At 48.9% G+C, this 71,269-nt stretch overlaps 1 protein-coding gene across 1 annotated transcript; it reads left to right on the top strand.

Annotated features, from left to right (window-relative positions):
* Positions 1 to 46,595: 46,595 nt before the first annotated feature.
* Positions 46,596 to 56,525, top strand: GMNC (geminin coiled-coil domain containing). The gene is made up of 5 exons (XM_060274261.1): positions 46,596 to 46,653; positions 47,383 to 47,569; positions 51,955 to 52,040; positions 52,612 to 52,728; positions 54,374 to 56,525. The coding sequence occupies exons 1-5, from the start codon at positions 46,651 to 46,653 to the stop codon at positions 55,010 to 55,012; spliced, it is 1,032 nt and encodes a 343-aa protein (XP_060130244.1). The 5' UTR covers positions 46,596 to 46,650; the 3' UTR covers positions 55,013 to 56,525.
* Positions 56,526 to 71,269: the final 14,744 nt, after the last annotated feature.

Below are 71,269 nucleotides of genomic sequence, written 5' to 3'. Positions count from 1 at the left end.
GGAGGGACTTCCCTGTATCCCTCGTCCCTCACAGTAAGTAAACTTAACCAGGCGTAATCCAACCTGTGCAGGCCAGACTGGATCGCTTGACTAAAGACATTCAAACGAATCTGCAAACTAGCTTCCTGCGGTATATAGGGGAATGTGCTCTGCTCCTTGACTCACTAGCGTGAGTGAGGAAGGGTAATATTTAACCAATATATCCTCCAGGTGTAGTGATGTATGAAAGTGAGAGCTGGACCATAAAGAAGGCTGATCGCCGAAGAATTGATGCTTTTTTATTATGGTGCTGGAGGAGACTTTTGAGAGTCCCATGGACTGCAAGAAGATCAAACCTATCCATTCTTAAGGAAATCAGCCCTGAGTGCTCACTGGAAGGACAGATCCTGAAGCTGAGGCTCCAAGACTTTGGCCACCTCATGAGAAGAGAAGAATCCTTAGAAAAGACCCTGCTGTTGGGAAAGATGGAGGGCACTAGGAGAAGGGGACGACAGAGGACAAGATGGCTGGACAGTGTTCTCGAAGCTACAAACATGAGTTTGACCAAACTGCGGGAGGCAGTGGAAGACAGGAGTGCCTGGCGTGCTATGGTCCATGGGGTCACGAAGAGTCGGACACGACTAAACGACTAAACAACAACAACAACAATCCTCCAGGTGGCTCTGTGGGTTAAACCACTGAGCCTAGGGCTTACCGATCAGAAGGTTGGCGGTTCGAATCCCCACGACGGGATGAGCTCCCGTTGCTCGGTCCCAGCTCCTGCCAACCTAGCAGTTCGAAAGCACGTCAAAATGCAAGTAGATAAATAGGAACCGCTACAGCGGGAAGGTAAACGGCATTTCCATGTGCTGCTCTGGTTCACCAGAAGTGGCTTTGTCATGCTGGCCACATGACCTGGAAACTATACGCCGGCTCCCTCGGCCAATAATGCGAGATGAGCGCGCAACCCCAGAGTCGGTCACGACTGGACCTAATGGTCAAGGGTCCCTTTACCTTTACCTTATCCTCTCCTACTATCCACAACATTCCCACATAAACAGCCATGTATCCTAAAGACACCACAATCTCCACTGAGCCTCATTTCCAGAAGAAAAGGCGAATGCTGGGTAAACGGCCGAAACCCCTGGAATCTCGCACTGCTATGGGAATTGGGGTGCAGCAAGGCATGCTTCTGTCCTATGCACTGAGAGATTTGCTGCTTCATTGAAAGAGGTACATGGCTGCATCACGGGGGCACATTCTGCCCTCGTCTCCTCTGCTCCACTTGCCTGGGCAAGTGCCCCTCCTCCACCCCCTCCGCCCGGTTGGCTCCATCCAGAAGACCATGTGCTGCTGAATCGGTGCCCGGGACCATCCTGCACTTCCCCACTTGTCCCTGGGGCAGAGTTCTCCTCCGTGTGCATTTTGGTTTTGGCACCCGGGAGGCTCCATTACATAACCAGGGCTGCGCCGCAGAGGCCAAGATTGCTACTTAGCCGCTGTTTATCTTTCGCGGTGTTCCTTTTGTTTGAGACCTCTGTGTATTTTACCTCGGTCAGAAGAACCCAAGGCTGGGGCCTGCCGCTTGGAGATCGGGAAGAAGCGCAGGGAACAATTCTCCATCGAGACGGAGCCTGCTTCTGGGGGCAGGAGGAGTTCGAGGGTGACCAGTTGTTTGCAACAGCTGGAGGAGAGGGCCGTTGCCTTCAAATTCTGCCTGTGGGCTTCCTAGGTTTATTACCCAACCTTCACCCTAAGGTCCCAGTTTGGGTTACAAGATTAAAACACAATATTAAAAACAGTTTAGCTTGTCATATGCACTTATAAAAACAAGGTGTTACAAGTCCAGCAAGCTCTTCTCATAAAATTTGTTAAAGAGTAATTAAATGCCAGTAAGATTCAAACAGAAATGTTGTACTTTGCCACACTGTGCATTGTTAGGGTTTTCAAAATTCAGTTTTCATGTTTTTTTTCCATATTATTCTGTTACAGATATCCAAACTAAGCAAACATTATCAACAGATCCAAAAACAACTGAGCTGCAGGATGGGATGCACGCATGCAATTGGCGAGCACGTGGGTTCGTTTATAATATTACATTTCCCCTGTAAATATCTGGTATCCTTTTTGCAGCGCATTCAGGGAGTCTTGTTTGGGTCTTCACAGTGCACAGTCAATCTAGGGAACTCACTGCCACGAGGCAGTGATGGTCGCCAACTTGGACGGCTTCAAAAGAGGACTAGACATATTCAAGGAGGAGGAGAGGACTATTGATGGCGTACCAGCCAGGATGGCTCTGCTCCGCCTCTGCTGTCAGAGGCGCAAATGCTTCTGGATATCACTTGCCGGGGATTGCAGGTGGTGAGGGTGTCTTGTGTTCGAATCCTGATGGTGGGTTTCCCTTGGGGGCATCTGGTTGGCCATGGTGAGAGAAAGATGTTGGGCAACCCTGGACTTTTGGCCTCAATCAGCTGCAGGACTCTTATTGCGAGGCAGTGTGGTCAAGGGGTTAGAGCAGGGGTAGGCAACCTAAGGCCCATGGGCCACAAGCGGCCCGTTTAACCGGCCCATGAGCCACCCCCGAACCAAGCTGCTTGCTCGGTGAGTCCCCACGTGCTGTATAAACTGGCGCGGTGTATAAATCCCTCCGGCCTATGGAGGGATTTCTGCTGGAGTGAACCGGCCCAGGCAAGGTAAACCTTGCTGACCCCTGGGTTAGAGGGTCAGTCTAGGATCTGGGAGACCAGGGTTTGACCATGAAGCTCCCTGAGTGAACTTGGGGGCCAGTCCCTGCCTCTCAGCCTAGCCTACCTCACAGGGTTGTTGTTGTGGGGATTAATTCGAGGGGGAGGAGGGGGGAAGAACCATGGAGGCTATTTTGTTATGTTTTTTATCGTAATCTTTATTATTATCACACATTAATAACATAAAACTCAACAAATATGACACAATACACAGTACATACATTTCATACACTACCTGCCCTCGTACCTTACATTGGACATCACATTACACACATTCGACTCCCTACTTTCCTCTCAATGCTGTGTTATCAATCTGAACTCAATACGCATGTTGCAGTAATTCTTCCACATTCCTTTTGTTTTCCCATACATATTTTACCGTATCTTCCCTCTATTCACAAGATTTAGTCTGAATCTGCTCGGAGATTTGCATTGTCCATACAGTTTTAAATATATTCTTTAAGATTAACCATTCTTTATTCTCTTTTTTGAACAGTGCTTCCTCTTACTCTCCCTGTTAGTTTTGCAAGATGTAAATATTCCACCCTTTTAGCCACGGAGGCCACTTTGAGTTCCTTGAAGGAAACAGCAGGCGAATACGGTGAATTAAATAATGCTAAATAACCACAAGTGTGTTACCAAGAAGGCTGTGAGCCATTTGGCAGTCCCTGCATCCACACCGGCTGTGAGCCTTAACTTGCTTTTGGTTTCAGCGTAATGAGAACTTCAGGTGTGTGCCTGCAGGATGGGTAGGAAGGAAGCGAGACTTCCAGTCTTGGCATCTCGGCTTTCAAGGGGAAATCTGTGCTGAGGAAAGGGAAAGGACGAGAAAGGAAATTAAATTAACCTCATGGAGAAGCGGTGATATTCGTATCACCAAGAAAAGCTTGCCTCACGTGCTGGCAGAGGGTGCAGCGAGTTCCTGAAGAGTGGCGAAAAGAGCTGGCATTCCAGGAAGCCAGACAGATGGTTGTGAGCGCCGTCTGAATCGCCCCCTGCTCTTTCTGCATGAAATAAGGCAGGGTGCCTTTTGGAGCCCGACTTGTGCGGTGGGAGCCAGCAACAAAGAGGGAAGCAAACAGGCATAAGAGGAATATTGCAGTTGCCTTTTTAGTCCAGCATCCTATTCACGCAGTGGCAGAATAGTTGCCAATTATGTGTGGGAATGTTCAGGGTGGCAGGAGAGGATATATTCTTTATTAATATCCTTCCTAACTTGCGCTAGCAAGATCCTTTACTTACCAGAGTTACATCCCCCCTTTTTACATGCACAGCAGATAGCTGGTTGCAGGCTCGTGTGAGCCTCTCACTATTATACAATTCAGCCTGTCTCAGATGGAATTGTGCGTTCCTAGTAAGTTCCCTTGAATCCCTCTTAAAAAAATAAAGACGTGACAATCTTATTCAAAGTCAATAAAATAATTTTACTCACATCAGTTCACAGCTGGATTCCTGAAGGCAGTCTTAGTTACAAATATGTAATGTGGATCTACCCCATATGGGGGAATAATCCCAGTGCTTCTGCTAGCTGAGAGCTAGCAGAGCAGTCCTAGCTAAAAGTTGGTCAAATGAAGAAGGAAGTCAAAAAAGAGGGAGGTGTGCTGCGTGACTTGTCCTTTTGTTACCTGGACAGGTAAGGTCATGCCCACCTTCTGCCACATGCTAGGGAAGGATGCTCCAGGCCAGGAGGAACAGGAAGTTTCGACTGGCTGGACCAAACATTCCCTCGCATGTCTTCTCTAGCATTTCAAGGAATGTTGTACTCGGCTGCTTCTCATGGATCACATCCCACATTATGGGAAACCCCCAAGCAAGTTTCGAGCACAAGAGGCCTCTCCCCTTCTGGGGTCTCCAGCAACTGACATTCAGAGCCATTGTTGCCTCTGACCGTGCAGGCCGAGAACAGCCATCCTGGCTAGTAGACAGCAATGGCTCTCCCCTCCATGGATTTGGCCGATTCCCTTTCAAAGCCATCCGGGGGGGAGGGGGAGGGGCGTCACTGCCTCATGTGGGACTGAGTCCCACCGTTTAACTGTGTGAAAAACTGTTTTCTCTTATCCGCCCTGAATCGTCCAACACTCAGAATCTTCAGATGTCCACAAGCTCTAGTGTTAGGAGAGAGAAAAACTTTGCCTACTTCCTCCGTGCAATGCACAATTCTATGAGCTTCTATCGTGTTTCATCTGAACTAAAAGAATCCCAAATGTTTCAGCCTTTCCTCATTGGTGATTTGCTCCATCCCCTTGATCATTTCCTCACCTGGAATACGGTGTCCACTTCTGGGCACCACAGTTCAAGAAGGATACTGACAAGCTGGAACGTGTCCAGAAGAGGGCAACCAAAATGGTCAAAGGCCTGGAAACGATGCCTTATGAGGAACGGCTTAGGGAGCTGGGTATGTTTAGCCTGGAGAAGAGAACGTTAAGGGGTGATATGATAGCCATGTTCAAATATATAAAAGGATGTCATATAGAGGAGGGAGAAAGGTTGTTTTCTGCTGCTCCAGAGAAGCGGACACGGAGCAATGGATTCAAGCTACAAGAAAGAAGATTCCACCTAAACATTAGGAAGAACTTCCTGACAGTAAGAGCTGTTCGGCAGTGGAATTTGCTACCAAGGAGTGTGGTGGAGTCTCCATCTTTGGAGGTCTTTAAGTAGAGGCTTGACAGGCATATGTCAAGAATGCTTTGATGGTGTTTCCTGCTTGGCAGGGGGTTGGACTGGATGGCCCTTGTGGTCTCTTCCAACTCTATGATTCTATGATTTCGGTGGCCCTTTTCCGAACCTTTTCCAATTCTGCAATACTGTATCCTTGTTGACAGGGCAGTCTCGAGCAGGTTGCGCGCCCTGGCGCTGAGGGGTGGAGAACGCTCCGGCGCCCCCGCCCCCCCGCGCCACCGGGACTCTAACTAGAGCCGGCCCTGCTTGTTGAGGTGAGGCGGTCAGGATTCCAGATGCAGCCGCACCATAGATTTGCACAGCGGCATTATGATAACAACATCATTGATGAGCTTCCTGACTTGGCTCCAACAGGTTTTGCAGGATTGGCTCAGGAATCCCCAGCTTGCCCCTCCCAGGTGTCAGTTATAACTTCCACCAGCCCCGGCCAACTGATGGGAGTTGCAGTCCAAAATATTGGGGGAGGCTAGACTGGTCAGACTTTCCTTGCCCCTGGAGCACATCTGGCTCTCTGGCAATCATGTCTACATGGGGAAAAAGATTTATGGGGCCATTTCTGGAGAGCCCCTCTGTTTCAGCTTCAGTCGTATCTGTCTGCTCATCCTCAAGAATGTTAACACAGTTCAGCTCTGTTGTCTGTGTTGTTTTCAAGTTGCCAGGGGAACAGGGAGATGTCTGAGTTCTTGCCTGTATGTTTTATCTCTTACCTTGAAGGCCGGTCCAAAACTGGAAGGTAATTTTGCAGGATCTCAAGCACCCCCAATGTCTGTGGGGAGCAAGGGATGCAGAGAACAGATTGCCCCTGACTGTGGATGGTGTCCAATCTATTCATTAGGAAGTAGTCTTTAAACTGATTATTAGGAAAAATATATATGCAAAGGTGTTATCAATTAAGCAATGTCTAACAACATTATGGAATAAGGTGAATTATTTAGTTTGTTGTTTAGTCGTTTAGTCATGTCCGACTCTTCGTGACCCCATGGACCAGAGCACGCCAGGCACATTATTTAGTTTAAGGTGTCATATTTTAGAAGATTAAGAGTAGCAGGATGGAATAGAAGATGACAGATTGAAAAACAAACTTCCTTTATTTTATTTTGCAACTGAAGGTATAAACTGGTGGAATCTACACACTTATAAAAAAACACTTTGAAAATGCTCTTTTTAAAAACTTTTTGAAAAACACATTGAATTTTGCATAGCTCACTTTCGCCATCTAGTGTTGCATTTCCATACTGCACTTTACAACACATTTAAAGCGTTTTATTTGCAGCCGTGCAGCTGAGTCCATTGTTACAAGCCACCCCGATCTCAGAGTGCTGAGAGATTCCTGGGGTTACCTAGTTTTCTTTCGTTGGATTGGAGGTCAGCAGACCCTGTGGTAACATTAGGATACAGTGGTACCTCAGGTTAAGTACAGTATTTGTGATCCTCAGTGGAGACTTTTGCCTGCCCCTGGTCCATTAAGTGTCAGAGTTCAGACAGTATGAGAGACACTCTGATTCCTGCACCTCAGGGGGTTGGACTAGAGGACCTTTGGGTGTCCCTTCCAACTCTTCTATAATTTTATGATTCCATGCCTACGATGCCCTGAATGGCAGTTGTTGAGAGTAGCAAGTGGGAAAATTTGCTGTTGGACTTTGGCCCTTCTTGCAGGCATCTGATTGAGGCATCTGATTGGCCTCTGAGAACAAGACACTGGGCTAGACAAGCCCCTTTTGCCTCATCCAGCTCCAAGGCCCTTGTGCCCTTCTGCCCTTATGACACCACAGACCAATTCTCAATGCTGATGTCGCCCTGCTACACTTCGCCTCCTACTGGCAGGTGGCGGGAACTGCTGGATTAACTTCTTGAAAAAGTGTTGTGGCTTTCCATAGAAAGTGTATGGAGCCAGGCATCTGAATCCCAAAAAATGGAAAGGGGAGAAAAACAAAGGCAGGACGGAACGGGCCATTTTTAATTAGCTTTTAACGGCTTTTAGTGGTTTTAAAATGGCTTCTTCCGGCCGTATTGTGGTTGAAAAATGCAGATTTTTTAATTTGAAAATTGCTTTATTATTTGTTTCAAGGTCTGTTGGATTTCATAAGCATGATACTGTTGATAACTCTAGTTACAGGTAGGTAGCCGTGTTGGTCTGAGTCGAAGCAAAATAAAAAAATTCCTTCAGTAGCACCTTAAAGACCAACTAAGTTTATATTTTGGTATGAGCTTTCGTGTGCATGCACACTTCTTCAGATACTTCTTCTGTTTCTAGTGTATCTGAAGAAGTGTGCATGCACACGAAAGCTCATACCAAAATATAAACTTAGTTGGTCTTTAAGGTGCTACTGAAGGAATTTTTTTATTTTACTGTTGATAACTATATTTCTGTATATTTATCTGCCATATCTATTTACCATTTCTATCAACCCTATCTATCTATTAGTATATTTTGTTATTTTTCTAGCGGCCTTGAATTCCCATGTGCCAAAAAGTGAAGTATGGAAGGAAATAACACCAACCCTGCAAGCAGGAGCGGACCTTGGCACCCCAAATTTCAGTGCCCCTCTACTCTTGCCTTCTGTTGAGAGCCATAGTTCTAGCACCCCCTGCTGCACCCCAGAAGTGCTGCACAGTCCCCTAGATCCAGCTTTGCTGCAAGTTAGATCAGAACATTTACTTGTTCCAGTGCTAATTTGACACCAGGATGGGAAACACAAGAGAAGTCAATTACAGTGGTACCTCACAAGACGAAATTAATTCGTTCCACGAGTCGTTTCGTGTTGCGATAATTTTGTCTTGCGAAGCGCGGTTTCCCATAGGAATGCATTGAAATTTAATTCAGGCGTTCCTATGGGGGAAAAAGAAGCGCAAAAAAAAAAAGGTGCCGACTCACCCGCCATTTACAGAGATGGGAGAAAGCAAGGCTGGAGCTGAGGGTTCTCCTCCCGCCACAGGCTCCGCTCCTTCAGGCGCTGCCGCTGTTCCCGCCAAGGGCCGCCTGGCGAGCCCAGAGGCCGCCATGAGCAAACGCGCCGCCACAGGAGGCAGAAGCGGCGGCCGTGGACGTCACCGGCAGAGTTCTAAAGGTAAGTGGTGGCGGCGGCGGCTTCCCTTCCCCTCGCGAGGCTGCTTCGTCTTGTGAAGCATGGCCATAGACAGCTTTGTTTTGCGAATCGTCCAAAAAATCGCAAAACGCTTTCGTTTTGCGGTTTTTCATTGTGCAAGGCATTCATCTTGCGGGGTACCACTGTACAACATCCCTAGAGTGGACATAAAAGGGGATGTCCAGTTGGAACTTCCTGTTTCTCCTAGGCTGGTATAGACTTCCTCTGCATGTGTCTAGAGGTGGGCGTGGCCTCACCTGCCCAGGTAACAAAAGAGCAGGGCTGGCCAGTCATCTCTCTCTCTCTCTCTCTCTGACCACATTCGTCGGAGAAACAACATCTGCTTAGCCTAAGATGCTCTCTTGGCTTCCAGCCAAGAGAGGACAAAGGGACTGTTTCCTTATGGGGCACTTTCCAGGTTTTTCTAACTTTTCTAATTTAAGTCTGCCTTCTGGGATCCATTTGTGAACAGAATGTGTGAGTAAACTCTTTTTATACTTTTCTAGAAGACTGTGCCGTGTCTATTTCTTTTATGAAGGACTAAATGGGAAATTACCAAAAGGAAAACGTATTTGAGAGGCTTTAGCAAGCCTGAGCAAACGCATCCGCTGTGCAAGTTTAAAAAGGGGGATGTTACTCTGCTAAATTATAGAACTTGTTAACACAAGTTGAAAAGGATATAATCAAACAATATATCCTCTCCTGCATCCCTGAACATTCCCACAACAATTGCTTTCCATAGAGGGAAAGGTTTCTCTCATTTGATGGAATCCAAAAGCAACGGATTGGGGTTTTCAAGAACACCAGAAGAGCAGACATCCCAAGAACATTCAAAGCCACGATGGAGCATGTGTTCGTCTCCTGAGCGCCTCAGCTGCTGAGTCAACCCAAAACGTATTTGTTTTTCAAATAAGAAGGCTTTTCTTCTTCTTTTCCACAAGATGGTGCTCCTGCAGCACCAATTCAGGAGGGTTCAGGTTAAAAATGGATCTTAAACAAGGGAGGAAGACCTTTCATCCCTTACCGACAGCCACCCGATCTTAAACAACTCCTCACCCACAATAATACAGCAAGCAGGCTGAACATGGACACTGGTACCAGAACCTGCAATAAAACCAGATGCCGATTTTGCTGCCACATACGTGACCACCTTATCTGTCTCCTGAGAAATCTCTATGTGGAGATTTCGGGCCGCTGCCCCCCCCCCGGAGGGCTACCAAGCCTGCTGTTGCGAGTGGGCCTTTGCTCCATAAGACACACAGACATTTCTCCTTCCTTTTAAGGAGGGGGAAAGTGTGTCTTATGGAGCGAAAAATACAGTACCAAAAAGAAAGCTTACTCATGATCAGGCAGAGGACAGTGTGATCCCTGAAGGCAGGCTTAAGGCTGTCAGGAGTATGGGCAGGAGTCCGGCACTGGGGCCTGTAGTGCTTTGCAGGACTGGGGCCTGCCTCAGCTTGTGCTGGAGAAGCAAGGAGTGGCCACACAGGTGAAGACCTCAGCTTGTGCTGGAGAGCAAGGAGTGGTCACTCAGGTGAGGCCACTTGATACCTCACTGCACCTGGTGGCAGGAGCTGGGAAGGATAAAAGCTCAGCATTTCCCTCCAGCTCTTTGCCACAGCAACGCTATCCCTGCCTGGTTGCCTCTGGCCTCTTGCTCCTTGGACCCTCGCCTTGCCGACGCCTTGATCCTCGACCTTTGGACCTTTGCCTTGCCGACGCCTTACTCCTTGACTCCCAGACCTTCACCTCTGCCTTGCTCCTTGACCCTGCGACTGCCTGCTGCTGGACCCTCAGCCCTGCACCTGTTCCTGCTTCTACATCACCATCTTGCCTCTGGTCCTGACGTCCTCAGTCAGGGCTTCACTCGCCCGCCGACCGGACCGTGACAAAGGCTTAAAGTTACAAAAGTGTAAATACAGGTTTACCCCATATGGGGGTTGACCTAATGACTGCCGTTAGCAGTCCGGGAAGTTCTCAGGACTAAAGGAAGATGGAAAAGAGAGAGAGAGAGTGGCAGCGTGCCTTGGCCTTTGACCAGGTCTGGAAAAGTCACACCCACCTCTTTTGTTGTTGTTTAGTCGTTTAGTCGTGTCTGACTCTTCGCGACCCCATGGACCACAGCACGCCAGGCACTCCTGTCTGGAGTTTTCACCCACCTCTAGTCACATGCAAAAGGAAGGATGCTTCAGCCACGAGGAACAGGAAGTTTCGACTAGCTGGACCAAATATCCCCTTGCATGTCCACTCTAGGAAAACAAGGAATGCTGTACTTGACTGCTCTCAGTGGATTACATCCCACACTAACCTCCAGAGCAGGAGAAAGCAAGCTGGCTCCATTGTCCATGGAAGAGCACAGGTCTTTTATGCTGGCAAGGCCTCACTCCTGCCAGCAATCGTGCTGCAGCATTCTGAGTCCAGGTGCCTATGCTGTCAAAAGCAAGCCTGATGAGGAACGGCTGAGGGAGTTGAGGAAGCTTAGCTAGGAAAAGAGAAGGGAAATGAGAGCCATCTTTAAGTAACTGAAGGGCTGTCAAAAGTGTAGGTTCGGCCACATTAAACTAGTGAGTTCTTACAAATGCAGAGCGGGTCTTATATGGCACCTGTAGCAGTGCCACTTCTGCTGATCAAAGCAGTTGGGTCGTCACATGGGGGGGGGTGTAAGGCGATCTCACGGGCAAACTAATCCCAAGTTGTTAAGGGGGTTGTTGCAGGGGGTTGAGCTAGATGGCCCCTGGGGGACCCCCTTCCAACTCTATAGTTCCCACCAGGTGGGAGGATAAATGCCCAGGCAAGCATGCCTCCATTCTGCATCCCCACCAGCAGCCGGAGAGGAGCAGTAGCTCAGTCAACTGCACAGCAGGTAATTTTTTTTGCTGTTATCTTCTTGCTTTGCTTTGCAGCTGCTTCCCCCTGGAGATAGAGGGAATATGGTGGAGCAATCCCTAGAGGACACTGGAACCGACCGACCCCCCCCCCCTGGATTTACAAAGGCTGGTCTTGACACCAGACTTCTGGGTGGAGCAGGGAGGTTAAATGGGAAGAAAGTGTTGGTTCCAACGTGAAAGATTTTTGGACTAGGGAGAGGTTGAGATTTCGTTTACAGTGGTACCTTGGTTTCCAAACGCCGAAAACTCGGAAGTAAGTGTTCTGGTTTTCGAACGTTTTTTGGAAGCCGAATGTCCAATGCGGCTGTCGGCTATTGTTTCCGGGGCGCCTGCACCAGTCAGAAGCTGCACCTTGGTTTTTGAACATTTTGTAAGTCAAACGGACTTCCAGAATGGATTAAGTTTGGCTCTTTTGGTTTTGCTATTTATTTTGCGTTTTTGTTTTTGAGGCTTTTTCGGTTAATTTCTTTTTGTGACTGTGTGGATGATAATTTTAATCATCTACAATACTGTCTTAATTATTTTATAGTACAGTACGGTACATTGATTATGTACTGTGGAATTATGTATAGTACAGTACATTGATTATGTACTGTGGGAGGCAGTGGAAGACAGGAGTGCCTGGCGTGCTCTGGTCCATGGGGTCATGAAGAGTCGGACACGACTAAACGACTAAACAACAACAACAACAACACATTGATTATTGCTTTCATTTTATGGATCAATGATCTCGTTAGATAGTAAAATTCATGTTAAATTGCTGTTTTAGGGCTTGTTTTTAAGAGTCTGGAATGGATTAATCCATTTTGCATTACTTTCTATGGGAAAGCATGCCTTGGTTTTGGAACGGACTTCCGGAATGGATTAAGTTTGAGAACCTACTGTATTTGTTCATTAGTGGGTTAGAGTATTGCTTTGTTTATTACTTGGGTATTGTTAATGTTGTTCACTACTATTTATATGGCTAGTGTGTCTCCCCCCCCCCAAGATGTTATTTTACTATACAGTATATGAAATATCAATGTATTATATATAGTTTTTTTTTGCTGCAAGTCGCTTGGAGACCTTTGGGTGACAAGCAGCTAAGAAGTCTAATAAGTGAGATGAAACGAAACGAAATGAAAACTCATCTTGGCCAGAAGGTGGCTGTGGCTTGACTGATGCTCCTTTGTGGTGCCCCGTGACCCCGTGACCATTACCGGAGAAGGGCATTGCGCCCCTTCGCCCTCAGTTGTTGGAGACCGAGGAGAAGCTGTAGAAACTGCTGCCCAAGGGTTGGAGAGAGAGGCATGTTCAACTGCTCAAGTCCTCGCAAGGAGGGTGTTTGGGGAGGCGGAGGAGAACCGGAGAGAGGGTGAGGGATGGCACAGTTAACAGAAGCGCATCTGTGAACCAGGCGCCATGAATGGCACGAGGGACCCCGGTAGCGGCTGGGGAGAAAAAGGGTCACCCGAGAAGAGGCCCCCAGAGGGGGGGACGCGCCTTTCAAGGAGACGGTTTTGCCCCCTGCACCGAGGCAAGGCTCCAGGGGTGACGGGAGGCTTGTCCTGACTGCCCCTTCGTCTTGGCAGCCTGTCCGAGGCCTGTCCAGGGATGAATGCCGGCTCCACAATGGAGCCGGCCATGTCCTTTTCTCCCTTGCCATATCCATCCATATCCTGGTGGTTCCCCCCCCCTCCTTCCGAGGCCCTTTCACTGGCGATTCCTCATCATCATTCCTCTCTCTCGCCTTCCCTTCTCAGGCGAGAGCTGCCCCCGGGGCTTGGACCACCTCCAGCCCGATGAACTCAGGGAAGGAAATTTCCCGGCCGAGATTCACTTTCAGCCCCCTCTCGCTCTTCATTCCCCGTTTTCTTCTGCTCTTGACTATTCAGAGCGAACTTGTGGACAAAATAAACCTTGGCACAGCCTTGCCTCCTCCCGCCCCCTCCGCCCATCGGAGCCTCCAAGGGGGGATTAAACTAATCGAGTACAAGGGCTCACTTCGGGCCCCGTCTGGGGCACTGCCAGGGAGTCACCAAAATGTGTGGGTGTGCATGTGTGCGTGGATGCGGGTGAGAGAAGAGAGATGCTACAATGCTGAACTCCTGCCCGTGAGGGTTGAAAATATACCTCTGGCACGGGTGTGTGTGTGTCTGTGTGTGTGAACCCACATTCCTTTGCCCCAATGGTGTTCCCTTTTCACGTAGTGCAGAGTTAAACTGTGGAACTCACTTCCACAAGAGGTACTGGTAGTTATGACCACCAACTTGGGTGGCTTTAACAAACCCTCCAAGTGTCCCCATTTCCCCCACCCATCCCAGTTTCTGATTTGATCCGGGAATGTTCGCTTATAAGGTTTCCATATGCCGAGATCTGGCCACCAGTAACAGTGCCCTGGCAGAAATCGCTTAAATGTCCAGGATTTTCCTTGTCAGAAGTGTAGATTTTGGTAAATTAAAAAAAAGAAAAGCTCAACAACTTTGGGCAAAACTAGAAAGAGCTCAACAACTCCTGACAGTAAGAGCTGTTCGGCAGTGGACTTTGCTCCCAAGGAGTGTGGTGGATTCTCCTTCTTTGGAGGTCTTTAAGCAGAGGCTTTCCCTTCTGAAGGAAATCAGCCCTGAGTGCTCACTGGAAGGACAGATCATGAAGCTGAGGCTCCAATACTTTGGCCACCTCATGAGAAGAGAAGACTCCCTGGGAAAGACCCTGATGTTGGGAAAGATTGAGGGCACAAGGAGAAGGGGACGACAGAGGACGAGATGGTTGGACAGTGTTCTCGAAGCTACGAACATGAGTTTGACCAAACTGCGGGAGGCAGTGCAAGACAGGAGTGCCTGGTGTGCTCTGGTCCATGGGGTCACGAAGAGTCGGACACGACTAAACGACTAAACAACAACAAGCAGAGGCTTGACAGGCATATGTCAAGAATGCTTTGATGATGTTTCCTGCTTGGCAGGGGGTTGGACTGGATGGCCCTTGTGGTCTCTTCCAACTCTATGATTCTATGATTCTAACTTTGCCCCCAGCCCCATCAGATAGCTCAAATTGGCATGTCCCAATTTTCATCAGAGAAATGTTGAAGGGTGTGTAGTTATGTGACTCTCGAGCCAAGGAGATAAGTAACTATACAACCTTTAGAAGACACCTGAAGGCAGCCCTGTGTAGGGAAGTTTGTTTTTTTTTAAAAAAAAAGTTTAATGTTTTATTGCGTTTTTCCCTCGGCCAATAACGCGCGATGAGCACCGCAACCCCAGAGTCGGTCATGACTGGACCTAATGGTCAGGGGTCCCTTTACCTTTATGTTTTTATATATGATGGAAGCCGCCCAGAGTGGCTGGGGAAACCAAGCCAGATGGGCGGGGTATAAATAATAAAATTATTCTTAGCAGTAGTATAGAATAGGACGTCCCTATTTTCAACAGGAAAATGTCAGAGGGTATGCGTTAGAGGAAGATGAGGCAAACTCAGAGAGAGGGAGGGAGAGGGCTGTCAGTGGCTACTAGTCCACAGGGGCGTACCCAGGATCAAAACTGGGGGGGGGGGAGCCATGGTCGTTCAGGGGCGGAGCCAAGGCACGGGAGGGAAGGAGCCACGAAGTGGGAATGTGGGCGGGGCTACAGGGCCCCTCTAAATGAACCCCCTAAACTCTCTCACACGAAATCCCCCTGCTCTGAAGCAGGGCCGTCTCTAGGCCCGGGTCCGGTGGCGCGGGGCTCCAGGCCACCAGGGGCACTACTGCGCCCGCTGAGAGGCGCGGCGGAGGCTGCCCCAGACCCGCCTCTCAGCTGTTCAGCGGCTTCAGGCTGCTTTCCGGAGGCGTGCGGGCCTGGGGCTGCCTCCGCCGCCGCAGGGGCGTCACAACAGGGGGCGGGCAGCACCCCCTGGCCCTGGGCCGGCCCTATGTCCAGGCTGGGTTGTGCAGGGCTCGCCGCGCCGGGAAACGGGGCGGGTGGGGGCACCAGAGGGATCCGTCACACCACGGCACCAGGTATGCTTAAGACGGCCCTGCTCTGAAAACACCGCTCCCATCCATTTACGGCTAGCCACCCCCCGGAAAAAACCCTTTGGGCCCTGCTTTCTCTCCTCCAGGTCCCCCCGAAGTCTTGCCAGTTCCCACCCTATATATCTGTGATGGGGAAGGAGCTCAGAGGTCTGCTAGTCCTGGGGGGCCACCCCCCCGTGGCCTGCGAGGATACTGGGGACCCCCCGCCAAGCTGAGACCCTCAAAGAAGAAGCTGCCACTGCCGCCTCCCCATCGCAAGGGAGCAAAAGATGGGAAAGGTGGGGTGGCGCAGCGCAGGCGAGCCCCCCCCAGCTGCGACCTTACAGCGGCGGCAGCAGCTCCCCCGCCCTCAACGCTCCTCTCGGCATGGGCAGCAAGAGAGAGCGGCTGGGGGGGGCGCATTGCAAAGAAGGAAACAGCAGCCAATGTCCTGAGAGGGCAATGCACGCAGGGGGAGCGGAGAGCTGTGCCGCCCCCCAAGGCAGCTCCTTTCCTATTGCCGGGGGTGGGGGCGGCGAGGAAGGGTCACTTCCGCTGGGCTATTCCTGCCGCCGGCAATCCGGTGCAAACGCCCCCATGCAGCTTCCTTGCAGCAGCCACAACCACCGCCTTTGGGTGCCGCCCCCCACTCCTCCTTTGCGGGCTTCTGCCCACCGAGGCTGAACTGGCTCCTGTCGGTGCACTTCCTCTCCCGGCCCAGGAGGAGTCTCAGTAGCAACTCCTAACTCAGGGGGGGTAGGGGGTGCGGAGGGGGGAAGGGGGCGATTCCCAGCCCACGGCGCCGACGATCGCAGTGCAGCCTACCGGGAGGCAGAGCGCAGCAGCAGCTGCAAGCAATGCAGGGAGCCGCGTCTCCTTCGCTTGCCAGCCCAGCAGAACTCTTAGGCAGGAGAGGTTGCCGCCCGGCAGCGCTTTCCATTGGGAGGCGCGAAGGCTTTAGTGGGCGGGAATCGGTGCAAATGTAGGCAGGACGGGCTGAGAGGAGGAGCTGCCGCCGAGGAGCCGCGGCACCAGCAGCATTTCCTCCCCCCCCCCGTGTCAACAAGCGGGGCGCCTGCGCAGGGTATTTGCTTCCCTAGTCGGGCCTGAGATTTGGTCTTCTAGGGGGGGCAGCTGCACCCCCCTGCCCCATGCTGGGTACACCCATGCTAGTCCATCCTAATAATGGCAAAGAATCCCTTTTCTCCTTCATTGGGTCAAACCTTGGCAAGGCAGGCAGTGACCCCCTCAGTGTGTTGAGAATTTCAGCTTTCAAAATATTTCAAAATATTTCAGATATTTGAAATATCTTGGGAGACTTAATGAAAACTATATATATATAGAGAGAGAATTTCAGCTTCCCTTGAACCCTGGAGAGAGAGATAATGATGGATGCTCACCAGAGCCTGTCCCGTCTGCTTGCCTGGCATTAGATCTCAGATGCCATTAAGAGCTTCCCAGGGGCAGCAAAAGGGTCTCCAGGGGTCCTCCTTTCGTGCCCTCCTTGACTGGCAGGAGCCAGAACCCCGTGGCGAAAGGGCAGCCTGTTTCCCAGACCTTTGCAGTTCAGTTAAGCTGTTGTTGCCAAATCCTGGCTCTCCGTAGCCACCTCACGTGTAGCATCTGAAGCCCCGAAGCCTCGGAGACGAATCCCCCCAAAAGAGGCCCAGCTGGGCTTGCAGCAAAGCCCAAGGGAAAGTGTGTGTGTGTGCGTGTGTGTGTGTGTGTGAAGCCGCAGCGGAGGGAAGGAGAACCGGCTCATGCAAATCCCGGGCCCAGACTATCACTTGCATTTCCACATTCATACCAAACTGTATATTAGCGGAGCAATTAAGAGCCAGCCTGAAAGGGAAGCAGGACAAAACCCGTCTTGTGGTGCCTTTAAAGAGAGGCCTTCGTGGGAGAATTCGCCAAGCCTTGCCAGGCCTGGCCAAATAAACAGCCTGCTGCCGGTGGAGATCCTTCAGCTCTCCGTCCGCTGGTTCGATCGTTGGCTGAAATACCTCACTGTTGATTGGAAAAATAAACAGGCAGGATTGGTGCCCGGGGCATTCACGTGTGTCTGGTGGAGGTTTCCTTGGGGTTGTGGGGCAGGATTTTCGCTCTTCCAGCTGTCGGAAATGTGATATGATGTGTTTGGAGGACGTGGGCATTGTTGGGGAAGGGAGGCCCAGGATCCTCACTGGGGGTCCAGTAACAGGGGTGGGACACTGATGAGGCCAGGGAATCGTAGAATCATAGAACTGTAGAATGGAAAGGGTTCCCCAAGGGCCATCTAGTCCAACCCTCTGCAATGCAGGAATCACAGCTAAATCACTGACAGGTGTCTATGCAACATCTGCTCAAAAACTTCCATGGAAGAGGAAGTCCACGATCTTCCAAGGGACCACCGTCAAATGGTTCTTGCCGTCAGGAAGTTTTACCTGAAACACAAATTTCGAAATTTGCACTTCTCTGAATTTTGCAGTGTACTTTTCCAGCCAAGTAATGTGGGAAAAACTGCATAGATTAGTGGAAATATTGCACAAAAATGCACTCGATTGGGGGAACTGTTTTGCAAAAAGAAAAAGTGTCTATTGGGCATACAAAAAAAAAATTCCATAGAACTGGCCTTAAGATAGAAAAAAGGAGAAACTGAGAGAAACTGAAATTGACAGATCTCTAAGCACAATGCAAAAAAACAGGTTTTGCAACACTCTTGACCCATAAATGGCCACTTAACAGCTTCAGTCTGCAGAACTAGCCCTGTTACAGGTGTCATGTAATTCTTGTTCTACATTTGGAAGAATCCAGTCTTTTAGTGTGACAGTACCTGCCTTTGGAACTCCCTGCCTATTGACACTAGGCAGAAGTCTTCGTTGTTCTCTTTTCAGCACCTGCCCGAAACATTTTGCTTTAGGCAAGCCTTTCTAGGCGTGTAGAATGTGGGTGTAGGTTTTAATCTGTTTTCACCTGATTGCTGATTTCATTTTTTGAATGTTTAAAAGAGTTGTTTTAATGAAAGTTTTATTGCATTATAAACAGCTTTGAGGTCAGGGCAAAAATAAAACCAAAAAACAATCAAGAAGTGTATAAATGTTATGTAATTAAAATAAAATTGAGAGCCCACTTCCAGGAACTCAGTTTTCCTAGAATGGCATAACTGGGCTGAAGGGTGGGTGGGTGGGTTCTTGTGACTCTTAGACTCATAGAATTGAAAAGTTAAAGGGACCCCGGAAGCATCTAGTCCAACCCCCTGCAATGCAGGAATCTCAGCTAAAGCATCCATGACAGATGGCCACCCAACCTCTGCTTGAAAACCTCCAGGGATGGAGAACCCACCATCAGTATGCAGATACCATCCAGCTCTACCTCTCTTTTAAATCAGAACCAGTGAAGGTCCTGTGTGAGTGCCTGGAGGCCGTTGGAGGATGGATGGCGGCTAACAGATTGGGGTTGAATCCTGACAAGACAGAAGTACTGTTCATGGGGGACAGGAGGCGGGCAGGAGTGGAGGACTCCCTGGTCCTGAATGGGGTAACTGTGCCCCTGAAGGACCAGGTGCGCAGCCTGGGAGTCATTTTGGACTCACAGCTGTCCATGGAGGCGCAGGTCAATTCTGTGTCCAGGGCAGCTGTCTACCAGCTCCATCTGGTACACAGGATGAGACCCTCCCTGCCTGCAGACTGTCTCGTCAGAGTGGTGCATGCTCTAGTTATCTCTCGCTTGGACTACTGCAATGCGCTCTACGTGGGGCTACCTTTGAAGGTGACTACAACTAATCCAGAATGCGGCAGCTAGACTGGTGACTGGGAGCGGCCGCCGAGACCACATAACACCGGTCTTGAAAGATCTACATTGGCTCCCAGTATGTTTCCGAGCACAATTCAAAGTGTTGGTGCTGACCTTCAAAGCCCTAAACGGCCTTGGTCCACCTTCTGGTGGTTCCCTCACTGCAAGAAGTGAGGTTACGGGGAACCAGGCAGAGGCCTTCTCGGTGGTGGTGCCTGCCCTGTGGAACACCCTCCCATCAGATGTCAAGGAAATAAACAACTATCTGACATTTAGAAGTCATCTGAAGGCAGCCCTGTTTAGGGAAGTTTTTAATGTCTTATGTTTTAATGTAATTTTAATCTTTTGTTGGAAGCTGCCCAGAGTGTCTGGGGAAGCCCAGCCAGATGGGCGGGCTATAAATAATAAATTATTATTATAAATTATCATTATCATCATCTCCTTTCATAGAATCATGGAGTTGGAAGGGGGTCCTAGGGTCATCTAGCTCAACCCCCTGCAACCCAGAACCACAGCTAAAGAATCCCTGGCAGGTGGCCCCCCGACCTCTCCTTGAAAACCTCCAACGAGGATGCTTTCTTTCTATACACCTCAGCAACCGCAGACAAAAATGCTCAGGGGTTGTGTGAATTGACCTGATTCTCTCTCACACACGCCCCTGCGGAATCCAGGCCTCGAGGTTGTCCCATGGCAAGTTTTGGAGAGAGACGAGAGGCTGAGGCTCCGTCTTGGGCGACGGGATGGGCTCCCTCCAGGTTGGCAGATTCCAGTCCGCAGCTCCCTGTGGGGCGGGGGGGAGAGGTCCTGAGCAACCTTTTATCCATCATATTTATCCAAGGCTGCATTGCAGCGATTGCCAAGCCTGGCTGGGGCCGTTTGCATTCTTGAAACCAAACAAATTTGCCCGACGCACACACAAACAGCCCTTTCTAATATGTTTCCATGGCTCGGGGCCCCCCTAACTGCCTGGTAGGCCTGCTCTGTTTTCGACAATTTGCTAATGATAATTGGTAGGATATAGCTGGTGTTTGCCAACACCTTAGCTCTCCCATTCAGCTGCAGGAGATAAGGACTTGGGGAAGGGAGCATGGTGCATCTGGCCCAGGGCTGGGAGCCACCCCACAAATAGGGGTCCCAGTGTTGTGTTTAAAATGGAGAGAAAGAGGAACAGAGAAGGGCCCTCTCTGGGGCAAAGCGGCGATAGTGCCAGAACCCAGGAGAGTCGTTTCAAAAGTGGCACATTCCTTCCATCTTGATTTGTCTTCATCCAGAAACTGCTGAAACAAAAGCACTACCCTCTGTTGGAGGGTCTCTGCTTAGGGTGAAACGAAAGCCCCAGATTGGAGAACTGGACGTGGATCAAAATTCTGGCTCAAACTGAGCTGGCCAAAACTTGTAAAGGCCGTTGCAGATTGCACACGCTGCGATGCAATTAATTCTGAAGGGAGTCTCCTTGGCCAATGCCTCTTGAGGCGTCCGTCCACGCCAAAGGCACAGCTATTCTTCTCTCTCCCCCAGCGGGTCCTGGGAACTGTAGTTCTCTAGAGAAGCGTCAAGGATTTCAGACGGAGAATTGTGGATGATCTGAGTGAATCCATGATGTGGAAAATTTGAACTAAGGACAGGGACCTAGAGTACATAGGAACAGAAGAAGAGCCTGCTGGATCAGGCCAAGGGCCTATCCTGTCCAGCATCCTCTTCAAACGGTGGCCAACCAGAAGCCCCAATTTGGGAATCCTGCAAACAGGACCTGCCTACTGGAGCCTCTCCCTTCCTGTGGTTTCTGGTAAATTGTGTTCAGAAGCATGGCAGCCTTGTTGCCTCCAAATTGGATATTACAAGCTTCTCCTGTTCTCGCATTGGCCAAATAGATACCGGAATGGGATGCCCGCAAACAGAATCATAGCTGCCAAGTTCTCCCTTTTTTAAAGGGAAATTCCCTCATGCTGAATAGGCTTCCTCGCAAGAAAAGGGAAAACTTGGCAGCTATGAACAGAATCTGAGCACAAGTGTGCTTTCCTCAATGGTGATTCCTAGCAACTGGTATTCAGGGGCATGTTACCTGTCACAGTGGAGGCTGGCAACCATTGATCGCCTTATCCTCCACGAAATGACCGAACCTCCTTTTTGAAATCCCTTTGAATTGGTTGCCAACGCTCCTGTTGTTGTTGTTTAGTCGTTTAGTCGTGTCCGACTCTTCGTGACCCCATGGACCAGAGCACGCCAGGCACTCCTGTCTTCCACTGCCTCCCGCAGTTTGGTCAGACTCATGTTGGTAGCTTCGAGAACACTGTCCAACCATCTCGTCCTCTGTCGTCCCCTTCTCCTAGTGCCCTCAATCTTCCCCAACATCAGGGTCTTTTCCAGGGAGTCTTCTCTTCTCATGAGGTGGCCAAAGTATTGGAGCCTCAGCTTCACGATCTGTCCTTCCAGTGAGCACTCAGGGCTGATTTCCTTAAGAATGGATAGGTTTGATCTTCTTGCAGTCCATGGGACTCTCAAGAGTCTCCTCCAGCACCATAATTCACCCTTCATGGATCACTGCCTTGTCGTGGCGAAGGGGCTTAAATAACTTAGAGAAGTTATGTTTTGACCAAATGTGATCCACCTGGAGAAGGAATTGGCAAGCCACTCCAGTATCCCTGCCAAGAAAACTCTATGGACAAAGACAACAGGCCAACGCTCCTGGTGGAGCCAATTCCATGGTTTATGTGCCGTATGGACAAATAGAATCATAGAAGTATAGAATTGGAGGAGGGAGCCCAAGACTCATCTAGTCCAACCCCCTGCAAAGCAGGAACCTCAGCTAAAACATCCATGGCAGATGGACATTCAATCTGTGCTGAAAAGCTTCCAAGGTGGGAGAGCCCACCAACTCCAGAGGGAGACCACTCCAAGGTTGAACAGCTCTTATTGTCAGAAAGTTCTTCCATGTGTTTAGTTGTAATTTACTTTCTTGTAACTTGATGTCATGGGTTCGAGTCCTACCCTCTGGAGCAGGAGAAAACGAACTTGTCCCCTCTTCCACGTGACAGCCCTTGAGATATTTGAAGATGGGCATCATACTTTGTCTGTCCTGAATTCCACACTGTTGAGTTCCATTGGATGACCCTCACTGGGTACCAGGATTATATGAGAGAGAGAGAGAGAGAGAGAGAGAGAGAGAGAGAGAGAGAGAGAGGCATATTCATCTTCTTCACACCATACATGGATCGATCTCTGCTGTAAGGAAAAAAAACCAACCCACAGCACAACATACCGTAGCCATTTCCTGAAGTTTCCCCTTTATGCATTTATGAATTTGGTGGAAAACAGAAACCTCAGTCAGCTGAAGCTTGCGGTCAGTGCCACACCCCAAAGGGAGCAGCTGCCCTGCTTCCTATCAGATGTTCCTCCCCACACCCCTGTGTCAACCCTGAAGCTTATTGTAAAAATGGACAAGACTTTGCAGCAATTCAAGAGGCCGGAAGGTGGCACAGTTTGCTTGTTCTAACTCCAGGCACCAGGCCTTTCCCTCTGACAGATGCCAGAGCAGGACCGGTGTGGCAGGGATGGGGTTTGCCAGAAGCAGGAGGCAGAAGAGGACCATCCTCTGCCAGAGTTGAGCAGGAGGAGCCTGACCTGCTCAGGCTGCCTCCTCCTGCTTCAGTGGCTGCCTCAACTGATGCTTCGTTGAGCAGGGAATCTCTCCGACAGGCCTCCGGACCACTGAATGGGGCCGGATGAATGAGCTGGCTCTCAGAGCCCCTTGATCAGGTTACCAATCGTTTGTTTGCAGATGGAGGCTGTCAGGCTGAGCGGCTGAGGGCCTGCCTTTATTCTTATGGAAGAGAATCTATTCCCCTTTTAACACTAGAAACCCATTACCCAAAGAGCCCTTCCGCACCAGTGGGGTATGAAATGAACCTCGGCATCCTGCGCCATTTAATTAAATCTGCCTTAAAACTTCCTAATCCTGCCTTAAAGATTTAATCATCACAAGGAAACTTTTTTTTTTTTGGCTTCTCCTCACCCGACATATAATATATTGCTATAATCTGCTGATGGCTCAATATTTTCCCTGACGTGGTATTCATAGGGACACATTAAATAGAACTGCTTCTCTAAGGCAGAATGAAAGAACATAAGAGCCTGCTGGATCAGGCCAACAGCCCAACTAAATGTAGGAGCCTCTTATCATAGCGGTCAACCAGATGTCTCTTCTGGGAAGCCCACAAGCAGGATTCGAACGCTCTTCCCTCTTGTGACTTCCAGCAACTGATGTTCAGAAGCATTGCTGCCTCCAACGATGGAGGCAGAGCAGAGCCATCCTGGATTGTAGCCACTGATAGTTTCCTCCTCCTCCTCTATGAATTTGTCTCCTTCTCTTTTAAAGCCGTATCAGTTCCTCCTGTGGAAGGGAGTTCCACAGTTTAACTCTGTGCTGAGTAAACAAGTCCCTTCTCTCATGTGTACTTTATCAGAGGTGGGGGACCTCAGGCCAGAGGCTTGGATGTGGCCCCTGGACCTCTATATTTGGCCCTCAGGACTTTCTTCAGGCTACCTGCTGCCACCTGGCGACCCTGTTCCATGAGTGCATTTACCCGAGCAAAATATGTCCTCGGCGGACGGTATGGCCTCTTGCCTGCCTAGATGGAGAGATGTGCGTATATAGAACCCTCTGGAATTGTGTGTTTAGAATGTATCACAGAACGGGAGAGTTGGAAGGGATCCCAAAGGCCATCAAGCCCAACCTCCAGGAATCACAGCTCAACAATACCTGATGAAATTCGAATCCATTGGTTTGGGACCTGCCCTCTGAACCAGCAGGCGACCCACTTGCTCTCTCTTCCCTGGGACAGCCCTGCAGATATTTGAAGAGGGGTCTCATATCCCTTCTCAGGCTCCTCTTCTTCAGGGTAAACATACCCAGCTCCTTCAACCGTTCCTCATCAGGCTTCGTTTCCAGGCCCTTGATAATCCTAGTGGCACAATTTCCAGCTTGTCAACATCCGTCTTAGACTTGTGGTGCCCAGTACTGGACACAATATTCCAAATGGGGACATACCAAGGGAGAACAGAGCAGTGCTCTGCAGCGTTGCCCTGCAGCCCACCTCTGCCCTCTGTTGCCCCTGGCACTCAGGACGTCTCATTGCCTGGCAATTGAAAGGTTCCCTGAACACAGGCTTGACAAGCCCCCCCCCCCAAACAATCATGCCATCCATCCCCACCTAGCTGAGTAACAGGAGACCTTGAGCCGCAGCACTGAAAGGCTGAGCGAGGGCTTGGCTGTCAATCTCCGAAAGCTCGCCGGAGCCAAGTTAGGCCCAGCTGAGTTTCACACGCCAGTCTCCCTCTGCATTGGCCCACCAATGCTTTCCCCACACGCTGCCTCTCCTCCTCCTCCTCCTCCTCCTCCTCCTCCTCCTCCTCCTCCTCCTCCTGTTCACGTCCTTTATTCTCCCCTCCTTTGGCCCCCTTCGATTTCACGCTGGCTTTTTAAATTGAGGATAAAGGTAATTCGCCCGACAATGCCACAGCTGGAATGGAATATGCCCTGTCTGGGTGGAGGGGAGGGCTCAGGGCTGGCTGGTGGCGTCAATTGGATCAGCCCACCCCCCCACCCCAAATACCCTCGGGGACTGTCGCTGCTCTGGCAGGGGCAGCCTCTGGCGACAAAAGTGGGAAGTTAACTTAATTGAGAGCATATGGTTCTGGGGCTGAAGCTGGCTCGGCAGCCACCTTGTTAGCTGGGAGTGGGCTCTAGGTGTTCAGGCGGAGGTGGAGGGGGAAAGTTTTGGTCAGGAGGGTGTGCCTGAAAGCCCCAGCGGCAGGCTTTCGGGGAGGACCGATTGATCCTAATCTACCCCTTTTTGTTTGGTGGCGGCGTGCCGCTGGCAGGAACAGCTTGGTAATAACAGAGATTTGAGGCCGCTAAGTCCTTGCGGTTACGGGCGGCACGCGGCCCACAGCCCGCTTCCCTTCCTCTAATTGGCCTCACCAACAGCGGGGACCGAAATGAGACGGGGGGCTCCAAGAAGAACACATGGCCCACCTGAAATTGCACCCCGCAAGCTGCGGCACAGATGTCTCCGGGCTCTCTGTGCAATGGGGGCGAGAGGAACGTGGTAGACTGAAGGGGTGGGGGTCTGAGGGTTTGGGGAACAGTTAATGAGAGGGGGCGAGGCTTGAAATCATAGAATTGTAGGGTTGGAAGGAACCCCAAGGATCATCCATCCCACCCCCCTGCAACACAGGAATCACAACTAAAGCATCCCTGGCAGATGGCCAGCCAACGTCTGCATAGTATCCTTCAGTGATGCAGAGTCCGCCACGTTCAGAGAGAGTTCATTCCACTGTCGAACAGCTCTTACCACCAGAAAGTTCTTCCTAATGTTTAGTTAGAATCTCCTTTCTTGTTAATTTAATCCACTGGTTCCGGTTCTGCCTGGAATAACAGAAAACAAGCTTGCTCCATCTTCCATGTGACAGCCCTTCAAATTTTTGAAGATGGCTCTCATATCCCCTCTCACTCTCCTCTTTTGGAGGATAAATATATCCAGATCCTTCAACCGTTCCTCATCAGGCTTGGTTTCCAGACCCCTCGACATCTTGGTCACCCTCCTATGACACAATATCCTTACACAAAGCCAGCTGGCCTTGGACTACAGATGAGGCGGCTCTACTCATGGGGTAAAGTGAGGCACCCGAATACTCGTCGTTGAAAACCACAAGAAGGGAGAGAAGTATTGTGCTTGAATCCTGCTTGCAGATTCCCCACAGGTATCTGGCTGGTCCCTGTGAGAAAGGATGCTCGACTGGATAAGCCATTGGCCTGATTCAGCAGGATCTTATGCCATGGAAGATAAACCTATTATGAAGGAGAGGCTGTTAGGAGTCGGTGTCAGTGAAGTTAAGTCTTTATTCAAAAAAACCCAAATATCTCAGGCCTAGTGAGGTCTTGATGCAGTGAAGCAGTTGTGAGGACTGAAGGTCTCTGCCTTCCCACCATGCTCTAAGACCCCAGGTCCTTCCCCAACAACTTGAGACTCCTTCGTCTTGTCTCTCTTTGCTCCACCCTTTTCATCCCTCTTCATGTTCTGGGTGACTGGGATGAGGGAAGCTGGTCACAGCAGGAGAGGGAGACCGCCCTGGCTTCTTTAGGAGCAGGCCTTCACTCTGACTCTTCGTCCTCTCCAGCCTCCGCTTCTGCCTCTGATTCTCGACTGATCTCTGCCACAACCTCTTCCTGCCCACTAAACCCTGTTGCCCCTTCAGCTTTCAACATGTCCCTCTCCCAGTCTGCTCCCTCTTCTCCCTCTGACCACACATTGTTGTTCCACCACCAGCCCCCTGGCTCTGAGCCTCCTTCCCCGGGGGTTCCCTTGGTGGTGCCTCTCACCACTTCTTGGCATCCAGTCAGTCTTTGACAGAAGGCTATCCATGACAACTAGCCAGGATGGCTCTGCTCTGCTTCCACAGTTAGAGGCAGCAATGTTTCTGAATACTAGTAGCTGGTAATTGCGGGACTGGAGAGTTGCCCTTGTGCTCAAATCCCACAAACATCTGGTTGACCACTGTGATAGCATGATGCTGGACTGCATGGCCCATTGGCCTGATCCAACCGACTCTTCTTATGTTCTTAGGTACTTGAGCAGGTGGGAAGCAGGCAGGTCTCCCGAGAAACAGGGTCGGCTACACCAGGACATTCTCCCGAAGGAGCCAAGCTGAAGTGAACAGAATCCACGCAGAAGCATTTCCCTGACATTAGAAGCATGGCAATTCTGAAAATCTCAAAGGACCCTTCTATCACCTTCAGAGTAGAAAAAGGTTCTATTTTGTTCAAGGGAGATGCAGCTTTTGTTCAAGGGAGATGAGTGGGACAGTGCTGTTGCCCTTTTGCCCCATTTCCCAGCTTCACTTGGGGGGCACCTGGTTGGCCACTTTGATGACAGAACGCTGGACTAGATGGGCCTCGTATGCTCAGATCCAGCCACCAGGCTCTCCTGAAGTCCAAATCTCCTCTCTGGCTTTTCATAGATGAAGAATTCTATTGAAACTTCCCCTGAACTCTTATGAAAGGCAGGTGAGAAGTCCAAAAGAACTACCAAAAGGCCAGTTCAGGCATAAAGACTCAGGATCTCATCACTGGGTGACATGCAACCTGTCCCCTTTTCATTGAAAAGCACTTTCGGTTTCTAAGGTAAGAAGACCACCTACTTGGTGTCATGGCTCACTGGATCTTAAGGAGTCCTTGACTGCTCAGAGTCCCAGAAATGGTGGAAACTTTCCCACTGGACTATCCCAGGAAGCAGTTACTGGGCCTCCCTCTTCTACAGAGATTTCTACAGACAAAGAGGAAGAAGCCCAACTCTTCAGGATTCAATCTTCCTTGAGCACTAGCCCTCAAGGGGGCTAGACATTGGGGCTCCCTTGAGTTCTTGCATCTTGCCTTTTTATCAGGATGCCATTCTCAGGGGCAGCGGTGGGGACATGCTACCATGTCATCAGATCATGTGATCCCCATCTTAAGTGGAAAACTGGTCTTCTCCAGGGAGGAGAGTCAAGCCCCCCAAACGTTCCCGCTACATCATTTTTCATCTCCCCCAACTCAGGAACCAGCACTGGAGCAACATCTGAAACAACTTTTGCTCAGAGCTCCCTGTGATCTGTCCATGGTCCTGATGCTTTGCTGTCATCTCCTGGCTCCCCAGTTCTCGGATTGCTGCCCTTCCTTTGCATTTCACAGCTTCTTGGGAGTGGGGACATTCTCTACCTGGTTGACCAGGCAACACCTCCCCCAAAGGGTTCACAAGCAGTAGAAGACTAAGAAGGCGTCGGAAGCTCAGCATATTCTTGAAAGATAAAAGGCCAATCCACATCTATTAAGCACGTCATGTAAATGGAATCACCAGGTTTGGGGGTAATGTAACCCTGAATATGGTGCTGCAGGAGACTCTTGAGAGACCCATGGACTGCAAGAAGATCAAACCTATCCATTCTGAAGGAAATCAGCCCTGAGTGCTCCCTGGAAGGACAGATCGTGAAGCTGAGGCTCCAAGACTTTGGCCACCTCATGAGAAGAGAAGACTCCCTGGAAAAGACCCTGATGTTGGAAAAGATAGAGGGCACAAGGAGAAGGGGACGACAGAGGACGAGATGGTTGGACAGTGTTCTTGAATCTACCAACATGAATTTGACGAAACTGTGGGAGGCAGTGGAAGACAGGAGTGCCTGATGTGCTCTGGTCCATGGGGTCACGAAGAGTTGGACACGACTTAACGACTAAACAACAACTAAACAACAACCCTGGAGAGACGTCAGGAACTGGACTATTGTGAACTCCCAGATGTCTGCTGATGGAGGCAGTGTAACAGACCATGGAAAATAAGACTATAAATGGCTGCTGGCCGCAGTGGCTATGCTCTGCCTGCATTGTTGAAGGCAGTATACCTCTGAACACCAGCTTCTGTGAAATAAGAAGTGGGGGAAGTGCTGCTCTGCTCATGTCCAACTTGTGGGCTTCCCAAAGGCATTTGGTTGGTCATTGAGAAGAAAGGATGCTGGATCAGATGGGCCTTTGGCCTGATCCAGCTCCAGGGCTCTTATTTGTTATAGTCTAAGCCAGCGGTTTTCGACCTTTCTGAGTCCACGGCTCCCTTGACCAACTACTCTCTCTCTGTGGCACCCCTGTGGGGCTCAGGAGCCCAGTTACGTCACCCCTTGCCTGCAGAGTGGGCAGCCTCTCACCCTTTTCCCAACACTCTCCCTTGCAGAGTGTTCCCTCAGCCTCCTCTCCTCTCCTCTCTCCTTGGGAGACCTCTGGGAAGCCACTGCTGCCACCCCTGATCTCTGAGCTGCCCAAAGAAAGGTGCCTCCTCACACCGCCCCACAGGGGCCTGGAAAGCACCCCCTGGCTAGCCCCAGAGGCACCATTCGCCTGGGGAGCTTGTAGCCAGGGCTGCTGCAACAAACAGCTGTGCAAGCCTTTGGGAGGCAGAGACGCGAGAGGGCATCAGAGGAGGGAGGGAAGGAAAGAGGGCCCACCAGTCAAGGCACCCCAGGGTGCCAGGGCACACTGCTTGAAAACCACTGCTCTAACCCATCAGACCTTGGTCTAAGTAAGGGACATCTGCTCTTGCTATGGTCATTGCCTTTGATTGTTTTATTTGTGTGTGTGTTTTCATTTTAGAAGATTTGCCACTTCATCATGATTTACAAATAAAACTGGCATGGACATAAAATATCCTCTTTCACATGCAACATGCAATGTATCATTTACCCTCATTTAAGATCACTGACCGACACGCATACAAAACTCAATGCAACTTATCTTTGCAAATGAACAGCATCTGGTGTTCTTTTCTGGAACAAGAAAAGAACTCTCTGATTTGAAATAACGTATTTGAAATAACATCTGGATTTGGCTCATGTGCAAGCTTCAACGAATATCTTCCACTCGTTTGAAAAATCACAGATTCAAAGAAGGAGAGGTGGGGAAGGAGCAGGGAAATCAACCCTTCCCTTCATTTTGCAGAGCCACTGACTCGCCTGCCCGTTCTTTCCCGCCAAATGTGAGGCCTGCCATTAGACCGGCTGGCCTCCCCACTGGAAGCAATATGCTTGATCTTTCATTCACAAAGGCCTTGTTTAACATCTCCTGATGCATCCGAACAAACTGCCCCAGTGGGAAGCTGACCTAACCTGCCCCCCCCTTATGGGCCCAACAGCCTGTGTTTGTAAACAGACCCTTGTTAGATTTGTGGGGGTCACCGGCAGAAGTCAGCTAGTTAATTGAATGCCAGCTCCCCGTCGAGAATGAGACCTAATGAGTCATCCTGTGAGAAGAGAACGGCTCACGAAGGGAAGCAGAGATTTGCAAGCTGCCCCGTCACCCACACGGGAGATCTAAGACTCCCTTCTTTACGTTTGGCTAAATAGAGATTAAGATCCACTCATGGATTTGCACTTACAAGCACCAATTCCTGGGAGCTCAGCATAGCTCTAATGATGGTTCCTGCAAAAGGGAGTCTTGCTCCGTGAACCTTTGAATATATATTTAACAGATCTGCCAGTAAAATACAGAGAGCATTTCCTGTATGCGACGGCGGCAGCCCGCCTGCTGATAGCTGCCAACTGGAAAGGAGATAAAATCCCCACAGTTGGCGAGTGGCAAGTCAAGTTATTGGGTTTTATGGAAATGGCTCAGTTAACTGATAGTTTAAAGGGAAAATCCAAACAGGCATTTACGGAAAAGTGGGAAAAATTTAGGAATTATATGCAAGAAATTGATAATAGGGAAGGAATCTTCATGGCAGTTTTGTATTGATGGGCATATAACAAATACTCAGACAAATTGGTAGGATAAGCTTTATTATGTACAAAAAAGAATAACAAGATTATGATGAGGAATGTCAGTACATAAAGAATATAAAGGAGACAAGTTGCAGATGGTGACGGGAAGTCAATGGCAGAATTCTGATGTATTAGTTACTTAGGTGATGAAATGATAATGTTCTTTATTTTATTTTATCTTTTCTTTTCTTTCTTTTCCTTCTGTAAATTTTCCGTAAGACATTATTTTTCAATAAAGATCGGTTAAATCCAAAAAAAAAAAAAAGAATATATATTTAACAAGCATGTGGATTATATTGTCCGAGACATTATATTCTTAGGCTTCCAAAAAGCGCTTAACAGAGGCTTCATAAACATAGCAGTCATTGATAAAAGGGATGGGTAAGTAGGTGAACCATGGCAGCAGAGAGTATGAGTCCATGGCAGATCTAACAGTGGTAGGGAGAAAAGGCCGATTCCCCCCAAGAATCAGTACTTGGAGGAATAATGCTGGGTAATTTATTCATAAATGATCTGGAGTCAAAGGTGGGCAGTGAAGTGGCCCCCCAAAACACTGAGCCACTCGGGATGGTGGAAAACCACAGATGATTCCAAAAAGCTCCGAAAGGGTCTTTTGAAACTGAATGAGCAACAAAATGGCAAATGCGCCCCAAAGTAAAGTTATGCATATTGGGGATGGGAAAAGCCCCACAATTCGATGTTTTGAACTGTGGGAATGCTGTGGATAGTAGGAGAGGATATCTTGATTAAATATTATCCTTCTTCACTCATGCTAGTGAGCTAGTAGCAGAGCACATTCCCTTGCTCATTGATGGAAGTAAGTTGAGGGATTCGTGAGAATCATTTGAGTTAAGCAATCCAGTCTGGCTTCCCCAGTCTGGATTGTTCCTAGTAAGTTCCCCCATATAATTCCCTCTTAAAATAACAAGACAACAGTTTTCATTAAAGGTAACAGTAAAGTTTACATACATTCAGTCGACAGTAGTTTCCTGAAGGCAGGCTTTAGCTTATACTTGCAGTTACATTGATAGAGATATGAAGCATAGCTTCATTCTCTGTAGGGATAAGCCATGTACTGCTGGCTGAGTCAGCAGACAGCAAAAGGCAAAATTGAGAGAAGGGCATCAAGGGAGTATCAAGAGGACAGGGGCGAACGAAGGCTAACCGACACCCGGGGTGGGGCAAACCGCCGGCTGCGCACGCATTGCACCGCTACGTACGATGCATGCATGGCATCACTACATAGGGCACATGTGTGCTGTTGCTATGCACAGTTCATGCGTGCAACACCACACATGCGTTGTACGCAGCAGTTTGCCGCCGGTGCCACCCGAGCGCTCTACGGACAGTGGTGGGATCCTCCACATGCGGCTCCGGCGGCGCAATGGCTGCTTGCACCGCCACGGCCAGGGGGGCGGGGCAAGCACCCCGCGGGTTGCCTTCTTGTCACCCCTCCAGACATGGCACCTGGGGCACAACCCCCCCTTGCGACGCCCCCGCAAGAGGAAGATGGCTGCGTGAATGTCCCTTTTATACGGTCTGCTAGGATCACGCCCAGCTACCTGACCACATGCAGAGGGAGGATGCTCCAGACCAGGTGTGACAAGAAGTCCTCCTGGCTGGAGCAGCATTCCCTTGTGTCCAGAAGAGGGCAACCAAAATGGTCAAAGGCCTGGAAACGATGCCTTACGAGGAACGGCTTAGGGAGCTGGGTATGTTTAGCCTGGAGAAGAGAAGGTTAAGGGGTGATATGAGAGCCATGTTCAAATATATGAAAGGATGTCATATGGAGGAGGGAGAAAGATTGTTTTCTGCTGCTCCAGAGAAGCGGACACGGAGCAATGGATTCAAACTTCAAGAAAGAAGATTCCACCTAAACATTAGAAAGAACTTCCTGACAGTAAGAGCTGTTCAACAGTGGAATTTGCTGCCAAGAAGTGTGGTGGAGTCTCCTTCTTTGGAGGTCTTTAAGCAGAGGCTTGACGGGCATATGTCAAGAATGCTTTGATGGTGTTTCCTGCTTGGCAGGGGGTTGGGCTGGATGGCCCTTGTGGTCTCTTCCAACTCTACGATTCTACGATTGTGTGTTCCACTCTGGGAAAACAGGAAATGTTGTATTTGACTGCTTCAGTGATGTTCTATCCCACATGAACCTACTCTGATGAAGTCTAAACAAGCAACAATAAAGCAGAAAGAGATCAGGCCCACGGCCCACCTAGTTCAGCATTGCTCTCACAACGGGCCAACCAGATGCCTAGGGCAAAACTCTCAGCAACTTTTAAAATGAAAAGTGGGAAGGTTTTTCTAAGCAAAAATGTTTTTAGCAGGTGCAGCGAAGGCACCTGCCTGATGTCAGTAGTCAGGGAGTTCCAAAGTGTCGCTGCTTTCACATTAAAAGTTTTAAGTTCTTACAAAGGTGAAACATGTGCTATGTGCCACCTGTCAAAGTGCCAGTTCCACCGCCTAAAGCAGTCAAGTGGGCATATAGGCAATCTCATAGGGAAGCTGGTCCCAGGTTGTGTAGAGGCTGTCTATCCACACTGCATTGCTTTCAATGGGATGTGCAGCCCTGGGGTGCGAATGAGGCTGTTGATCCAAGAAAAAAAACAATTCATGATGTCCTCACATTGGTTTGGTGTTCCCTGATTGAATGGGGAATATATATATATATATATATATATATATATATATATATATATATAGTATATATAATGGCTTTGCTTTTTTTTTTTGCTTTTTTTTTGCTTTTTGCTTCTGCTTAAAAAAAGCTTAAAAAGCAGAGACATCACCTTGCCGACAAAGGTCTGTATAGTTAAAGCTATGGTTTTCCCAGTAGTGATGTATGGAAGTGAGAGCTGGACCATAAAGAAGGCTGATCGCCGAAGAATTGATGCTTTTGAATTATGGTGCTGGAGGAGACTCTTGAGAGTCCCATGGACTGCAAGAAGATCAAACCTATCCATTCTTAAGGAAATCAGCCCTGAGTGCTCCCTGGAAGGACAGATCGTGAAGCTGAGGCTCCAATACTTTGGCCACCGCATGAGAAGAGAAGTTTCCCTGGAAAAGACCCTGATGTTGGGAAAGATTGAGGGCACTAGGAGAAGGGGACGTCAGAGGACAAGATGGTTGGACAGTGTTCTCGAGGCTACGAACATGAGTTTGACCAAACTGCGGGAGGCAGTGCAAGACAGGAGTGCCTGGCGTGCTCTGGTCCATGGGGTCACGAAGAGTCGGACACGACTAAACGACTAAACAACAACAACAATGGCTTTAAAGCTACTGCTAACACAGGACAAAACATGAAGGGGGCAGCTATGCTTTGGTGGAAGTTCAAGGTCCATGAAAGCCCCCACTACCGCACCAAAATAATCACACAGCACAAACTTTGAGTCACACCTACTTGCCAAGGTTTTGCTTGATCAAAGAGGAGGTGAGAGGTGTTCTGGAAAACTTTTGAATATATCATTTTTTTATTTATTGCATTTATAAAGACCCCTTTTCTCCAAGGGGCTCAATGGGGCCTCCATGATTCTTCTCCCGCTTCCGATTCAATTCCCGCAACAGCAACCCTGTGAGATAGGCTAGGCTGAGAGGCAGCGACTGGTCCAAGGTCACCCACTAAGCTTTATGGCCGAGTGGGGCATTTGAACCCTGGTCTCCCAGTTCTTCTTGATCTGACACTTTAACCACCAGGCCACCCTGGCTCTCTGAGAGCTGCACAAGGTTTCAATTGCACAAGTTATTTTGGGATGAGCAGCTCCTCCTGCCTCGATATTTCTCTTCTGCTCTCCTCTTGAAGCATTTTCATTGGCATGCAAATGTTGTCAAATCCAGATGGCAAACTCTCTCCTGCTCAAACGCTCCGTGGGGGCTAAAGCTCAGTCCCTGGGGCTGGCCGTGGGCCAAATGAATGCAAGATCCAGCTTCTCGCTCAAACTGTAGGGAGAAATCTTCCCTTCCCAGATGTTTCACTTCTTTACTGGCTTGGGTAGGGTGGGAGGTTGTGTCACTTTTCTCAGGAGACATCCACTACTAACAACCTTCTGGAGTCAAATATTCCCTTTGCAGCTCTTGGCTGCAGCTCGGCCTGATGCCTATTCCTGCCCCCTCTGTTTTATAACTGGATCTCCCTGGCTTGTTCCTCTCTCTGGCTCAGCAGTAGCCTACCTTCCTGAATAAGAAATAGTCAGTGCAAGAATTGAGTTTATGAAGACAGCACTTTGCAGCACAGCTCTCAAAAGTATGGAAGAAAAGCCTAAATCTCTTCCCACTCCATCAGTATTTCCAAAGCTGAGCAGTTGGGTAGAAAAAGCCTTCACCAAGACCAGGCACTACCCACAAAGTTGTTGGATGCCAGAGCCAAGTGCTATGAGTTCATTGTCATTTGGCAATTCTTCTTCAGTCACAGCCCCAAACCCAATTATCATGAAATCACACATGATGGGAATGAAGCGGCTTAAGGACATAGAATTGTGGAATTGCAAAGTTGGAAGGTTCACCAAAGGTCACCCAGTCCAACCCCCTCTAAGGCAGGAATCGCAACTAAAGCTTCCATGAAGGGTGACCATCCAACATTAGAAGAGCCTGCTGGATCAGGCCAAAGGATCTACTCCAGCATCCTCTTCTCATAGTGGCCAACCAGATGCCTGTGAGAAACCAGGAAGCAGGATTCAAACACAAGGCCAATTAAAAATTTCAGCTACTTGATAAGCACCCTTAGATGGACCCAGCATAAGGCAACTTCCTACAATCTGCAAAATACTTTTAGTGTTGTTAATCTTTTAATCTGAACTTGGTGGCACTTATCAGCTGCCAGTAATTCAGATGCACCTATTATTTCCTCTGGCCTTTGGAAGCACAGCATGAATTTTGTCCCCCACCCTCCTGAAAATTGTCCTGTTAGTTGTTAGATGCTTTATACTTTTACAGTAGTTATTTTACAGTCTATTGATTATGGATTGCTTTGTAATTGCGTTTTAGTCTGTTTAATCCATCTTGGGGCATGTGATGAATGGTGGGTACCAAATAATCATCCAACAAACAAACAAACAAACAAACAAACAAACAAATAAATGCAATCTATCTTGGTAGCTGAATTTCTGCTTTCCAGTCATGACATCATTTGGAATACCCTGGTCCTTGTTTTGAATATTGTAGGTTTATCCTCACCACCTTAAGCATTTTTAATAACAGGATAAAAGTTAAAAATAGAGAAGTTAAAGCAGTAAATGACCAATGTATCTTCAACTGATTATGTATAAAATTTTGGGGTGAAGAATGAGTAATAAATTGTAATCATCATAATCATCACCATAATTTTTAAAAAAATCAATATAATACAGTGGTACCTTGGTTCTCAAACAACTTGGAACTGAAACACTGCAAAGCCGGAAGTAAGTGTTCCGGTTTGCGAACTTTTTTCAGAAGCTGAATGTGCTCCGTTTTGAGTGTTATACTTCCAATTTGAGTGTTACACTGAGGTCTGTCTGTTTTTGCTATTTGTTTTGCGTTTTTGTTTTTGCGGCTCTTTTTGTTTTGTTTTTGTGACTCTGTGGACCCCAGTTCAGCTACTGATTGATGGAGTGTGTGACTGCAGTACATTGTTTATTGCTTTCATTTTATGGATCAATGGTCTCGTTAGATAGTAAAACTCATATTAAACTATTGTTTTAGGGGTTGTTTTTAAAAGCCTGGAACGGATTAATCCATTTTGTCTTACTTTCTGTGGGAAAGCACAGGTTTTGGAACGCTTTGGTTTTGGAACGCTTTGGTTTTGGAATGGACCTCCGGAACGGATTAAGTCTGAGAACCGAAGTACCACTGTACCATCCAATTTGGGGGTATTGTTGGTGCTGGTTGAGGACCACACAATTCTCCTCCAAATTTATGAAACCTCCAGAATCTTTGCCTGAATCTGACATCTCCCAGGCATAAAATCTGATGAGAAGTCACTGGGAAAAATAAAAAAAATGGGTGGGTTAAAGTTCCTGATTTTTCCACTGTTGCAATAAAAACTACAAACAGCAGGCAAAGTTTCATCTTCCTCACTAGTCTGGGAGATGGTTAGGCCTTCAGCGTGCCATCATCCAAAAGACAGGATCAGATACTCATGGGAAAGCCGCCCAAATGAATTCAGCAAGAGGAATAGAGTCACACATGTCTGTCCTTCCAACGACTGACAGTTCACACTTGTGGTCCTTGCTATTATGCTCTGGAGCGAGTTCTCGGCAATAATTTCCTGGCACATTCCTGACTGCATTTAGAGGAGGGGGGTTTCTTTATCCCCTTCCCTGCTGTTCCCTGATCTGCCCCTGGGTTAGCAGCAGCCCCACCAGACTGCCTGGTTCCTGCTGCCTGCTGCTCAGGGGAAGATTAGCTTCCCTGGCCGCCATCTGGGCCACCGGCTTGGGCAAATTCCTCTCCCTTTGGAAGGAGGGGGAAGAAGTAAAAGGGAGAGTTTTCTGGCCCAAATAAAGGGACCCCAAACTTGGTAGAACCCAGCCTGGGCCACAATCATCTGCACCAAGTGCAATTTGCTCCAAACAGCTGTCTAGGGGTGGAAAAGCAGCCAAGCCCTCGTCTTCTGCAGCACACGGTTTATTCGTTGTTAAAATTTACCTTGGCTAACAGTAGCAACACCTTGAACTGGACCTGATCTCATAGAATCATAGAATCATAGAGTTGGAAGAGACCACAAGGGCCATCCAGTCCAACCCCCTGCCAAGCAGGAAACACCACCAAAGCATTCTTGACATATGCCTGTCAAGCCTCTGCTTAAAGACCTCCAAAGAAGGAGACTCCACCACACTCCTTGGGAGCAAATTCCACTGCCGAACAGCTCTTACTGTCAGGAAGTTCTTCCTAATGTTTAGGTGGAATCTTCTTTCTTGAAGTTTGAATCCATTGCTCCATGTCCGCTTCTCTGGAGCAGCAGAAAACAACCTTTCTCCTTCCTCTATATGACATCCTTTCATATATTTGAACATGGCTATCATATCACCCCTTAACCTTCTCTTCTCCAGGCTAAACATACCCAGCTCCCTAAGCCGTTCCTCATAAGGCATCGTTTCCAGGCCTTTGACCATTTTGGTTGCCCTCTTCTGGACACGTTCCAGCTTGTCAGTATCCTTCTTGAACTGTGGTGCCCAGAACTGGACACAGTACTCCAGGTGAGGTCTGACCAGAGCAGCCATGGGCAGCCAGTGCAGGTCTCTGAGCACAAGCATTCAATGCTACAAGGCCTCACTCCTGTCAGCAATCGTGCTGGTGGTGTAGCATCAGGGGGCACGGGGCGGTTGCTCTGGGTGCAAAATTGTTAGGGGTGCAAAATTTCAACACTTGGTGCTGCCTCAATATAGCTGCCTGCATCCGTCACTGGGCTCTGTTGAAAATGTTTTCTCATGCAAACCAAGAAGAGACCTCTCCAGACAATGGAATGGCCCTTCTTTTCTTATTTCTTCAGCTGGGATATTCTGGGTGACATGGATGCCTGAGGCAATTGAATGAGCATGCGTAGTTCATCTGTTTCCCTCCCTCTGCAGGGCTCCGGGCACAGGCAACCCATGCTACACCACTGAATTGAGCTGCAGTATTCTGCACCAACTGCAGCTTCCAAATGAACTGAAAGAGAAACCCCACTGATACATAGATTCTACACCCCCTTTACCCTGGTAGAGGCATCATTGTATACATTGCTTGGCTGCAGAACTGCATTGCAAAAATCTGAAGAAGATTTCAAAGGATAGCTCTGGGTGTACACTTGGTGTCTGGTTTCAGAAAGGGTGAATTAAGTGTGTTCGCATTTAAATGCAAACTGAGTCAAATATCTCTGCCAACCGTCATCCTCTATAAATATATGCTTGCCAAAGTGCATGTTGCTCTAGTCTTACAGCTGTGCTTACTATTCCTTGTGGACCAGGCAGGATAAAACCACACGCACACATTCTGCTAGGCAGCAGTGGCAGCCCTCAGCCCCACACAGAAGGGCATCTTGCCGTCCCAACTAATCCAGCTCCAGCTCGATTCCTCAGCCCAGAAAGCCAACTAATGAAGTTTTCCCAGCAGGCTGGTGGCCTCGCCTCTTGGCCTTGCACTCGAGGAACAAGGATGGAGACTCCTGCATCAGCAAATACCTTGCAAAAGGGGGGCGCAGGGTTTGTGGGGCAGAGTAAGACTGCCGTGAGAGCAACAGGAAACTTTGCTCTTAATGAAGCCCTTTGACAGGAAGGTCTGGACGACGCAGCCTGGCCAGCGAGGGCTCACCTCCACTGCAGACGCCACCCCAGGGAGGTCCTGTCGCTGGCCTAATCCTCTTAGGCGATCCACTTAATCCTTAGGGGACCATTCCCCATGGCTCTGTCTTCTTACTGCCAACTCTGCTTGCTCCCTTGTTTGGGGTACTTGTTTCATTCTTCAAGAGCATCAGAAGAGCCTGTTGGATCAGGCCAGCAGCTCATCTAGCCCAGGATCCTGTTCTCACAGTGGCCAACCAGATGCCCCCAAGGGAAACTAGGAGGCAGGATTTGAGCGCAAGAGCCCTCTCAACTCCTGCGGTTTCCAACAACTGGCATTTAGATGCATTGCTGCCTCTGGCTGTGGAGGCAGAGCAGAGCCAGGCTGGCTAGTAGCCATTGATAGCCCTCTCCTCTCCAAGAATCCATCTCATTGTTATTATTTTTAATACTCATTCAGGCTGATGGCCATCACTGCCTCCTGCAGGAGAGAGTTCCATCGTTTAACTATTTGCTGTGTGAATAACTTCATTTCACCCTCTGTTCTCACTCTTTGAACTTTCAGCTTCTTTAGATGCCCATGAGTACTCATGTTGTGAGAGCAAAAGGTAAAGGACCCCTGGACGGTTAAGTCCAGCAGGAGCTGCCTGTGGTCTAAACCACTGAGCCTCTTGGGCTTGCCAATCGGAAGGTTGGCGGTTCGTATCCTCGTGACGGAGTGAGCTCCTGTTCCTCTGCCCCAGCTCCTGCCAACCCAGCAGTTCAAAAGCAAGCCAGTGCAAGTAGATAAATAGGTACCGCTGTGGCAGGAAGGTAAACGGCGTTTCCATGAGCTCTGGTTTCCCGTTGCGCCAGAAGCGGTTTAGTCCTGCTGGCCACATGACTCGGAAAGCTGTCTGTGGACAAACACCGGCTCCCTCAGCCTGAAAGCGAGATGAGTGCCCCACCCCACATTCACATTTGACTGGACTTAACCGTCCAGGGGTCCTTTACCTCTCTACCTTACCATGTTGCGAGGCAAGGAGAAAAATGTTTCTCTATCAATGCTGTGCATAATTCTATAAACTTCTATCGTGTTGCCTCATACTTGCCTTTTCTCCAAAGCACTGTTGATACTAATAAACACCAGAAAATAATGAAAATGGGGTTGGTGCTTGGGGTGGCAATGGATAATTAATTGGTGGCACTCAGTGCTTCCTGAGGTGGACAGGCATCTTTCAGAATTGCTTCCGATGAAAGTATTCCCCTTTCTAGTATCTACCCTTTGTGAGTCCTGGTAAAATGCCCCTTGCGAGACAGTGAAATTTCTTCTTTCTCCAAAAACATTCACTCTTCAGATGTACTGATAAATGTCAGCATCCCCCCCCCACTTGCTGGTCTCCTAAACCAGGCATCCCCAAACTTCGGCCCTCCAGATGTTTTGGACTACAATTCCCATCTTCCCCGACCACTGGTCCTGTTAGCTAGGGATCATGGGAGTTGTAGGCCAAAACATCTGGAGGGCCGCAGTTTGGGGATGCCTGTCCTAAACTCTTAAGGAGAGGAAATGCTGTTCTCATCCCCATGCTTGCAATACACCCTCCATCCTCTAGATGGCATGTGCAGGCTGGAAGGCACACTGTGACCAATGTAGAAACTTGGTTTCGGGGGGGGGGGGGGGAGGTGACCTAGGGAGCAATCTCATGTGCAAGAACCTGGCGTGAAGTAAACTGGCATAAATTCAGCTGGCATAAAGTTACATCAGTTCCAAACCCTGATAAGGAGCAAGGCACCTGCGAGATCACCCTACCCCATCTATGCCCACTCAGCCGGCTGGATTGGCAGAAGTGGCACCGTGACAGGCACCTCATAATACCCACCCCACATTTGATTGTTTCATGTGGGACTTTGGAATTCCCTGCATATTGATATCGGACATGGGTCTTCACTGTAGTCTTCTCAGTGCCTGCTAAAAATATTCTTGTTCAGGCATGCCTACCGAGATGTTTAGAAAGTGGGTGCGAGTTTTAATTTGAGCATATATACGGTATGTGCAGAACTGGCTGGAGCACATACATGATGGAGCTAGCCACAGGTGCCAAAGACAAAGTCAAGGGCACATCCTGCTTTGGACCGATGACCACCTGAGACAGTCCCATGGTTGGCATCTTTTTCTCTTAAGCATTTTACTGCTTTTCCACTTATAATAAAACATTATTTAAAATACTACGAACAACGAGAAGAGCAGCTAGTCTGTCATTTCTTAGGAGGGAAGCAGCTTCATGTCAGAACCACTACTAAGAAGAACGTTCTGATCCATATTAAAGACTCTCATCCAATAGGTCTCGCCGATGTTTCTGTGAGTCTGAGGATGTTCATAGAATTACCGTAGGGAATCATAGAATTGTAGCACTGGAAGGGACCCCAGGGGTCATCTAGTCCAACCCCCTGGCCATCCAACCTCTGCTTAAAAACTTCCAAGGAAGGAGAGTCCATCACCTCTTGAGGCGGCCCGTTCCACTGTCAAGTTCTTCCTGGTTTTTAGTCAGGATAGGTTATCTCAACTGATCATGAAATCATAGAACTTCTGGGTTGGAAGAGACCCAAAGTATTATCTATATGGGTAGGCAACCCAAAGATTACCATAATCAAGGACAAAAGTGGTAAGGACCTAACAGAAGCAGAAGACATCAAGAAGAGGTGGCAGGAATACACAGAGGAATTATACCAGAAAGATATGGAGGTCTCGTACACCCCAGGTAGTGTGGTTGCTGACCTTGAGCCAGACATCTTGGAGAGTGAAGTCAAATGGGCCTTAGAAAGCACTGCTAATAACAAGGCCAGTGGAAGTGATGATATTCCAGCTGAACTATTTAAAATTTTAAAAGATGATGCTGTTAAGGTGCTACACCCAATATGCCAGCAAGTTTGGAAAACTCAGCAATGGCCAGAGGATTGGAGAAGATCAGTCTACATCCCAATTCCAAAGAAGGGCAGTGCCAAAGAATGCTCCAACTACCGCACAATTGCGCTCATTTCACACGCTAGCAAGGTTATGCTTAAAATTCTACAAGGCAGGCTTAGGCAGTATGTGGACCGAGAACTCCCAGAAGTGCAAGCTGGATTTCGAAAGGGCAGAGGAACCAGAGACCAAATAGCAAACATGCGCTGGATTATGGAGAAAGCTAGAGAGTTCCAGAAAAACGTCTACTTCTGCTTCATTGACTATGCAAAAGCCTTCGACTGTGTCGACCACAGCAAACTATGGCAAGTTCTTAAAGAAATGGGAGTGCCTGATCACCTCATCTGTCTCCTGAGAAATCTCTATGTGGGACAAGAAGCTACAGTTAGAACTGGATATGGAACAACTGATTGGTTCAAAATTGGGAAAGGAGTACGACAAGGTTGTATATTGTCTCCCTGCTTATTTAACTTATATGCAGAATTCATCATGCGAAAGGCTGGACTAGATGAATCCCAAGCCGGAATTAAGATTGCCGGAAGAAATATCAACAACCTCAGATATGCAGATGACACAACCTTGATGGCAGAAAGCGAGGAGGAATTAAAGAACCTTTTAATGAGGGTGAAAGAGGAGAGCGCAAAATATGGTCTGAAGCTCAACATCAAAAAAACCAAGATCATGGCCACTGGTCCCATCACCTCCTGGCAAATAGAAGGGGAAGAAATGGAGGCAGTGAGAGATTTTACTTTCTTGGGCTCCTTGATCACTGCAGATGGTGACAGCAGTCACGAAATTAAAAGACGCCTGCTTCTTGGGAGAAAAGCAATGACAAACCTAGACAGCATCTTAAAAAGCAGAGACATCACTTTGCCGACAAAGGTCCGTATAGTTAAAGCTATGGTTTTCCCAGTAGTGATGTATGGAAGTGAGAGCTGGACCATAAAGAAGGCTGATCGTCGAAGAATTGATGCTTTTGAATTATGGTGCTGGAGGAGACTCTTGAGAGTCCCATGGACTGCTAGAAGATCAAACCTATCCATTCTTAAGGAAATCAGCCCTGAGTGCTCCCTGGAAGGACAGGTCGTGAAGCTGAGGCTCCAATACTTTGGCCACCTCATGAGAAGAGAAGAATCCTTGGAAAAGACCCTGATGTTGGGAAAGATGGAGGGCACTAGGAGAAGGGGACGACAGAGGACGAGATGGTTGGACAGTGTTCTCGAAGCTACGAACATGAGTTTGACCAAACTGCGGGAGGCAGTGCAAGACAGGAGTGCCTGGCGTGCTATGGTCCATGGGGTCACGAAGAGTCGGACACGACTAAACGACTAAACAACAACAACAACATTATTCCTAGCAAGGCTAACAAAGGAGTTGGGCTTAAGATTTGTATTACAAACTGATCCCATCTTTGAGATGCTGCAAGTTGATCGAGGTTCCTTGAAGTCCCCCCCCCCTCTTCTCAGTGGCATAGCAAGGTCAGTTGGTACCCAGTGCGGACTTTTTTTTTTTTTGTCAACCTGCCACACACATTGAAATTACTAAAAGAAGGAAAAATAAGATACTGTAGCGGGATGTAATGGTTGCTGGTCATATGTGGCAGCCCCATGTTTAGCCTGAGCTTGGCATTTCATCGTGCCAGTTGTTGTGAGCTGGGCTATCTTGGGAAGGGAGGCTCCAAAAGAATGGGCACTGATTTATACCTTCATTGTCTATGTTGGACACAATTTTGGAATGAGAACCTTGCAAGGAAGAGGAGTTTGAATCAGATATGTAGCGAGGAATGTTAATGTAATTGACCCAACAACCCTTCCGTCTATATTTGACATGCTTTTAAAAGCGCATTGTTTTATGCTCACATACAGATGAGGAAAAAACCAAGGTTTGCATTCAGAAAGTCCTGGATTCAATCTCTGAGTAGGGCTGGGAGACACTCCCTGCCTGAAACACTAGTGATTCGCTGCCAGTCAGTGTAGACAGCATTGAGCTAGGTGAGCTTGGTATTGAGCAGATGAGTCTGACTTGGTCCAGAGCAGGTTCCTATGCTCCTTGGTCAGCTTCCTTTGAACAAAGAGCAGTGCATGCCTTGGTAGCTCAATGGGTAGAGCACAAAACTCAACCTTAGGGTTGTGGGTTCTGGTCCCATGTTGGGCAAAAGTTGCAGGGGTTAGACTAGATGACTTTTGTGGTCCCTTCCAACTCTATGATTCTATTATGTTGTAATTTCTGTATTATATATATACTCTGCCACCCCTACTCGATCTGCTCACCAACTCCCCACTTCTCCATACCAACCCCCTAAAATTTCCCCTTTGAATCCTATGAAATGGCCAAAACCTTCTTTTCCCCTTCCTAACCCTGTTTCTGAAGCAGCTTCTCTTTTCTGTTCTGGAGCCCCACTTTGCACCCTTTTGCGTTCCCTTCCAACTGTACAGTTCTATGATTCCGTGACCTCAGATGGGGGCAGAATCTCCTTCCCTGAAGATCTTTAGACAGACGGTTGGGTGACCATCTGTCAAGGGTGCTTTAACTGTTTAGGGAAGTTTTTAATGTGTGACATTTCAATGTATTTATAATCTTTGTTGGAACGCACCCAGAGTGGCTGGGGAAACCCAGCCAGATGAGCAGGCTACAAATAATATATTATTATTATTATTATTATTATTATTATTATTATTATTATTATTATTATTATAGCTGTTATGCCTGCATTGCAGGGGGTTGGACTAGATAACTCTCGGAGTTCCTTCTGATCCTACAATTCTATGGTTTTATGATTCTTTAGTAGCTGTTGCCACATTTTTGTCAACTGGTGAGGCACTCTTGCACTACAATGGAACAAAAAAGAGAGAGTGGGTGACGTGGGGGTGAACCCAAAACATTTCTGGTGTGAAAATTTAGTAGATTTCACTAGGAAGCTGGTGTGTGTGTGGCACATTCTGGCCACAAAGGAAACCGTATATCCAGTCCACCCTGAAACTTTTGCAGGTGTAAAATATTGCAAGTAGGATTGGTTAGGACCGCCCTGATACCCCCAGATCACAAATTGCCATGAATGCATTTTTTAATAAAAAAACATCTAGAGGGGTCCTGTGTATTATCAAACATTTTCATCACACTCGAGTTAATAGTGTAATATGATTCCCTCTTGCATTCAAAAACTGATGTCCTTTGAACTGCAAGAGAAAACAAGAGATCTATATGGTGCTATTTGAAGAAAAAGCTAACTATTATGCATTTTGGAGGGTATTTTAATGATGAGCATGAAATAACTAGTAGATGGCTCTTCCTGGTGAAATTCTCCCCATGGGTGCTCTGTTGCCTACCCAGCCCCCCCCCCCACTTTTTTTCCTGTAGAAAGTCGAGCAAACTGTGACTATTCTGCAAAGGCTTGAAGAAGGTTGTTGTTGTTTAGTTGTTTAGTCATGTCCGACTCTTCGTGACCCCATGGACCAGAGTACGCCAGGCACTCCTGTCTTCCACTGCCTCCCACAGTTTCGTCAAATTCATGTTGGTAGCTTCGAGAACACTGTCCAGCCATCTTGTCCTCTGTCGTCCCCTTCTCCTTGTGCCCTCCATATTTCCCAACATCAGGGTCTTTTCCAGGGAGTCTTCTCTTCTCATGAGGTAGCCAAATTTGGTTGCTGAATCCATCCTGGGGTGCCGAGGGCTAGTGAAGTCCTTTCCTTTTAAACGAGAGTTATCCTCAAATCTCTGAAGGGCCACCACATGGAAGAAGGAGAAAGCTTGTTTTCTGCTGCTTCAGAGGGGAGGCCCCAAGTCAATGGATTCAAATGGCAAGAAAGGAGATTCTGACTAAACCTTAGAAGAAACGTCATGATGGTTAAGAGCTGTGGAATGGACTCACTCAGAAGGTGGTGGGCTCTCCTTCCTCGGAAGTCTTTAAACAGAGCTTGGGTGGCCACCTGCCAATGATTCTTTAGCTGTGATTCTTGCCTTGCAGGATGTTGGATTTGATGACCCTTGGGGTCCCTTGCAACACTTACAGTTCTGATTCTATGAAACGCAAGGGCTCTTCTGTCATTCCTGAGGACCAGATGGGTGGGGGGGAAAAAGGAGACCTACGTTTTATGAGTGAATAAAGAAATCTTACGTTGCTTCTCAAGATCGCCAGTATCTGTGGCTTGATTACAAAATCTGAGCTGTACATTCAGTTTAGAAATTCACCCCCATCCCCCACCCCCGGTTTTTATCCTGCATTCACACCTAGATGCCACCTTGCAAGGACAGCATCATCCAGAGCCACGCCACGGACTTAGAAAAAGGGGAACCTGACAGAACAGCAGCGGGCCTTGATATCATTCACCTCCAGGTGCCTGTTCAACATTGCATTGAAACCCTTCAGGGTGAAAAAGGTGCCCCACCCCCCGGAAAAGAAGTGGGAAGCTGCTGACTTCTTGCTGGCCCGGTGGAGAAAAAGAAATGGTTGGCTTTGACACCCTTTGGTTCCAACAAGGGACCGCGGCTTCTTATCCTTCCCCATCTCTCGCTTGGAGTTCCTTCTGTCCAGTTTCTGCATCCACCCCAAGTAATTCACTTTAGGATCAAAGATGCTCCGTTGGCTCCTTGGTTTGCCTACGGTTAATAGCCAGGTCGCCCAGCGCTGCTTCCCAACAAACTGGCCCAAGCGCTCCCGACTCTTCTCTGGCAGGAGCGAAGCTTCTGCAGATTGCAAGGCACAACTCAGCCCCCTCCCTCCCTCTTTCCTCCCTCCCTCTCTCCCTCCTTCTCTCTTTCTCCTTCCATTCCCCCCTTCCTTGTGAGGAGGACCTGAGCCAGGGCTCTCGCTCGCTCTCTCGTCACCACTTTGACAGCTTCGCACCAAATCAGACGGCAGGGCGCAGGAGCGCGCAGGAGGCGTCGCGCGGGGGCCACTCTCCACTAGATTAGAACTCGCCTCCTGCTCCTCGCCCGTCCCGTCCCGTCGTGGGGCTGCCGGCTGGAGAAGGCTCCCCGGAGTAGAAAGGGGAGGGCGGGGGGACGACCGGATCCCGACCCCAACCTGCCAGATGGTAAGCCGGGAAGGGGTCGTTTTGGGCAGGGAGGAGGGTCTGCCTCTTAGTGTGGGTGGGTGTTCTCTGTGCCCCAACTCCCGGGATGTTCTAGCTGGCCAGCGAGGCGTGTGTGTCACTGTCCGGGGAGTTTCGACGGGCTCGGATTCCAGAAGCCCAAGGGAGAAGCAACTCGGCAGCCCCCACCCCACCCCCATCCCCGCCACTCGACGTGGGCGCCTTCGGCAGGACGCCCGGTGAAAGAGGCGCTAGGAAGGGACCGAGGGGGGGGGAGGTCATTCGTGGGGGCGCTTCCTGCGGGTGGTGGGGGAATGCTTTGGCAGAGTCCGCCCCGTCTAAGCCCACCCGCTGCCCGCCCATCACCTTTAGATAGGCGCGGTACAGGGCACTTTTTGGGGTGGGGGGCTGTGTGTGTGGCTTGCAGTTGCAAAGAGAGCCCGTAGGGGAGGCAAGAGGTGCACCCCTCCAGCAATTTCCCAGTCCAAGGGCGCCCCTTGCCTACCATCGTGAGGGGCACCAGGTGGAAGACGTGTTGTGTGTGTGGGAGAGACAGAGAGAAGCTGGAGGGTGTGTGTGTGTGCCTGAGGGTTTCAGACCCTCGTTCCGGATCCCGTCGAAGGGTCCTGGGCGCGCAGCCCGACAGAGGAGCCCCCGCCCCGCCGTCGAGGGGGGTTTCTCCGCTCCTCCCTCTCACCCCACCCCTCTTCCTCTCTTCCTCCCTCCTGGCAGAGCAGCGCCGCGCCCTGTCCAGAGCTGCCGCCGGCCTTCGCGGGGGGCCCCGTCTGCGTCCGCCCCTGGGCCCACTCGACGTCAGCGGCGGCAAAGGTTCCCCCGGAGACCTGGCTCGACGCCGTCTGGACAGCCGCGGGACTCCTGGAGGACGACGAGGCACCGGGCAGCAGCAGCACCGTCGCCGGTAAGGAAGAGCCGTCCGACGGCCGGACAGGCGCGGCGCGGGCGCGCAGGCGAGAGGAGGCGGAGGAGCGCTTGGTCCGCCTCGGCCCCCCTCGGCCCGCCCCCTCCAGCCTCCTCCTCCTCCTCCTCCTCCTCCTCCTCCTCCTCCTCCTCCTCCTTCGGCTGCTGCGCTCGCAGCTTCGCACTCTCCGTCGGGGAGCGGGCCAGGTAGGAAGGCGCTAGGCTAGGGCTTCCCTGGCTCCCTCCCTGCAAAGAAGGCCGGGGGAACAGCGGCGGCGCTTGCATGCAGCGGGGTTCCCAAATCAGTTGGAAGGGACCCACGAGAGCGTGGAGAAAGTGGACAGAGTAAAGCATGTCTCCCTCTCTCGAAACACAAAAAGCCATGAAGCGGAGTGTGGGAAGATCCACAGATGAAACAAGTCCTCCCTCTTGCAGTGCATAATGGTACCTGTGGGCCTCCTTCTTCCCACAGGAGGCAGGGATGGTCACCCTCTTTGAGAGCTTTCGAAGAGGATCAGGCAAATTCATGGAGGAGGAGAGGGCTAATGCTCCCTCTTCACATCTTTCCAGGGGAAAAACCCTGATCTGGTACCAGCTAGAATCTTCTTTCTTGGTCTCTTCTCCCCTTTAGAAAACCCACATGGGATTTCACTTCCAGCATCAAAAAACTAGCAATTTCTTCACAGCATCAATGCTGTGTGTCTTCAATCTGACAGCAGAATATAAGAAGAGACTGTTGGACCAGCCCAATGGCCCACCTAGTCCTGCATCCTGTTCTCACAGTGGCTGAACGATGCCCATTATGGGAAACCCACATGCAGGATCTGAGCACAAGAGCAACTCTCCCCTCCTGTGGTTTCCAGCCACTGGCATTCAGGAGCATGGCTGCCTCTCTCTGACTGTGGAGGCAGAGCAGAGCCATCCTGGCTAGGAGCCACCAATAGCCCTCTTCTCCTCTGTGAATTTCTCTAATTCTCTTTTCAAGACATCCAAGTTTGTTGCCATCACTGATTCCTGTGGCAGGGAGTTCCATAAGTCAATTATGCATTTTTAAGCATTTATTTTGTTTTATTCTAGTAAATGATTTCTACACACACACAACCTCAAAACAGCGCCAGAACCATTCCCTGCCTGGAAGTCCAAAGCCTTTAAGACACAGCCGCTCAAGGGAATCACAAAAGCACTTCTGTGATGCAGAGGCTCCAGAGTTCTGGCCTGAATAGAATCAGAGGGCACCTGCCTCCCTTTCACCCACTGCCAGCAAAGTTAGGACAAGGACTGCAAAAATGGTGGTCTCTGTGCCAAGTCGAGCAGAGGCTGATCCATCAGGTCCGATGGGGTGCTGACCAACCAACCCCAGCTAGTCGAAGGTTACCAGATTTTTTCAAAGAATCCAGGGACACTTTTTTTTTTTGAAAATAGAATTTTTTATTTTTTAAAAAAATTAAGAAGTACTGTAATATCTTCTCTTCTGTGGTCTCCTCTGTCGCGCAGCCTTCCTCTGGGCCCCGGCCTGTTCTCTTGGAGTGCTAGCCGCCGTGGAGTAGGCTCAGGCCGGGCCTGGGCTCAGCCACGTGTCTTTGCCCTCCCTGTGCTCTCTTACCTCTCTTCCTCAGCAGCGGCGCGGCAAGCTGGGGGCTCCCCCTTTTTTCCTCCTTCCTCTTTCTCTCTCTTCCTTCTCCTTCTCCTCTCCTCCTTCTCCCTGCATCAGCTCCAGGGTTTTCCTGGCCCCGGAGTGCCACTGGGCAGTCAGTTGGGTGGCCGAGTGCTCTCGCTCCCGGCTCGATTTGGGTTGCGGGTGTTTGTGTGTCAGTGGTTCCCCCAGTTGACACGCCAGGCATCCCTGGTTCCCCCTCGGCAGCGGCAGTCTCAGCAGCCTGGAGCCAGCCTGGTAGTGCAGTTGGCTCTGGCTGGCTCCAGGAGCTGCTCACTGCCGTGGCACCCACCATTTCGCCTCGCCGGAAGTCCCCATATGATGTGTCTTGTGCCGTTGAACCAATCACGCAACATTCACTCCCTACTATGAAATCTATAAACTAACTGTTCCCGGGAAACAGGGACGTCTGGTAACCATAAGCTAATCCCCACATGCTTGCTTCCTTTCTTACAACCAGAGGATGGCTCTGCCTGTCAGTGCCTCTGGCGCCACCTACTGCCGGTCTCCGTGTCTTCTGCCCTATCTGTCTCTATCTCTCCCATCTGGAGGTGCCTGCCTGGGGATCTTCAGGTCTGGACTGTTTTCACACACGAATACCCCATCCTGTAGAATTTCATCCGTTATATTTTATCTGCACAATCAGAACGAATTCCAGGAACCAAAATGTTCAAGCTGCCTGGCCCCAAAATGGCAACCAGGCATTCTGTCCAAAGAAGGAGACTCCACCACACTCCTTGGTAGCAAATTCCACTGCCGAACAGCTCTTACTATTAGGACGAACTTCCTGACAGTAAGAGCTGTTCGGCAGTGGAATTTGCTACCAAGGAGTGTGGTGGAGTCTCCTTCTTTGGAGGTCTTTAAGCAGAGGCTTGACAGGCATATGTCAAGAATGCTTTGATGGTGTTTCCTGCTTGGCAGGGGGTTGGACTGGATGGCCCTTGTGGTCTCTTCCAACTCTATGATTCTATGATTCTATGATTCTATGTTTTGGTGACTGTAACCCTGGTTGAAGGAGCCACTTGGTGTCTAGCTTCCATATCTGAGTTTCTAACACTGAATTCCTGACCTAGCAGGAATTATTTAGCTGTGATTCCTGCATTGCCCAGGGTTGGACTAGGTGACCCCTGGTGTCCTTTCCAGCTGTACAATTCTACAATGGTTCTTCTTATATTCTTCGATCTCCCTCCTCTGCCTTTTCTCTCTACTCTGCTTTCCTCCTTGGTGTAGCTGGTCTCTCCCTGGTAAGCCTGAGGCTGGAGACACTATCATGTTCCATTTTACTTTTTATTTTATTTTATTTTATTTTATATACTGTGGCTATTTCCTGTAGGCAAAGCATCACCGGTGATGACTTCACACCCCTGATTCTCGTGCACAGACCAGTTTCCTTGCAAGGGAGCGCCATCTCCCAGTCCCGCTTTCATCCTGGGCCCCTCTCCTTTTGCAAATTAAGCCCTGGAGAGGACTCCTTGGACTCTAAATAGCCCACAAGAGCCACTTGCATCTCTCCCCACACACTTGCCCCCCAGGCCAATTAACCCTTCTGCTCCTGGGAACAAATGTCATGGCGGCGGGGAGTCCCGAGGTTTCTGAGCAGGGGCGAAGGGCTTGTGGGAACCAGCCCCTCGAGGGGCGCAAGAGAGGGGCTGTGTTGCCTTTGTGGTCTGAGTGGGCCTTGAAAGGTACTCCAGGCCTCTCCAGCTCCTCTTGGCCCTGGGATGCCAAGAACAGCTCAGAATGGGGATGTTTGGCAAACTGCAGCAGAGAGCTTGGTGATCAAGTATTATTTAGGGGAAGGAATTCATTTTTAATGGGGCAAGAGGGAGGGACGGCCTTTCTCTTGGGATGGTCTGTGTAGCCGCCACTCCGGACTGTAGCTCAGAAGACACCACGGATACATGCGGCACCACTGTTAAAGCATCTTCATTGGTTGCCCACTTACAGCCCAGCCAGAATCAAGGTTCTTCTATTAATTGACAAAGCCCTGAGCAACTTTGGCCCAGGGTGCCTGAACCCTCATGTCTCAGCGGCCCTGAGACCACCTACAGGAGCATCACTGGAGGCAAGGATGCTTCTGAGTGCCAGCTTCTGGAAAGCTCAGGAAGGGAGAGTGGTTCTTACTCTCGAATCCTGCTTGCTGGTTTCCCACAGTCACCTGGTCAGCCACTGTGAGAACAGGATGCTGGGCTAGATGGGATCCATTGGCCTGATCCAGCAGGCTCTTCTCGTCTTCTTAGGAGTGTCATTGGTCATTCTGCAAGTTGGCGAGACTCGTTTGACAACAGTGAGAAACCAAGCATCTAGTGTCATTGGCCCAGCCCTGTGGAACTCCCTGCCACTGGAAATTCAGCAGGCACCTTGTGTGCCAACTTTTAAATGCCTGCTGAAAACCTATCCAGGAAAATTAAGAGTACGCCCTTCCACAATGGTTAATCAGTGTCTTTTTTAAAAATTGAGACTTTTGTCTTGATCCATTAAGATCCACCCAAGCACCTGCAGACATAGAATCATAGAATTGGAAGGCACCCCAAGGGTCATCTAGTCCAACCCCCTGCAAGGCAGGGATTTCAACTAAAGCATCCAGTTCTTCAGATCTTACGGAGGAAAAATAGGTGAATTGGGGGACCCCTGGGGGTTCCCCCCTTTGAGGCAAACCCCCAAATGCATCACATTCTTGTAGCCCCCAATTCCAGCTCTCTGACTTCTTTGATCTTTCTCTGTTGCTGCAGATCAGTTCTGCAATTTGGGCATCTCCCTCCAAGACGATGGAGGGTCTGGAGACCAGCTCTCCACGCAGCTCTACAGGAACAAACAGGTAACAATTGTGAATCTACACCAACCCGAAATTAGGCTGGGATTTTGATGCCGAAAACCGGAGTTTATTTATTGCAACTGAACTCGGAGAACGCATGAGAATATCAGTTTAAGCATTGCTGGCCAGTGTTACAACGCAGATCTTACATGCTCACCTGCCCCAAGGTATAAAATGCAGCTGGGATGACTTTTGAAGGGGACCCTTTAATTTCTCTTGCCTTGTTGAAATCCCCTCTGAAAATGGAGAAGGAGATGAACTGGTAGCCCCGCATTGTGATAGAGCTAATCCCTGTGTGTTTAATCACTGCGCATTGTTCGCTGTTGACTTTTTCCTCCCTCCTGCACACATTTTTGTGCTTTTGTGGTTACGTTTTTCAAAGGAATCTCCTCAAATACACGAGGAGAGAATAGAAAAAGTCAGAAGTAAGGCTGGGACAGTCGTGCTCCTAATCTCCTTGGCTCCCTTGGGTTCCCTCCTGGGTGTCGGGTTCCAAAGGCACCCGTGCAAAGTTAGCAGTTTGGCTTACAGGGCTGCGGAGCTTCTCGTCCTCACCCTTCTCTGTATTTCGCAGCTTCAAGACACCCTCTTGCAGAAGGAGGAAGAGCTGGCCAGGTTGCAGGAGGAGAACAACCACCTCAGGCAGTTCCTGAACTCTGCTCTGGTCAAGCAGTTAGAGGAGAAAACCAAGGTAACCAGGGCAGGGAGAAGGGGAGTGAGAGAGAGATAGACCATGGTCTGTGGGACATAGCCACCTGACCCATTCAGAACATAAGAATGTTCTTTGCTCTGCAGTGGTATCTTGGTCCTCGAATGGCTTGGTTCCTGAACAAATCAGCTCCTGCAAAATAAAAAAATTCCTTCAGTAGCACCTTAAAGACCAACTAAGTTTTTATTTTGGTATGAGCTTTCGTGTGCATGCACACTTCTTCAGATACACTGAGACAGAAGTAACCAGACCCTTATGTATATTCAGAGGGTGGGTGGTGGGTGGGTGGGAATGGGTGATGGGCTGATGGGAGTGGTAAACCTGTAGATGGCTGTTAACGACTGCTGATGACTGCAATTGGTCCTGCGGGGGAAAAGCAAGGGCTGAGGGGCTAAAGAAAGCTTGATCATGCATAAAGCTCATACCAAAATAAAAACTTAGTTGGTCTTTAAGGTGCTACTGAAGGAATTTTTTTATTTTGCTTCGACTCAGACCAATACGGCTACCTACCTGTAACTAAATCAGTTCCTGAACGCTGCAAACCCGGAAGTGAGTGTTCTGGTTTGCGAACGTTTTTCAGAAGCCGAATGTCCGAAGCGGCTTCTGCGGCTTCTGATTGAGTGCAGGAAGCTCCTGATACCCATCGGAAGCTGCGCCTTGTTTTTCGAAGCGTTTTGGGGTCAAACGGATTCCCGAAACGGATTAAATTCAAGAACCAAGGTACCATTATATTTCTGTTCTCCAGGCATAATTTTATAAGCCTCTATCCTGCCACTCTTAGTTGCCTTGTCTCTAAACCAAAGAGTCCCAAATGCTGATCTTTCCTCACTTCGTCCCCTTGATCATTTTTGAGGTGAGCGGAGCAGAAATGCGGTCGCACCATAGATTTGCAGAAGGCATTATGATATGGGCAGTTTTATTTCCAGTTCCTTTCTGAATTCACCCAGAGACTCTCCAGACATCCTTTTAATTGCACATCCATGATTATTTGCGCTTGGGATGCTTTTGGGGCTGTTACACACAATCCCACTTTCAGTACTGTTTGCACCTGCAAAAGTTCTGGGATGTCCATACTGCTTCATTTCCAATCAATGGTTGCCTTGGAACTTCTTGCTGATATCCTGTAAATGCTGTTGGGATCTGTCTTTTGCTGTGCTATAGCCCTTCCAGACCAGGGGGCAGAGGAAGCCGCTTGGGCACCCGGAGCGGCACCCGGGGGCAGGCACCCGGGGGCATGCACGCGGGGGGGTGGGACATCGCCATGCAGCGCACATGTGCAGCGTCACCATGCACATGCGCACTACACAGCAGTGGCCCCCAAAGCCGCTCACGGCTGCAGCCACGAAGGGAAGATCCTCCACTCGTGGCTGCAGCGGCAAACAGAGGATCCCGGCACCATCCGCACGGTGCTGAAGCGGTGGCGCTTGGCTTGGGAGTCGCGGGGGGGCGTGCCGAGTGTCACCCCCCTCCAGGGTGGACTGCCCCATCACACCCCCTTGCTACGCCAGGTGTATTTGGGTAGGCAGATTCCCCCCTCCAGCCTCTTACGCTTATAAACTGCAAAATATTCTCAGACTTGCTCATCAGATGTTCTCTGTCCCCCTCTCTCCGCTGCCCTCTCAAACAGAAGCTGCTGCGGCAGAGCGGCCAGAAACCTCGCAGCCCTCTCCAAAGTGGCAAGCGGAGGCTGAGAGCAGAAGGCCTCCCCCTTCCTCGCGAGGCGTCCCACCCACAGAAGGCCAGGCGGAACCTCCTGGGCTCCTTCTCCGCCTGCGAAGAGCCATGCGACCCCCACGTGGACACCTGGGTCCTCCGGACGCTGGGCCTCAAAGACCTTGACACGATTGACAAGTCTCCTGCTTCAGCTAACTACAGTGCCTTGACCCCAGAAGTTCCCCTGGGCTCTTTCATCGGAGACCCACCTGAGGCAACGAGCTTTGGGTGCGACGACAGCCTGCCAGCTGTTTACAGATGTGCTGCTTTGATGTCCGTGGACAGGACGAGCGACAACAGGGAAGAGCCTTTGGGTCACGCACCCGAGCTGCCTTGCCATTTCTCAGTGCCTGAGAACAACAACCCTCCGCTGCCTTGTGAGCTGCCCTGTTGCTCGGATGCCTCGCCCAACCCAACGGAGGTGGCTTTCACCACCTCCTTGAGCCCCCACTGCAACGTCAAAACGCACACCTTCCGCCAGGGACAGGCTTTCGTGCGCCGGGATGAGGATGGAGGGTGGAAGCTGACTTGGGTACCCAAGCAGCCTGAGTGAAGGAGCTCTTCCCTGTCCACCCCCCAACCCAAAACCCACCTCAGCACTGCCAGGAAAACAATGTGTTTACAGATTAAGAGTGGTAAAAAAAATATTAAAGGCCCTATTGCATTTCTGTTGAGAATGGGAGGGTTTAGGACTATCGTTGCTACTGCTAGTCTGATACGCAGCTGTGGAGGTCTAGCTCACTGCCCAGATGCAAATTGCAGCCACGCATCTATGGATCAAGGCTGATTGATGCAGACAATCAAACCAGGAGCAGGGAAGAGGTGGAGGGCAGGCAGGTGATGCTCTGTGCAAGTTTGCAAAGCTACATGGCTCCTGCCGGAAACCTTTTCCTCTTCCCTCCAACTCCCTCCCATGTGCTCCCCAAAGAGTTTGAGAGCTCCATTTGCTCTGGGAGAGTTGCAACTTTGTGATTTCTATCCAAGGAGGAGACCCAGAAACCTTGCCATGTTCTATAGCTTTCCCGGCAGGGTATCAATGGCAGTCCATTTTGCACATGCTCAGAGGGGCTCTGTAGCTGCTGCTGGGCACTAGGCTCAGACCTGGAGATCCGTGGGTCAGATGAGCTTTGGCAGCGGCAGGCAATGAAGTCCACAAAGAGCTGCCCGCATGAGTGCCTGCCTGCCTGCCTGCCTGCCTCATGCTCATTCTGGAGCAGGGAGAGGCAAGATACAGTATGTACCCCCAGCTGCACTTTCCCCCGCTGCCTCCTGAAGAACAGCCCTGTTGGGCCTGAAGTCTTGCCAGAAAACTCCGACAAAAATGAGCTGCTCCAGTTGAAGGACTTGGTTCCTCCAGCTTTGAAGGACTTTGCTTTTTCCATTTCACCCCACCTACTTCCCCCTCTATCGGTGCTGCCTTGGCCCATTACTGTTTTGCCACAAATGGACTGCTCTCCTTCCACCCAGAGCCCTGTCCTGTTTGGTGTGTCATGGAGAAGTTAGTGGAGGCATGGCTGCCAGCGCAGGAAGGTGTAAGATGAGCACTGAAACCAAAGCATGGAGAACATCAGAAGAAGCTGCTGGATCAGGCCAGAGGGAGCCCACCTAGTCCAGCACCCTGTTCTCGCAGTGGCCAAGCAGATGCCTGTCAGAAACCCTTATAAGCAGGATCCAAGAGCGTCTCTCCCCTCCTGTGCTTTCCAGCAACCGGGATTGAGAATCATTGCTGCCTCCGACAGTGTAGGCAAGGAGATTCCACCCTGCATAGAACTGAGAACAGAGTTGTCAGTTCCCTGTGGAAAGAGACTGCCAGGTCAGTTGTCTTTGGGTACGGGAGCTGAAATCCAGTTTCTTCTTTTCTGCTGCTAATTGTGCAGTTTCCAGAATTAATTGCAGCTGTGTCTTTGTGACCAGAGCACATTGCGACTACAGCCAGAAATGCCCTACTTTAGCAAAGGGTGGTTTGGTTGGAAGGGAGCTGGGTCTACTCTGAGCCTGTCCAAATGTGTAATCCAATCCTGATCACAGTGGCGGAGGAAGCCGCTCAGGCACCCGGAGTGGCAAACATGACGTGCGCCGGGGGGGGGGCATCGCTACATAGTGCGCATGTGTGGCGTCACTACATACGGCTGCAGCCGCGAATGGAGGATCCTCTACATGTGGCTGTGGCGGCGTGATGGCGGCGTGATGGCTGCTCGTGCCACCGTGACGTGGCACCGCCTTGCCACCCCCAGAGACGTGCTACCAGGAGTGCACCGCCCCCCGCCCCCCCATTGTGACACCACTGCTGCCAGGGCCACAGAAACCAGTGCCACGGCTGCAGGAGAATATTGGCAGAGGAACTGACTCCCCACCAAAGCTGAAACAGAATTTGGCACAGCTGTTTCTCCCCTCTGGCCCCAGTTCAAATCAAGAATTTTGAGTTTATCCAAATTTTAAGTGTGAAATGCAATTTTATTTCTTTGCTTCTCTTTTTTTTAAGCAACTCTACTGACACATCTTAAGGCAATTATGTTAAACGTTAACTTTCCAGATTCACCATTAGCTTACTTTGTTTCTAATGTCACTAAATCCAAAAATGTCAATCAGTGAGAATACTTGGGGTGGGGAGAAGGAGAAGGGGGCGGCAGAGGACGAGATGGCTGGACAGTGTTCTCGAAGCTACGAACATGAGTTTGACCAAACTGCGGGAGGCAGTGGTAGACAGGAATGCCTGGCGTGCTCTGGTCCATGGGGTCACGAAGAGTCGGACACGACTAAACGACTAAACAACAACTTGGGGTGGGGGTGGGGGAGGTCTTAAATTAGGATAACAGTCATCTTTCCCTTCTTCAGTGCTTCAGAGAAATTCCAGAATTCTTCTGGATAAGTTCCAGTTCTGCTTCACATTGCTATTAACAACACAAACAGGTTGTAGAGAGATTGGTGTGTCTGGAGCATCTTCATTCACCTCAGTTATCATGCCATGCTCGAAAGGGCCCAACATCCCTCGTTCTCCTAAATTTGTTCTGAACTGGAAACTAATTCTCTGTAAGCTGATTGACCTGTGTTTGGGCTGTACATTGCAGAATGTGGATGGCAACCGTCGTAACTGAATGCTTCCCTGTACACAAGTGTTCCTGGCACTTAGACAATTAGAGCTGTAATAATAATAATAATAATAATAATAATAATAATAATAATAATATATTATTTGTTTAGTCATTTAGTCGTGTCCGACTCTTCATGACCCCATGAATAATAATAATAATAAGATGATGATGATGATGATGATGATTATTATTATTAATACCCCACCCACCTGGCTGGGTTTCCCCAGCCACTCTGGGTGGCTTCCAAAAAAATATTAAAATACAATAGTCTGTTAAACATTAAGAGCTTCCCTAAACAGGGCTGCCTCCAGAAGTCTTCTAAAAGTCTGGTAGTTGTTTTTCTCTTTGACATCTGGTGGGAGGGCGTTTCACAGGGTGGGTGCCACTACCGAGAAGGCCCTCTGCCTGGTTCCCTGTAACTTGACTTCTCGCAGCGAGGGAATCGCCAGCAGGCCCGCAACCTGTGTAGGGAGTGTGTGGGGGGGGGGATAAGGATAAAGTGAGCCCCCACTGCAGTCTAAAGCAATGTAGCCCAGAAGCAGGTTGACCTCCCCAGTGAGAACTAAGCCTAAATTCCATGTTCATTGGCACTCATCAAGACTTAAGAATGTAAGATGAGCCTGCTGGATCAGGCCAATGGCCATGTAGTCCAGCATCCTTGCAGTGGCCACCCAGTTGCCCACGGGAGACCCACAAGTAGGACCTGAGAACAAAAGTCCTCTCCCCTCCTGTGATCTCCAGCAACTGCCATTCAGAAGCATCTCTGCCTCCGACAGTGGAGGGCAAAGCATAGCCATTCTGGCATAGCCATAGAACCATAGAAATGTAGAGCACAAGGCCCACCTACTCAAATCCCCTGCAATGCGGAAATCTTTTGCACAACCTGGGGCTCAAACCCACAGTCCTGAGATTGAGAGTCTCATGCTCCACTGAGTGAGCTATCATAGCTCTGTTATGAATAGCCCTCTCCTCTGGCTCTCTTTTAAAACATCCAAGTTAGTGAACATCTCTGCATCTTGTGGGAGTGAGTTCCGCAGGTTAATTATGTGCTGCGTGAAGTTCTTCCGCGCTATGGCACTTGTTCTTCAACGGGGCCTCATCAGGTCCCCCAAGCTGTTGTCTTGCCCAAACAAGTAGTTTTTTTCTCCACCCACTGAAGAAGACAGGCTTCCATGTGGATCTTTAGGAGAGTTCTCTGTGAACATCTTCTTCACTTGATGATAAATGACAGCGTCAAGTTGAAACCTGTATACTTGATTGGCCCACCGAAGAACAGCCCTGTTGGGCCTGAAGTCTTGAAGTCTTGCCAGAAAACTCTGACAAAAATGAGCTGATCCAGTTGAAGGACTTGGTTCCTCCAGCTTTGAAGGACTTGACTTTTCCATGTCATGCCACCTACTTCCCCCTCTATCGGTGCTGCCTTGGCCAATGGCCCATCCAGTCCAACATCCTGCTCTCACAGTGGCCAAACAGATGCCTCAATGGGAAACCCACAAGCAAGACCCTAGCCCAAGAGCAACTTTCCCCGCCTGCGGTCTCCCATAACTAGCATTCAGGAGTGTTGCTTCCTTCATCTGTGGAGGGCATAGTAGAACCATCCTGGCTGGTAGCGATCAAAAGTCCCCTCCTCCTCCAAGAATTTGCCCAATCCTCTTTTAAAGCCATCTAGGTTGGTGGCCACCACTGCCTCCTGTGGGAGGGAGTTCCACAGTTTAGCTTTGTAAAGAAGGACTTTCTCTATGTGAATACTCGTTATTAGATAGAGATACAGTCATACCTTGGTTTTTGAACAGCTTAGTTCTTGAACATTTTGGCTCCCGAATGCCACAAACCTGGAAGTGACGGTTTGCAAACTATTTTTGGAAGCCGAACGTTCGACGGGGCTTCCGTGGCTTCCGATTGGCTGCAAGGACTTTCTGCAGCCAATCAGAAGCCGCACTTTGATTTCCAAACATTTTGGAAGTAGAACGGACTTCTGGAACAGATTCCATTTGACTTCCAAGGTACGACTGTAGTGGGGGCTGATCCTGGGAACTTCTGCATGCAGAGCAAATCGCTCCACAGCCTATGATCCTGCACCCCCACTTGCTAGCCAGAAGATCCACACAGTTATTCGTGAGGATAATGACCCACATTCTTGGAATGCTGCAATGCCAGCAGCAATAAATTTAATTTAATTTAATGGATAATCCTGATTAATTTAACTTGATGCATAATATGTGGTTTGTTTATGATTTTTGTTTAATGTTTGTGTGTGAGAGTGATTTTTTTTCCTTGTTAAAAGAAAAGCCTCTATTACTTATTGCTCCATTCGAAAAGCATGTTGTTCTTTTGCAGACACATCCTATTGGAATGAATGGGCTCAGCAAGGTGCCCATTCATTTTGGGGGTGGGGTGGGGGGAGAACTTCATGGTGGAATGTACCTGTAGTGATGTCTAATAAAAGTAACACATTGCTTGCCTTGGCCTGAATTTCTCTTTTCATTTTGATGCCAATTGATTTTGTGGTTCTCCACATCCTGAAAAAAATGCCAAGTGGATTGCCATACCAGGGGTGGCCAACTCCCAAGAGACTGTGATCTACTCACAGAGTTAAAAACTGGGAGTGATCTACCCCCTTTTGGGGGGTTCAGGTCAAAGCTGTTGAGGTTTTTTTAAGGAAGGGAAGCCCTGTTTTTTTTTGGGGGGGTTAGGTCAAACTTGTTGACCTTCTTTTAGGAGGGAGGAAGGCCCATTTTTTGTTTAGGGCTTCAGGTCATAGTTGTTCAGCTTTTTTAGGGAGGAGGAAATTTTTGGGTGAGCTATTTTTAGGGGTGCCAGTGATCTAGCAGTGATCTACCACAGACATCCAGTGATCTACTGGTAGATCACAATCTACCTGTTGGACGTGCCTGCCATAGACTTTTAAAATTTAGGATGTTGCACTAAAATGCCAGTGAGCTAAAATAGGGACCGGGGAGACATTTGATTCAGCTCACATAGAAAGGCAAATTGGCCTAATTCACCCCTCCCAAAACAAGGCGCAACTGAAACACAGCCAGCTTTCAAAATCCACACTTCTCTGCATTTTTGTAGTGCCAAGCAATGGACACAAAAGTGTAGATTCTAGGGTACAGCGTGCATAGCTATGTGTATCTCAGTGACTGGAAAAAAAGAGAAATGGAAAGGAACTGACCATGACAGAGATTCACCCGTCCCTAAGTTAAAACAAGTGTTCTCCTCGCTTTATTCCCAGCCCATAAAGGCAACCCAAGTATTTAAAGGCAGCAGAATGTCTGGAAACCAATCCTGATGAGGTCACCCAGGGGGGAATACAGCCCTCATTTGGGATGGGTGGGCAAATAGGTCAATTTCGGTTTCTCTCCGTTTCTCACTTTTGCAGACTTGAGTTCACCTCTCCATATGTCTACACAAGTTTGTAATTTATTTTTAAAGTCTGCCTGAAAAATTAACCACCATTTTAATATGACTGTCTCTTAATACAAACATTTCTGTATGAACTCCCCCCCCAACACACACATTTCCCCTAATATTTCATAGAATCATAGAATCCTAGAGTTGGAAGAGACCACAAGGGCCATCCAGTCCAACCCCCTGCCAAGCAGGAAATACCATCAAAGCATTCTTGACATATGCCTGTCAAGCCTCTGCTTAAAGACCTCCAAAGAAGGAGACTCCACCACACTCCTTGGCAGCAAATTCCACTGCTGAACAGCTCTTACTGTCAGGAAGTTCTTCCTAATGTTTAGGTTTATCTTTTCCCTGAATGCAATGTATTTCTGCGGGTTATTTTCCTGTATTACTTGGCTGCAGAATTCTGAGTGATGGCTGTCGTTTCAGTTCATGCAGCGTTTTGGACGTTCTCCTGCCTTGTTTTGCAATGGCTTCCTCCGATGTGCTGTTCTGGACTCCATGGAAGGGTGGCTTGCCTGACAGCCATCATTCCAAAGAGAATGGTCTCTTCCCAGGAGGGCTGCTGCTTCTCAGGGCAAGAGGACGAGAGATTGAAGCAGGAGTGGAAGAAGCCAGTTCTGGGACAAATCACTTGTGCTTGACATCTGAAAAACAAGCCACGTTACTCATTAACTTCTCCTTCTGGACAGGTTGATGAGTAATTGTGGGACAGGTGGGATCACAGAGAGATGTTCCTTCCACTGGAATGCAAATGGATTTAATTGCCCATCAAGAAGACACAAGCTGCGCCTCAAACTTTGAATCCCTTTGCTCCTTGCACATCCCATTTGATCTCCAGCCCACAATTCTCCTTGATGACTTAATATTATTTTAACCCTTAACAGACATCCATTGATTTATGAATCATTGACAGAATGAAGGCAAAAGGCCACGCACAATTGCACCAGGTGTTGCAGGGCGGAGCTCAGTGAGGATGGAGACAGAGGTGGCAGAGAGCGAGGGTGTCTCTCAGACAGCCTGTTACTTTTGGGATGCCTTCAGCTTTTGGCCAGCGCACACCACCCAGACTCAAGAAGTGGAGGTCCAAACTGCTTAATGGAGATGAGAATATTAGGCACCGGAGGTCTTTCAAACCAGGAGGAGGAGGCTCTTTTGCCATACTCCTGCGCCACTAACATTTTTGCCTCAAGTAGTGTCATTCGGTGGTATAATGAATGGATGCTGACCCCATGTATTCCTGGAATTGGGGGTTCATCTTGGCAAGGATGCAAAGTATTTGCTACTATGAATTGTAGAGTTGGAAGGGACCTAGAGGGTCATGTAGTTCAACCCCTTGCGATGCAGGAATTGCCGCTGGTCCCAAAATTCAAAACAGTTTCCTTGTGGAATTCAGGGCCACTGAACATGGTGATGGTGTCTGCCTTAGATGCTTGCAAATTCATGAAGGAGGGTTGTTCTTTTCATGTATCCTTTTACTAGCATGTTACCAAAAAGTCAATATCGGTAATGACAACTGCAAAGCTGGAAGGTGTTCAGAGGAGGGGGACCAGGCTGAAAAAGGGTCTGGAATCAAAGCCTTAAGAGGAATGGTTGATGGAATTGAGCAGTGCTTTTTTCTGGTGTGTGTGTGTGTGCGCGTGTGTGTGCGCGCGCAGGGGTATGCATAGCTCTAAACATTTTGTGAATCTTTGTAATTTTGTCCATTTACTGCATTAATTCCCCCCCCCCAATTTGAACTATAAAATGGTGATTTTCTTGAGTCAAAATGAGATCTACCAACCTTACTATATGCTTGTGAAACATGGACCACTTATAAAGGCCATCTCTAGCTCCTCAAAAGATTCCATCAACAGTGTCTCCGAAAAATTTTACACATCACTTGGGAGGACAGGCGAACTAAAGCCAGTGTACTGGAAGAAGCAAAGACCACCAGTGTTGAAGCAATGATTCTTCAACATCAACTTCGTTGGACTGGCCGTGTTCTGCGGATGCCTGATGATCGTCTTCCAAAGCAAATACTCTATTCCCAACTTAAAAATGGAAAGCGTAATGCTGGTGGTCAACAAAAAAGGTTCAAAGACTGTCTCAAGGCAAATCTTTAAAAATGTAGTATAAACACCGACAGCTGGGAAACACTTGTCTGTTAGCACTCCAATTGGAGAACAGCCTTTACCAAAGGTGTCGTGGGCTTTGAAGACACTCGAACTCAAAACTCAAGAGAGAAAGGTGCTAAGAGGAAGGCACACTTGGCAAATCCACACCGTGATCAACTCCCACCCAGAAATCAATGTCCCCACTGTGGAAGAATGTGTGGATCCAGAATTGGCCTCCACAGTCACTTACGGACTCATTGTTAAAACCGTGTTTATGGAAGACAATCTTACTCGGCTATGAGGGATCGCCAAAGCAGAAGAAAACCCCTAAACATTTTTTAAAGAAAAAAAGCACTGGGATTGGGTATGTTTAGCCTGGATAAGAGAAGACTGAGAGGTTATTTTCAAATATCTGAAGGATATGGAAGATGAAGTGAGCTTGTTTTCTGCTGCATCACAGCGTAGGACACAAACCAATGGATTCAAATGATGAGAAAGGAAATTCACAGTAACATTTATTATTATTTGGCTTTCATGTAATCAATGAAAACAAGAGAGTCCCTGCCTGCAGTAACAGAATGATGGGCCCTGAGAACTCAGCCCTACCTATTGACAGTCGTCCTTAGAAATACAAATTGGCCTCCACTCTTGGCTCAGCTAGACCTTCTATTGAGTTTTGGAGGAGAAAGTTGCAAGACATTTGTGGGGAGCAAAATTTAGGATCTGATGTCATAGGGTGGGTGGAGAGCAGTTCAGTGCCTCAAAGCCTTGCTCACTAGAATAATCAGAGCTCCCCTTGATACTTTTATACCCCCACCTCATTTAAAAAAACAAGCTTCTTTGAAATGAAGACATTTTGCCTCTGGCCAAGGTGCTGAAAGCAGGAACTCTCCAGGACTGCAGCTTTAACCGAATTCCAAATGAAGCAACGGAGTAGGAATTTCAGTGGTCTTCAGCAAAGAGAGCCTTTGGCCAGACCTTCCTGGGTGCTAAAATCAGCAGAACGGCAGGGGGGGTCCCCCTTTGGTGGTTCCTCCATCTCTAAAAGCTTGGGAGGGGGTCCAGGAGAGAGTCTTCTCTGTGGCAGCCCCAAAGCTGTGGAATTTCTGCTCCACAAAGATGCAACCGGCACCTTCATTACGCAATTTCTGTTATATGTGGAGAGGTACATCTTCACCCTGGACTACCCTACTTGTGTATTTACATTGCTGAGTGGCACACAGGCCATTTTATAATAGAATCCCAGAATTGTAGGGTTCAAAGGGACCCCAAGGATCATCTAGTCCAGCCCCCTGCAATGTGGGAAGCACAACTAAAGCATCCCTGACAGGTGGCCACCCAACCTCTGATTGAAAACCTCCAGTGGAGGAGAATCCACCACCTTCCAAGGTGGTCCATTCCACCATTGAACAGCTCTTGCCATCAGAAAGTTCTTCCTGGCGTTTAGTCAGAATCTCCTTTCTTGTCATCTGAATCCATAGGAGAAGCTGAAAAAAACAAAACGTTAGAAACTTCCACTTTGTTTGTTTTTTAAATCTTAAAGGTGACATCGTCTGAGAGAAGGAAGAAGCAAGCAAGGTTGCCTTGTTCTTCTCTAGACTAATTAAACTAGAGACAGAAACTTTTTTCTATCCAAGTTAGGAATTTCCTACAACCAAGCTTCTCTCTGTGCGAATGCAACCGGTATAGTGTCTAACCAAGATTCATCAGCTAAACACAGCTTACTCTGCATGCAAAGGTTTTCAATAAGTAATTGAACCTGGTATCCCAATACTCATAAAATTGGGCCACAACACTCAACATTTGGCTTCTGATGGATATAAACATCTGAGCCACAGGGGAACTCTAACAGTGACTCCATCGAAGACTGCAGTGATCAGGGATAAAAGGGATGAGGTGGTCCTGGGATGTCCTAGATCCAAGTTCTTAAGGGCCTTGCAAATTATTACAAGACCCTTGAACCTGGCCCAGTTCAACCAGTGTGTGCTTTTGAGCACCAGGGTGCTCGCTCTGCACACTCAAGGGGTTCAACAGGTAATTGACCCAGTCAATCCCAATCTACCTGTGGCCTTCACTGCAATTTCCACGTGTCACAATTAAATCTGAAATACGGTATTTGCGCATGCAACCATCAATCCTCGCACTGTCTGTTAGGCATTCGGTGACCAAGAGCTTGGCTGCCACTGGGTAAAAAATTAACTCCCACAGAGAACAAATCAGCGTAAAACCTGGGGTCAGGTTTCGTTCCACTGAGAGCCGTAAATCACCCGGTGGCTGCACTGGGGCAATGGGATGGTTTGCAAGGGCTGGTATCCAGCATCAGAATCTAAAAGCAACAGGTATTTCGGAATACCGGGTGCCAGGGAAGAACAAGGCAATTGTGAAAGCAGGGGGAACAGTCCCTTGCAGCCCGTTATGTAGGGAAATAGGAAGCTGCCTGAGTCAGACCATTGCTCCATCGACCTCAGTATTGTCTACACTAACTGGCAGCAGCGGCACACCAGAGTTTATTTATTCATGACATTTATATCTCAAGGTGTCAGACAGAGTTCTCCACCTCCAAGAGCCAGAGATGAGTCCTGCAGGTGAAGAGGCACTGGGATCTCCCCCTCCTGCTGTGACAAGCTCCCCTCCCTGCTGGTCTCCCAGAACCAGAAGTGGCATGAAGAGAGCGGAGGAGAAGTTAGCTTCATGCAGGCACAGTCTCAGATTGCTTGAGAGGAGGGGACCTAGGCAGCTGTGGAGAGGCGGAAACTTTAGTCTCAGCAACTGCTTCATGCAGATCCTGTTTTTGCTAATAAAGAATTCATGCCAGCTTGCTTGGCGTAATTTACTGCTAGCTTGCTCCTGTCAGCTTGAGGGCAACCTTCGCTATGCCCTGGGCTTACACATGGGTATGAACTGAACAAAAAAATTGACCGTGAAGCCTTCTGGTTACAGACCAGCCAAGAGAGTATTTAGTCCCTTCAAGCTTCTGTTGACTTAGGAAGGTGACTCAACCTTCCTTTCAATCTCCTGCAACCTCCACCTTCGTAAATCAACAACAGGCTGACGGAATCAAATGGGTGAAGCCCTCAAGGTTGCCTCTGAGCCTCGAAATGCCCCAGCAGGTGCCAAGAACTTGACAGGTCCTTGAAAAATGGCCCCTGGGAGCTGGCTTCACTGAATGCCCTTTCCTCCATTGTTTTTGGCCTCCTCTTATGGCTGCTTCTCAGCAGGGAACCATCACAAAAAAAACAGAAAGAGAGAGAGCTGGAAGGAGGCTCCTTTAGAAATGAGGTGGAAATTGGGGAGGAAAGGAAGTCCCAGATACGTGCATAATTTTATTTTGCCTCTGGAGTGAGATAGAAACTCTGCAAAGCCCATTCTCAGGGAGGCTAGGGTCACCGTGCAAGAGTGCAGCCTCACCACCAAACTGGAAAGAACCAATTTAGGAGGAACCTGACAGCTAGAGGGAAAGCCATTCCCAGATAAGGTGCAAAAACAAAAACAAAAACAAACCACCTTGGGTTGAGTAAGTGACTTCAAGAATGACGAGATGGTGAGGTGCTGTGGTGGCAGAAATTGCTTGGCTAGAAACAGAAAAGCCAAGGTGATGTATATTTCCTACACAGGTGTGTGTCCTAAACTCTTTTGGACTCTAATGCATTTCTGAACAAAAGTCCAACTAATTGGGAATCTGGCTTGAGCCTCCGGACTGAACCCCCAAAGGAAATTTTCTCCCATCAGAGCCCTTACTTTGCACCCCCCCCACTTCTCTGCACACTCTCCTCTAAGTTGCATCATTCTCTGGGATGCCATCTGGGTACCATGTGGGGGTGCGTGCCAACCTGAATAAAATATTGGGGGGTGGGGTCCCCAGGTAAGCCCCCATCCTGAATAATCAACCACAAAATGTAGTGCGCACACACACCAATTGAATGGCAATGCCCATAAACTATGGGGGAGGGTGACCTCAAGTATTTTATTGGGGGGCTGAAGGGACCTCGGTCTGTGGGAATTGGCTCCTGTGGTACCAAGGACCTGATCTGCTTGGAAATGCAGCTGAACAAACCCCAGTAAAATGACTGGGGGGGGCAGGAGACCCTTGTAGCTCATCTCCTTCGGAAAGTTGTATTAGCCAGAGCAGGCATAGAGTTACCGGAGGCCCTATAGTTATTGCTGAATGACACATCTCACCATTATCCTCATTATTATGAAGTAAATTTCTACACCGTTCTTCATCCCAGGATCCCTGGGAGGTTTACAATATAAAAGCACAATAGTAGAGGAGGGAGAAAGATTGTTTTCTGCTGCTCCAGAGAAGCGGACACGGAGCAATGGATTCAAACTACAAGAAAGAAGATTCCACCGACCTAAACATTAGGAAGAACTTCCTGACAGTAAGAGCTATTCAGCAGTGGAATTTGCTGCCAAGAAGTGTGGTGGAGTCTCCTTCTTTGGAGGTCTTTAAGCAGAGGCTTGACAGGCATATGTCAAGAATGCTTTGATGGTGTTTCCTGCTTGGCAGGGGGTTGGACTGGATGCCCCTTGTGGTCTCTTCCAACTCTATGATTCTACCTTACATAGACTCATCCCTGTCCTTCGGACATGCTGTTTGCAGTTTTCAAGTGTTGGGACTGGAGTCCACCAACATCTGAAGGACCACAATTCCCTAGCCCTGAGCTGGAATCGGAAAGTTTTCCATATATACTTTAAAATTAAAATAAAAATACACACCTGGAGCGATTATGTTCCTATGTGCCGATTCCCTTTGCCCATGTTCTAGACAGGTCAGCGTTTAACATGCTAAATGCCTGACGTGGCACTTGGTGCTTAGAGGGTGGCTGGGGAGGAAGCAAAGTGGAACAGGATGGTTTTCCGCAGAGCGACACTTATTGATTTATTTGTAGCTTGAGCAGCCTGGTGTTAGTTCCAGCTTGGCCTGCCACTCAGCCGCCTGTGACCCACTGGGCTGTTTTGCTCCACTGGCCGTGGTCTGCTGCTTGCCAGCTTTTGTCGAGAAGTAACAGGAGGTGGTCCGTGGTGCAGGAAACATGCCTCTCCCTGGCACCGCAGACAGAAAAAGGCATTGTGCTGGTGGCAGCGGAATCAGACCAACCGCGGGTGGGATTAATGAAAGCTCTGCCTGGCACTCTGTGCATCTCCAGGACCAGCCACAATGGACAAAGCCAGGAGCCTGGACGCCAGCCGGCCGGATCGGCAACCCTTGTTTGTCTAAGGCAGTGGGCCGCCCCTGGTTTGGCTGTGTTGCCGACTCTGCACAGAAGTGGCTTGTTCCAGAGGCCTTCCCAATGCGGCTCTGGAGGCAAATCGGCAAGCCCTCTCTGGGCTAGCATTCCAGTCCCATCCCATGGAGTTGTGTGCTGTTCAGTTATTGAATTACGAGAGCTAATATGTGGAATTAATTGTTATTGCTTTATTATTATTATTATTTTATTTATTGAAATCACGATCCATATATGAAATATTTACATAGTAATACATATACATTAGGGACCCAGGTGGCGCTGTGGGTTAAACCACTGAGCCTAGGGCTTGCCGATCAGAAGGTCGGCGGTTCGAATCCCTGCAACGGGGTGAGCTCCTGTTGCTCGGTCCCAGCTCCTGCCAACCTAGCAGTTCGAAAGCACGTCAAAATGCAAGTAGATAAATAGGAACCGCTACAGCGGGAAGGTAAACGGCGTTTCCGTCTGCTGCTCTAGTTTGCCAGAAGCAGCTTTGTCATGCTGGCCACATGACCTGGAAGCTGTACGCCGGCTCCCTTGGCCAATAATGTGAGATGAGCGCGCAACCCCAGAGTCGGTCACGACTGGACCTGATGGTCAGGGGTCCCTTTACCTTTACCTTTTACATATACATTATATTTGTAAATTCACATCTTCACATTTCATTATGTACCAACATTTAGTCATTTCTTATTTGCTTCTCATTTCTTGCCCTATGTCTTCCCTCCAGCAGTGTGTGACTTCCTTGTTTTCATTTTATAACTTTCTTATTGTGATTGTATTTTTGTGTCTTAATAACTTAACATACATTCTTATATATCTGTTTAACTTGACTTTGTGAAATCAGTCTATGCATGTCAATAAATTTTTGTTGGAGCATCTTTTGGTCATATATTCTTCTACACATTTCCATTCCTGTTTGAGATTTTGGTTAGATTGCATTCTAATTGTTGCCATCATCTTTGCTAATTCAATCATTTCAAAAAAAATTGTTGCCAATCTATCACTGATGGTACTTCTTCTGATTTCCAATTTTTAGCAATTGGTTATTGCTATAAACAGTAGCAGCAGCACTATAGTTCTGTCTGAAGGTGCAAGATTGGACAAATGCACAGAGGAGAGGGCTGGATCAGGTTTTAAGCAGAGTTTGCATGGCCACCTGTCACGTATGATCTAGTTGAGATTCCTGCGTTGGAGGGGGCTGGACGAGATCACCCACTGGATCCCTTCCAACTCTACTAATCTATGATTCTATTATTCTAAGTTCATCCTTTCTGTCAAATTAATTTAACTAAACCCTTTCAGTTCAAATCAATGTGCAATGTACTGTTTTGACTACTGTCGTTCCTTAGTGGGTTGTGCAGCTTGTGGGTTAGAGCAAGGGACACTGGGGGACACTGGGATGAATGTATGGAACCAAGGGGGAAGGGTGGCCCTGATTTAGGACATGTGGCAAATTCTAAGCATGCCCTCAGGAGCTCAGTTCCTTCCCAGTCTGGAGCACCAAAGGCCTTGCTCTGTCAAGCAATGCTCCTTGCCAGGGACGTAACTCATGAATGATCGCTATGTCAATTCAAAGGCAGCGGAGCACTCAGGGAGCTTCTCCTCTGCTCATCGTCTGTGGAAAGAGGTAACCAATTATGGTCACTTGCATTAAACATTAAACCCACAAGAATCTCCAATTAAAACTTCTTAGGAGGGAGGAATTAATCTTTTTTGATCTGCCTGTTTCAACCAGGGACCTGACCTCCCCAGCCTTGTGCCCGGCTTGGGGTGCCGAGTTATCTTTTAAACGAGCTCAATTGGAAGGAAAATAATGAGAAAAGAAGTAAAAGGAAAGGCACAATTCTCGAGAGGGAGTCGCACTGGCCTGGCACAGCTAAAACAGCCTGGAATCTTGTGGCATTTTAAAGACCACCAAATTTATGGTGGCACAACTTTAATTGGATTGAAATCCCCTTCATCAGTTGCTAACAATGCCCTATCCATAGATTTTCTTAATTGCATTGCTGTATGTTCAAGAAGGATACTGACAAGCTGGAACGTGTCCAGAGGAGGGCCTTCTGCACTCAAAGCAGTTGCTGTGCCGCTGAGTTTGGGGTGTTCAAGGGGCTGGAGGAGGAACATCACCCTCCCAGTTGATCATAGGTCTGCCACGGTGTGCCCAGCTAGCCCTGGCACCTACTGGCTGCTCCTCATTAATTTCTCCCCCTCCTCTTCCCCCCCAGGAGCTCAGAGCAAAGAAGAATGGTGGCATTAGTGTAAATGGTGATAAATGGCTCTTTTAGCTCTTGCTGGAAAGGCTACGATAACCTGATTAGGGCTGGTTCCCTCCTCTGCTTTCAGCGAGATGCTTGCGGGCTGGCCTTGCGCCAGTTTGGCGTGTGTCTGGCATTCTTCATTGGGAGCTTTCAGGGCAGGATCAGAGCAAAGGCAACAGGGGGCTCCCTTGGTGTCCTTCCTTGCACCCCCCCCCCCGGTGTTGAGCAGGCCGCTCTCCATCTCCAAAGGGGTGTTGCTCATCCTGGTGGATCCAGCCTTCGGCTCGCACCCAAGCAGCTAAAAATCTATGTTCAAACACTGGATAGAGCATTGCAAGCTGCCAGCGCGGAACATTGCAAATGAACATTGAATACAGTAAGGCAGCACAATCAAAATACTCATCAAAAGATATTAGAAATAAAAATCACATAGAATCATAGAGTTGGAAGAGACCACAAGGGCCATCCAGTCCAACCCCCTGCCGAGCAGGAAATACCATCAAAGCATTCCTGACATATGCCTGTCAAGCCTCTGCTTAAAGACCTCCAAAGAAGGAGACTCCACCACACTCCTTGGGAGCAAATTCCACTGCCGAACAGCTCTTACTGTCAGGAAGTTCTTCCTAATGTTTAGGTGGAATCTTCTTTCTTGTAGTTTGAAACCATTGCTCTGTGTCCGCTTCTCTGGAGCAGCAGAAAACAATCTTTCTCCCTCCTCTATA

This window comes from Zootoca vivipara, chromosome 5 (assembly GCF_963506605.1).
Source record: "Zootoca vivipara chromosome 5, rZooViv1.1, whole genome shotgun sequence".
NCBI lineage: Eukaryota > Metazoa > Chordata > Lepidosauria > Squamata > Lacertidae > Zootoca > Zootoca vivipara.
This window is presented reverse-complemented; position numbering and strand designations above follow the sequence as displayed.

What these genes read in the sequence shown, in the direction of transcription:
- GMNC (XM_060274261.1), top strand. An exon ending in CAGCAGCAGCACCGTCGCCG is followed by an intron (nt 47,570 to 51,954) that starts GTAAGGAAGAGC and finishes CTGTTGCTGCAG; the next exon opens with ATCAGTTCTGCAATTTGGGC. An exon ending in AGTTAGAGGAGAAAACCAAG is followed by an intron (nt 52,729 to 54,373) that starts GTAACCAGGGCA and finishes CCTCTCAAACAG; the next exon opens with AAGCTGCTGCGGCAGAGCGG.